Below are 72,089 nucleotides of genomic sequence, written 5' to 3' on the forward strand. Positions count from 1 at the left end.
TCTGTAGATCTCGCTGCTCAATTTAGGTTGACAACAATATCCCTGGTCGTCGTCAGCTAAATGGTCCCTAGGAAATTTCATCTAAGAATAAAGGATCAAAATGAGAGGGTTTAAGTGGACCACAATACCGGCGATCAACCATACAAAGACATGAAGATAAAGGTACCGACAAGTGGATTAAGGTTGTCTAACAACTTTGATCTCTGTGTCACAAACTTATATTCAGTGATTTTTGAGATAAATTTTAGTTTGCATTTATTTTATCTCAAATTTATTTTTATTTTTATTTTATTTTTATTTTTATAATAATTGTCAAAATTTAAAATTTTAAATTCTTAATTTTTAGAAATTATTATTTTTATTTTTAGTTTATTTTAATTTTAATTTTATTTTAAAAATCCTCAAAAAGTTTTATTTTTTTGAAAATTATTTGGGATTTGGACTGTGCCTTATACAGTGTGGAAGACAGGTAAACTTGAACAGGGTATAAAAGGAAGACTTTACAGCCGGAAACCTTTTACTCCTCATTTTCCTTATTTCCGGCCGTAAACCCTCTCATACTCTCTCTCCTCTCGAAAAAATTTCTAGTGTTTTTGAGTAATTGCTCGGTTCATCTCAAAGGTATGCCAAAACCGACCATGGGAATGTATTTTGTTCATCGAATCGACTGCTTTTGGGGATTTAATCGAAGAATATCAGTTCGCCGGCGTTTACGGCCGAAGCTTACGGCCAAGGAGTTTACGGCCGTAAACTCCATTTACGGCCAGGAGCTTACGGCCATGGGTTTACGGCCGTAAACCCAAATTTGACCGTAAAACTCCAAATTTTGGTCAAAATAAATTTTTTTTTGGGCCAAAATTAAATTGATTAATTAAGAAAACTTAAAACTTCAATTGCTTAAATACTTTTGTTTTCTTACTTGGCTTGTTTTAGTGCAGATCAAATGGCAAGTTTGAAGTTTGTTGATATGCATAACTTGGCCATTGTACTGGCTGATCCTCCTGCAGTTCATGGAGAATTCAGGTCAATGATCCACAGACTAAGAGAATGCTGCCTAGCCTTTGCTATTACTGTGAACCCCGTGGTCTATCAGAGAATTATCAGGGAGTTCTGGCAGACTGCAAAGATGACAAGAGACAACGATGGTGCAGTTACTATTAATGCTATTGTGAAGGGTTGCAGGATTGTGATTACTGAGCAAGTTATCAGAGAAGCGATAATGATTGATGATCAACCTGATTTTCCTACTGAGATCGGGATTGAAGATGTGCAAAAGATTCTCAAGAAGATGGGGTACGAAGGCATCTTTCCTCCCACTGTGAAGAAGCTTCTGCCTCCATACTGGAGATTCTTAGCTCATGTCTTTGTGAGCTGCATCTCGGGCAGAAGGTCAGGTGCTGATGAAATCTCTCTAAGGAACACTGGAGCCTTTGTTTCACTAGCTGCAGGGATTGACTTCAACTTCTCGAAGTTCATATTGGATGAGTTCGTAGTAAACATCAACGCAATAAACCGGGATACTTTCTTGATGTATCCTAGGTTCATCCAATTGTTCATCGACATTCAATTTCCGGAGATGGTCAAAGAGGGAGAAACCCTAGACATGAAGTCATTATGTCCTCACACTATTGGGCTTATAAAGCAAAATCGTAAGGGCAAGGTCGTTTTTCAAGGATTGCATCCTCTTGTGAAGTTCGGAAGATTTGCGGAGCTAAATGAATCTTCCGAATCTCATGGAACGTTAGATAAAATATCCTCTGAGCCCACTTCTTCAGAGAGAGTAATTTTGGAAGATGATGTTATTACAGTGTCGGATCATGAAGAAAGAGAAGAAACAGCAGATCCAAATGCTTCTGTGGCAGAGGAACATGATCTGACATCAGTACCGGTCCAAGGTGATTACTATGAAGGATCTTCAAAGAGTGGGACTGAGACTGATTTGTATGAAGACCTCGATCTTACTGGTTTCAATAAGGATGAAATTCCTTTAAACTTTGGAAGTAATGAAGATTTTATGTCAGGAGAAAACCTCAACACACTACTTGACAATATCAATGATGTTGCTGATCCAGTAACGGAGATACGGGAAACTGAAGACGTTCTTGAAGCCACGCCTCCTACTACCCAACAAGTGGCGTAAATAGCAATTCCTATGGTGACAGTGTCAGGGATTCCTCCCCTTGATATTGTTTCTCCTACATCTGCGCCACTTGAGAGTGATCGCATAACAACACAAACCTCTTAACCTCCTATGAAAAGAAGAAGACTTTATCCTAGACAGGGAGTTCTTGATGTTGGTATACTTCAAGGCCTTTCAACTCCACCAATAACCACTACTGCTATTGTCTCATCAGAACCTTTCAGTGAAGGTCCTAGCACCGCTTATGAAGCTGGTGGTTCTTCTTTCCCCACAGGATTTTCTCCTCCCAAGCCCGATCATGATGCTGCTTCAGTGAGGCTAGCCATGCATTTGGCTGAAGAACAATTCTCAACGCCTCTCTCCCGTGGTAAAGGAATATCTATTGGGGATGGCAGCTCTGGAGAAGAGAATCCTACAATCCTTGGACTTCAGAAGGAGATCAATGTGCTGAATCAGAAGAATATAGAGCTTGATATTCGGGTTACAGACCTTCAAACTGAAAACACCAAGCTCAATATTCAAGTTGCTGATCTTCTTGAAGACAAAGCTCTGAATACTAAGCAGATCACTGATCTTCAGACGCATTTTGGTTTGTTGACCGCCAGCTACTATGACCTAAAGAAGAAGCTGGAAGAAGAACTTGGTGATAAATTCAAGTCATCTGTCGATGCGCCAAGGATCTATATTCCTAATTAAGACGCTCCCATAGTTCCACCACCTACAAGAACAACCAGGATTGTTGATCGTTTTGATAAAGAACCGGCACAGGCTCCGAATGTTGTGGCTTTGAAACGTGCCAAACTGGCTAAGTCTGTTGAGAAGGGTCAGTTTTTGTTTAAAAGGAGCTCGGATCAAAATGCTCCTGGGGATCAATCTAACATCATCGTTACGGATCTTGGAGAGAATCGCTTCAGGGACGTATATGGTGATAGGTCAGGGATCATCTCATGGGGATTCCACGATAATCTAAATATGTGGATCGTGAGACGGAAGAGTGGTAACGCCGAATTATATAAAGATGCTCATGACTTCCACTCTTGGACCAGGATTGATCTTACAGAACTGTCGAAAGCTCCTTTTGCAAATCCCTCAAATGATCCCAAGGCAGCACATTTCAAGTTGTTTTTAGAAGATCAAGTACTTAAGGGTTTTCCTTCAATGAAGACTGCAGAGTCAATTATTAAAATATACCTAAGTGTAACTGATCCTAAAACCAATCAACCTCTTCGATCTGTGATGTGGCCTGCTACCGCTCAAGTAAAGCAGATTCCTATTCTTCAGAATCATCCAGATGGATCCTTAAAGTCTATGCAATACTGGGTGTTTGATGAAACTACATCTTCTGCTGTCATCAAACTTGAAGATGGATGTATATGTTTATATGATAAAAGAGATTTGCTTCAGTTCGGGAAATGGGATATACATCAGTTTTCTCTTCATCAGATCAAGGTCGTTGAAGACATCTTTGAGCCTGCTGCTAAAGAATACACATCCATGGTTGCTGACATTATCAAAAAAGGAATGTGGTATGGAGCTATGGGGAAGTCGGACGTGCTGGTGGTTGATAAAGACTGAGTCCAAGCTAGAACCAAACCAAGGGGGAGATTGAAGGGTCCAGTTAATGGTTTGGTCTAGGCTTTCATTGTAATAGTTCCTTTTGACTCTTTAGTGTGATTTTGTGGGTTGTTAGTGAGTTTACGGCCCTAGAGTGAGTTTACGGCCGTAAGCCTGTTTACGGCCGTAAACCCTGTTTCCGGCCCAAGTCCACTATATATAGAGGAGTTGTAGGTCATTGTTATGTTGTTGATGCCACAGAGTTCACGGTCTATTGTATCGAGTTGTACCAGACATTTTACAGCAATAAACGTGTGCAAGCTTGATTTTTCTTCTTCTACTACTCATATTCTGATTACTCTTGATTGTTTGATTGCTTGATCATTGGTAAAGATCCGTATCAGGACCTTACAATAATTCTGCAAATTTTTAGAAATAACTTTGATAATTCGTAGTTAATTAGATGTATAAAATTTGAGTGTTACAGAGAGGATAGAGGACAAACATCAAAGGTGTTGTTTTAAGAGTCCATAAGTTGATTCCAAGACCAGAAGGCTGAGGGGGAACAGGAATCTGAAGGATCTATGTAACACCCGTTTTCCAAATAAGATTAGATGAAGACTTAATAGGGTCAAAGATATGGTTTTGAGGAAAACCATATGCCACGACGCGGTAAATGGATGACCACGATGTGGCATGACACATATTGGGTGTGTGTCCTAATGGACACCACGATGTGGCAAGGAGGATTCCACAACATGGTGGTTGTTGCATCATAAGCCCAAAATTTTTAGGGTTTCCCCTACATAAACACCTTAATTCTTGGATTTTGTGATCTCTGTCAACCTCCATCTCTTCATTCAAAACCCTAGCCTCCTGTCCATTATTATAAGCTTAGTGGCTTGATTTTGAAGTTATTTTCTTGAATTGGTGAAGCTTATGAAGGAATGAACTTCTTTTTGGTGTAAGGAAGCAAAGAGAAAGTCTAGATCCATCATCTTCTTCAAGTTTTTAAGTATTTAGAGGTATAAAGATTGCACCTTGACCTTGTTCTTTGAGATTCATGTTTATGATCCTTGTTGGTTGATTTTGGTCCCATTCTTGGATGCTCTTGGAGTTTGAGGAACTCTATAGCTTGATATGACATTCTTATGGTCAAGGACTTCTGATTAAGTTAGAAAAAGGTCTTGGTTTGAATGTTCTTGTGTCCATGAGCAATTTTTGGACATAATAAGAACATAATGGACTTAAGGTTTTAGATCTTTTGTTGAGGTGAGGTCCTAATGAAAAAGTTGTAAACTTTATCCATTAACTCATTGATAAGGACTAGATTTGAAGTTTGGGGCTTTGATCTGTAATGATTAAGCTCTTAATGAAGAAATGGGAAATCTACCTATAACCATGACGTGGCCAAGGAATGAGAACAACGTGGTGGAGTCTAGTTTCACGATTTTCTTGTCTTGACATGCCCACGACATGGCCAAGGAATGACCATGTTGTGTTCATATCCTGCATATCGACTGTTTTTTCTAGACATGCCCACGACGTGGCCAAGAGGTCACCATGTCATGGTGATGGCTGGCTTGGTTGACTGTTGACTTTTGTTGACCGTTGACTGTTGAATTTTAACCAGTTTGACTTTGGGCCAAACTTGGAGGAGTTGGGTTGTTGATTGAGGATTCACCTCTTTTGGTGTTAGTCGGTTCGCAAGATTGATCAGTACAAGGGGTGAGAGTGTTGATGTGCTTCTCCGGTTCTTCGATTCAGGTGAGTTTCTCATTATGTCACGTATGCAACTGTATATCCTTTGCATGATAGGATAAAGGTACTGTCATAGTACAAGTATGCTAGTTGACTACGATAACTCCTTGTTATGCATGTGCAGTTAGGAAACTTGGTGTATTGGTATGCTAGACTGGTAGGGTCTTGCATGTTGATCGTATAAAACTTTTAGGAGTTATGTTTGGTTAGGGTAAATAGGGAAGGCCAGTTATCAAGATTATGTATGATTCACCAGTGAAGGACTTAATTGAGAAGTAGTCAATGGCAGGTAACTCGGGAAGGCTAGTTGCCAAGGATATGTAATATTCTAGTGTATATTATTTGTTTTTGTTACATGGTTATATGGTAATGATATCATTGGTTCTATGTAGTTTAATTTTGATAGTCTGAGAACTTTTGGTCTAATGCCTTATTGTGATGTTCTTATCTAATTATTCGCTTTCAGGCAGACCATCGGTTATAATGTTTATCTGATCTCTGGCCACATACGACTTTATGGATTGTATGTAAGACCAGGATTTGGCCACTGGGAATTACATGAAAGACCATGAGAGGACCATGGTCTCTGTATGAAAGACCATGGGAGAACCATGATACTTGTATGAAAGACAATGGGAGGACCATGACACTTGTATGAAAGACCATGGGAGAACCATGGAAACTGTACGTAAGACTATGGGAGGACCATATCAATTAAGTATATAGGAGGACTGCAGCAATAAGTGTAAGATTGTGGGAGCACCATAGCATTCACATGTTCGGTATTGATATGTATGTTGATAGATCGACGCTATAGCCGAGGACTTTGTGTGGATGCATTGTATGTATGGTGGAATGTGTGGTATATTTGGGAACTCACTAAGCTTTATGCTTAAAGTTGTGTATTAAATGTTTTACAAGTTTTTAGTGAGAAGAGCTCGGCAAGACTATTCATACGCATCAAAGATATCTATTTCCACAATTTGGTAAATTGAACTCTGATAATGTATGGTTTCAATAAATCAAATGTCACTCGGTGGTTTTAAAGATAAAGGTTTTAATCATTTAATCTATTTTATAAATGAAAAATCTCTCTGTAATTTTTGGGACGTTACAATCTGGAGTTCACTCGTGAGGGATGTTATTTGGTTTTTCTTTATTGACCATATTTAACGATTTTTTTATGTTTTATTTTTGTTTTCTACTTCGGATTTTGGGCTAGAAACATTTTTCTTTGTGCTTAGATGTAGACGAACCTAGGGTTGTAAACGAGAGATCTGAGCTCGAGTGCGGGTAGGCTCGATTTTCGGTCGTTCAAAATTCATGGGGCTCGAGCTCGAATGCGGCTCATTTCGAGCTTATTGTTAAATGTGACTTGAGAGTTTTGAGCATTCTCATGGAGCATTTGAGTTTAATGGAGCACTTGGATCTCAATGGAGCGCTTGGGATTCATGGAGCGTGTAACAAATGAACAGATCATCTGAGAAGGGAATGAATCATCTACAAAGGAACATATCAAGTTCCAAAGGAACGGATCATCTAAAAGAGGGTATGGAGCACCTACAAGAGGTTTAGAGCACTTGGGAGTGGAATGGAGCAACTTGATGCGTACTTGCGGCATTTGATTAGGTTTTTGGCCAACTGGAAAGCATGTTGCGCCACTTTGGACCATGCTGCACCACTCTGATAGATGTTGTGATGACGTTGATGAAGTTGCGCCAACCTCGAAGATCTTGTGCCACCTTGGAAGGATGTTGCACCACTTAGAAGGAAGTTGCGCCAAGCTTGAAGGATGTTGCGTCATCCTATCACACCCCCGGCCGAGGCGGCAGAACACGCTGGGTTGTGCGACTATGTTCATGGATCACAGGTAAACTGAATATATAGCACAAGTACAACAATAAACAAAATAGCATTCCTATTCCATATTGATATTTGAATACAAGGTTTTTACAAATAATAATAGTATATGAATTGCCTTAACAAGTAGGCATATAATACAACAACAATTAAACTAGGTCACCTGTAATCCAATCCGTCTTGAATGTTTGTTTAGTTATTTCCTGAGAATACATGTAGTTTTGAGGGTCAACACAAGGTTGGTGAGAGTTACAAGTTTTCTACTAACATCAGTAATACTTTTAAAAGTCTAAAAAGTATTTTCTTTGTAAGTATAATGATAGTTAAAACAGTGTTTGCAATGAGTCTTTAAAAGCCAAAATGTATTTTTTTTGTATAAGTAAATTCATACTTTAAACTATGTTTGTAACGAATCTTTGAATATACTTGAAAACGAAACTTTATTGTTACATAAGTAATTCCATACTTAAAATAGTTTTGAAAGCAACCAAGCCCATGGTTTGTAGTGAGAGAGAGAAATTTCAATTAATGTTTATAGTGAGTCCTACAACCGAGATATGTAACTGAATGTACCCCACAACGCTTCATTGGACGTTATAGTAACAATTGTAGACACTTATCACCCCCTTCGATTGATTGGTTGAGGTTAGAGATGCACAAACCTCGGATCCGATCCGATCCGGTTCCGTGACGTCAAACCCAATCCAAACTAAGCCATAATCCGATCCGGTTTGAAACCGGATTTGACCGGTTTTTCATCCCCCCAATCCGAATCAGTTTAATCCGATCCGGTTAGGATCCGCTCCGAAATCTGATCCGATTTTGCCATTTTTTTAAACATTTTTTGGACCTCATATATAACACAAAATGCAACATAGGTTCATTAAAATAGTTAAAACATACATCAAACGCCGAATTAGAAAGAGTTTTCAAACTAGTTAACTAATAATAATAATAATAAAGTGGCGTTATAACATTTAGCAAAATAGAAATAGTTTTTGTGGTCTTCCACTTCGTGTCGCCATCACTAAAATATTCTTCAACCGCCACGCAAATAACTAGGGGTCTCATCAATACCATATTCTTCATCTTCGTCTTCGTCTTCATCGTCATCGTCTTCGTCTTCCGGAGGTGTTGATAAGCCTTGTGCATATTCTTCATTCATGATCTCCGGTTCAACATTTTGTGCTAGTGGCCTTCTAGTGATGCCAAGTGTTGTATATGTTCCACCGAATCCAAGTAATCCTTCAAGCAAACGCAAACCTCTACCGCAACCGGGGTAAGATTCATCCTCAACTTTGATAAAACTCTACCACTAAAAGAAAAAGCGGATTCCGAAGCTACCGTGGAAGCTTGGACGGTTAGTAAATCGTAGGCCATGACGGAGAGAATAGGAAATTGTGCTTCCTTTTCTCTCCACCAAGCCAAAAGATCCAAAATTTTAAATTGTGGTGCACTCATGAATATTAAAAAGTTTGACACCATATAAATTCTAAGTTCGCTACTAGGGGTTAATGTGCGTGCTCTTTTGTTTTGTTCCTCCAAAAGGTAGTTATAGAGGTCGATATGAAAATCCGTTCGACCCCCACCACTACCCGATGCACCAGTAGTAGAGTCGGTTACACTTGCAAAAGTGTTTGACATATTGCCATATTTTGTAGCGTAAATGTCAAACAAATTAGTAAAAGTATTATTAAAAGTGTTTATTTGGTTACGGATGTAGTTTGAGTCATCTTTGTGCAAATTTAAAGACATAGAAATTTTGGTAATAAAAGCTTCTACACCCGTAACATTGATACATGGGTTTAATGCCACGGCGCAAGTAAAAAGTGTTGGAACTTTATATATATATATATATATATATATATATATATATATATATATATATATATATATATATATATATAAAGGATTTGCAAGTTGGCAATTTCCTTTGTATCCCACATTGGTGGGGGGAAGAAACTTTTGTGGGTTTATAAGCTTATTCCCTTGATAGGCCTTCAAAGGCTTTAGTGGATCAAAGGAATGGGCCAAGCCCACGCGCGCGCCTAGCCTAGCCTAGCACTAGCCGACGCCGCGAGTGCGCAAAATGGCGCGATTTAGGCGCACTTGGCACTTCGCACGACGCATCGGTCGCTGGGATCTGAGGAGCTTTTATTTTTGACGAGTTCGAGTCAAGCCGGTTTGACCGATCCGGTCAAATGGTTGACCGGCGTTGACTTCGTGGAGGATAAGTCATCGGGGCATTCTAGAAGGATCAGGAAACGGCTTGCTTGGAGAGCAATTCGTCGCCCTAGGGTTTCTGGGGCCGGCCTATGGGGGCCCGTTTCATGCCTTCTAGGGTTTCGATACCTATAAATACTGCTCCCTAGGAGCCATTTGACACACCCGAAAATCAGAGCTCTCTGCGGTTTTTTCTTCCAGTTTCCGAGTATTCACTTTGTGTTTATCGATTTCCAATGCTGTTGGAAAGTCGATAGATCTGCATTAAATCCTGGGGTTTTACTCTGTTGCTTACAGCCAGTAGAAGCGAAGTATAAACCTTTAAGGACAGGAGTCCGATCCGTGCAGTTATTTGAAGTTCAAGATCAGCCATCAACAGGTTGGTTTTACTTTTCTGTCTTGCATTTACTTTCGTCCAACAACAGGACAATCTTCTTCTTCCTTTCTTATAATCAAATCTAATCATGAAGGATTGATCTGGTTTTGGACGAAACTTGGTAAATATAATAATAATAATTGGATCTATTATTCGCAACTAATCGACACATAATTCTCAATATTATTTGTCGGTTTCCTTGCGTGTCTATTAGTTTGATATCTACATTCTTAAAGGTTTATATTTTGTGATAAATCAACAGACTAATGGACACTACTGCTAGCCTCCACTTCATGAACCAAGAGTTTGCCAAACTTGACCAATTCGATGGTCAGAACTACACCCGTTGGGCCGAAAAGGTCAAGTTCATGCTTCATGTTTTGAAGCTCTCCTTTGTGTTGGACCCAGAACTAGCACCAATTCCTGCTAATCCAATTCCCGAGGCTGGGAAAACTGTGGGCCCATCAGTCATCATAGAACTGGAAAAGCAAAGGACTCTGCGTAGAGAGTCTGAGGAACTGTGTGTGGGTCACATCAAGAACTCCCTATCTGATCGGCTCTATGATCTTTATGTGTCGGTCAAAGATCCAAGAGAGCTATGGAATGCGTTGCAACTTAAGTACAAGGCACATGAGGAAGGCACTAACAAGTACCTTGTGTCTAAGTACCTAGAGTTTCAAATGGCTGATGACAAATCAATCATGGAGCAAGTGCATGAGCTCCAAGTCATGGTCAAAAAGTTGAACGCACTTTCCATCCCTATTACAGAACTCTTTCAGGTTGGTGCGATCATCGCAAAACTACCACCCTCGTGGAAAGATTTCTCTAAGAGAATGATGCATAAATCTGAGGACTACTCCTTGGATGATCTGATGAAACACCTTCGCATTGAGGAGGAAACTCGCATCAGGGACAAGCGTGGTAAAGTCGGATCGAGTGTGCATCACGTGTCAGCTGGGGGTTCTAGTCACAAAGGCAAGTCTGGGGGACAGAACAAGAAGAACTTCGGACCCAAGAAACTAAGCTTCAAGAAATCGGGACATCAGAATCCTAACTCAAAGTCGAAGAGGTTCGGACCTTGCCACGTCTGTGGAGAGATTGGGCACTATGCGAGAGAATGCAAGGATCGCAAATCAGGACTGGTAGCACATGCAGTCGAGCAGGTGACTGACATGGTGGCAAGTGTGAAACTTGGAGAGATTTTTATGATCTCTTCCCTTACCCGAGCAATCAGTGCTTGAGGATGGTGCGTGGACACTGGAGCCACTGTGCATGTTTGTGGGAAACGAGAGAGCTTCCGCACTTACCGCCCAATGCCACATGGGACGGTCGTCGTCTGTGCTGATGGACACAGAGCTGAAGTTCAAGGAAGAGGTGATGTTCGGTTGAAGTTCACACGTGGTGAATGGGTAACCCTTCGAGATGTTCTTCATGTTCCTACTATCTCGAAAGGGTTGGTTTATGCGGACAAGTTTGACAAGGGAGGGTTCAAGATGGTGCTTGAGAGAGGAAAAATTGTGATCACTAAAGGCAGAAGATATGTTGGGAGGGCGAACAATTGTTCAGGGATGTATCGTTTATTCCTTAGTGATGAAGGTAGTGTGAGTGGTCCTAGTGTTGTGAGTGGTAGTTCTAGCGTTGCTAGTGTGTCAAGTGTTGATCATGATGTAATTGGTAGATTGGTTGCTAATGTGAATGAAGTGAACTTTTCTGGTTATTTTGTTTGTTCAATTTCTTTATGGCATAAACGTTTAGCTCACACTAATGTCAAAAATATTGAAAAAATGCAAACTAATGGAATGTTAAAATATGACACAAAAGATTTTGATAAATGTGAAACATGTGTGAAATCAAAGTTCACTAAGAAACCATTTCCATCAGTTAAGAGAAATACACCATTGCTTGAGTTGATTCATTCTGATATATGTGAATTAAATGGAATCCTTACTCGAGGAGGAAAAAGGTATTTCATCACATTCTGTGATGACTTCAGTCGATATCTACATGTTTATTTGCTGAGATCAAAAGATGAAGCTTTTGATGCATTTAAACGATATAAGGCTGAGGTCAAAAATCAACTTGAAAGACACATCAAAATTCTTCGCTCGGATAGAGGCGGGGAATATTTCAACCAAGAGTTTGACTCATTCTGTGAAGAGAATGGAATCAAACATGAGAGAACTTCATCATATACTCTCCAACAGAATGGTTTGGCTGAAAGAAAGAACCGAACCCTTTGTGAGATGGTCAACTGTATGTTGAACCAATCGGGTCAACCAAACAATCTGTGGGGGAAGCATTATTGATTGCTTGCTATGTTTATAATAGGATCACTAGTCGTGTGATTCCTACAAGCCCTTATGAGTTATGGAAAGGTAGAAAGCCTAACCTAGACTATTTGAAAGTGTGGGGTGTGTTGCTTATTATCGGACTCCCGATCCTAAGCGAACCAAATTGGGAGCACGAGCTAACAAGAGTATATTTATTGGATATGCTCACAATAGCAAGGCTTACCGATTATTAGATATTGAATCAGGTGTTGTTGTGGAATCCAGAGATGTGGAATTCTTTGAGGACAAGTTTTCTAGGGATGAAGAAAACTCCAGTCATACGACACCTACAAGTACTTCTCGAGAATTACTCCCACCTCCTCCTATTGTAGAGGAACCAAGGAGAAGTACTAGGGCTTGAATAAAGAAAATTTTTGGAGATGATTTCTATTCTTATTTGGTCGAAGGAACACAAAAGAAAGTGACGAGAGAGGTCATCTTTGCCATTAATTTGGATGATGATCCTAAGACCTTTACTGAAGCCATGACGTCTCGAGATGCGCCTTTGTGGAAGGAAGCCATCAATGACGAAATGGATTCAATCATAGGTAATGGAACTTGGGAGTTAGTTGATCTACCCAAGGGAAGAAAACCCATAGGATCCAAGTGGATATTCAAGAGAAAGTATCATCCAGATGGATCCATATCTGCCTATAAAGCAAGATTAGTTGCTAAGGGATATAGGCAGCGAGAAGGTATCGATTATTTTGATACCTATGCCCCAGTTGCTAGGATTAGTTCTATTAGAACTCTCATAGCAATATCAACTTTGAAAGGATTGTACATTCATCAAATGGATGTGAAGACAGCCTTTCTAAATGGTTATCTCAAGGAGGAGATTTACTTAGAGCAACCTGAAGGTTTCGTGATACCTGGACAAGAAAACAAAGTGTGTAGACTTGTTAAATCCTTGTGCGGGTTGAAGCAAGCTCCTAAATAGTGGCATGAGAGATTTTACACCACTGTGATTGCCTTTGGTTTTCAGCACAATAGTGCTGACAGATGTATTTATTCTAAACATACATCTGATTACATAGTTGTTATATGTCTTTATGTTGATGATATGTTGATCATTGGCACTCACCTAGAAGGTATTCTTGAGACGAAGAAATACCTATCCTCGAACTTTAAGATGAAAGATCTTGGAGAAGTTGATACAATTCTTGGTATCAAGGTGAAAAGGACAGGTGGTCAGATTTCTCTGAGTCAATCTCATTACATAGAGAAAATTTTGACAAAGTTTCAACATTTGAACATTAAAGAATTCAACACTCCTTTTGATTCAAGTGTGAAACTAAAGATGAATTTTGGTCGAGCAGTGGCTCAAATAGAATATGCTAGTGCAGTTGGAAGCATGATGTATGCTACTCACTGCACTCGACCTGACATCGCATTCGCTGTAAGCAAACTGAGTCAGTATACTGTTAATCCAGGGACGGAGCACTGGAAGGCAGTGGGTAGAGTACTAGGATACCTGAAAAGGACAAGTGCTTTTGAGTTGATGTATTCATCATCTAATGGAATACTTGAAGGTTATTCCGATGCCAGCTGGATTGATCACACTAGTGATTCAAAATCCACAAGTGGTTGAATTTATACTCTAGCTGGTTGTGCTATTTCTTGGGCGAGCAAGAAACAGACGTGCATAGCTCATTCAACGATGGAAGCGGAGCTAATTGCCTTAGCAGCAGCAGGAAAAGAGGCAGAGTGGATTCGAGATTTACTTATGGATATTCGTTTGTGGGATATTCCAATGCCTTCAATACCCATGTACTGTGACAGTGAGGCCACACTGTCTAAAGTATATAATGCGGTATATAATGGGAAGTCGAGACATGTAGGTCTGCGACACAATTTTGTGAGACAACTAATTGAAAGTGGTACCATCAAGGTTGTCTATGTCAAGACAAGTAAGAACTTGGCAGATCCGTTTACCAAACCTCTGACGAGAGATTTGGTTACATCTACCACGAGAGTCATGGGTCTAAAACCACAATAGAATCGCTTAGTGATGGAAACCCAACTTGACATTAGTGCTCCTAATTCTCAAGTTTAAAGGGTAACAACGAAGTCACTAACAATAGAAGGTACTATCGTTAATGATAGATCCATGTGAGGTAGGATAGTACGGCATTGCCACGAAAGAGGTTGAGTTACAACTCTTAACAAAGTTTTGGAGACATCTAAGCAACGAAGATGTTGTAAAACTTTGCCTATATGATCTAGAGGTGGTGTCGCCTCAAGTGAAGATTAGTGGTTTATCTTCTAAAGGGTCATGAAAAGGGTTTATAGCGCATGGCCATATTAGCGCTCAGGGAGAACACAAAGATGACTTGTGATGTGTGGGGGTAAACCGGAGAGGTCATTAAGGTTCATGGTTTAAACCTATAAGGATACCATTGAATCGGTCTCTTCTTGTTTGTTCCCATTAAACTAGGGTTTAATTTTCGTGACACCCAAGTGACATCATCTGTCTGAGTGAAAGGAAACTTTCCAACTTGGTAGGGGATTGTTGGAACTTTATATATATAAACGATTTTCAAGTTGGCAATTTCCTTTGTATCCCACATTGGTGGGGGGAAGAAACTTTTGTGAGTTTATAAGCTTATTCCCTTGATAGGCCTTCAAAGGCTTTAGTGGATCAAAGGAATGGGCCAAGTCCACGCGCTCGCCTAGCCTAGCCTAGCACTAGCCGACGCCGCGAGTGCGCAAAATGGCGCGATTTAGGCGCACTTGGCACTTCGCACGACGCATCGGTCGCTGGGATCTGAGGAGCTTTTATTTTTGACGAGTTCGAGTCAAGCCGGTTTGACCGATCCGGTCAAATGGTTGACCGGCGTTGACTTCGTGGAGGATAAGTCATCGGGGCATTCTAGAAGGATCAGGAAACGGCTTGCTTGGAGAGCAAGTCGTCGCCCTAAGGTTTCTGGGGCCGGTCTATGGGGGCCCGTTTCATGCCTTCTAGGGTTTCGATACCTATAAATACTGCTACCTAGGAGCCATTTTACACACCCGAAAATCAGAGCTCTCTGCGGTTTTTTCTTCCAGTTTCCGAGTATTCACTTTGTGTTTATCGATTTCCAGTGCTGTTGGAAAGTCGATAGATCTACATTAAATTTTGGGGTTTTACTCTGTTGCTTACAGCCAGTAGAAGCGAAGTATAAACCTTTAAGGACAGGAGTCCGATCCGTGCAGTTATTTGAAGTTCAAGATCAACCATCAACAGGTTGGTTTTACTTTTCTGTCTTGCATTTACTTTCGTCCAACAACAGGACAATCTTCTTCTTCCTTTCTTATAATCAGATCTAATCGTGAAGGATTGATCTGGTTTTGGATGAAACTTGGTAAATATCTACTCTAATAAATAAAGGTTTTTTTGCCACTTGTCTTCTTCTCATTCATTTTAACACATGTCATTTTGTGGGAGTTTTAGAATTATTATTTTCCACTTGTCATTTTTTGGGAATTTGTATTTTTTTAAAATAAAATTCCATAAAATTCTAAAGAGTTTTATAAGGAAAGAGAATCATTCTATTAATTTGATAATAAAGTTTCATAAATGCTTCAAAGAATTTTTGATTTCTTTTATAAATGTTCCAAAAGATTACAATATCTTATATAAAAGTATTGCTTTATAAAATATTTAATGTTTAAATATTGATATTAAATTTTTATTTTTAATAAACTCGTGTAATACACGGGTCTTACACCTACTAATAATAATAATTGGATCTATTATTCGCAACTAATCGACACATAATTCTCAATATTATTTGTCGGTTTCCTTGCGTGTCTATTAGTTTGATATCTACAAAAGTGGTGGCATTTCTTTGAAATATTTGACTATTTTTTGTCTCATTGGTCTCGTAACCAAAACGAATATTTCACTTCTTTGTTCAGAACGCTCCAATTGTGCGGACATCAACCATAATTCATTTAGTAACAAGGGACTTGTAGGGTAATACACGCCCGATAAAAAAGTGGTTGATTGTTTAAAAACTTTTAACATTTCCACAAACTCTTCCATCAAATCCCAATTATAATCCGAAACAGGGTTTTTTCCTTTTGAAATTGTGTCGTAAAATAATTGCAAAGCGATTCTTTGACGTGTCAAACTTTCAAACATCATGCATGTTGAACTCCATCTAGTGTCAACATCCCAATGAGGACTATATGGAGTTACGTTAATGGAAATGGAAAACGTTCGATATTTTTCCATTGTAGCTTTATTTTTTCCAAAAACTCTAGTTAACACAGTTTTAAATTTTTCAATCGTCGAATCTATCATTTTTAAACCATCTTGTACCGCAAGATTAATAATGTGACAAACACATCTAGTATGAAAAAACGAGTCATCCAAAATAGGTTTATATTTTGCAATTAATCTTTTTGCCGCGGCGGTATTGTTACTTGCATTGTCAAACGAAATAGAGAAGATTTTGTCGCGTAAATTATAAGTCTCTATAACGCTTACTAAAATTGCAAATAATCGTGCCCCCGTGTGAGGATGCGCAAAAAGTTCAAAAGCAATAACTCCTTTGTTCATTACCCTAGTAGAGGGATCTATCCAATGTGTCGTGACGGCAATATAGCTTTTGGGACAACTTCCGGTGGAGGACCAAACATCACAAGTTAAAGAAACACCGGTTTTTATATTTCAAAATCCCAATTGCATATCTTTTTTGGCTATATCCCATTACTTTAAAGCATCACGTCTAAGAGAAGTGCGACTTACTTGCCAGTATTGTGGTTGCATTTTTTCCCGCAAAATCCTTGTTAATCGTGGGTTGTCGAAGTGGTTGAAAGGCAAGCCCTCTTGAATGACGAACTTGCAAAAGCTTTCACGAATGTCATCATTGTTGTAAATAAAGATCGAACCGTCGCGAGTAATATTTGGGTGATCCGGATCGCCTTGACCTTTTACAACCGGACACGTTTTTGTTGTATGACTCATCAACGTACTATTGACATCTTTTCCCAAAAACATCCCGCATTGCTTGCACTTGCTTTTTCCTTCCCGTTCGACAACAAACACAAATCATAATGTTCCCACACATCTTTACTCCGAGTGGTTGGTAAGATTTTAACCACCGTTGCATCCGAATCTTGACCCGCGGTAGAATTTCTCGAGCTCATTTTTTGGAAGATTATGAAAATAGAAGTATAAAGTAGTAGAAATTTGTTTAAAATGGAAATGGAGAAAATGGCTTGTATTTATATGTGTTTAGAAGGGCCAAAAAGTCAAGAAAAGTCAAACTAGCCGTTTTTTTTAGGTTTCCAACGGCTATAAAAAAAATGAAAAATTCCCGTTTTTTAACGGTAAAAAAACCGGTTTGGATCCGGTTTGAACCGAATCTGGTTTGTGATCCGGGGGCTTATCTGAAATGTTGTCCGAAGCTTGAAACCGGTTTGGATCCGGTCACCAGATTAATCCGATCCGGTTTGGTCAAATCCAGTTTTGACAAAATAAATATAGTCTATAGTAGGGATGAGATTTAGAACCGGAAAACCGGACCGGAACCGGAACCGTTAGAACCTGAATATGTAAAACCGATCCGGGTCCCGGGTTTAAAGAATGGCTCTATCCGGGTTCCGGGTAATCCGGGTTTCGCGTCCTTCAGGTCCGGGTAAACCGGGTTTAAGAACCGGAACCGTGTTAGGAACCGGAATCGGTTTTAGGGGCCGGAACCGGTTTCTATGGAAAGTTTAAAACATGCATATCTCATTCGTTTGAAGTCGGATTTGCATGAGTTTTTTTCCATATTATATTTTATAGTTTTTACATGATTTTAGACTATAATTTTGTCATTTTTGGGTTTATATTCATTGACTTATAGTCTCTCAAAGTCGGAATATCAAAGCTGGATATTTTATGTTTTTCACCTTTTTTTTGTATTATGTGATAGTTTTAAAACATGCATATCTCATTCGTTTAAAGTCGGATTGGCATGAGGTTTTTTCCATAGTATAGTTTATAGTTTGTACATGATTTTAGACTATAATTTTGTCATTTTTGGGTTTATATTCATTGACTTATAGTCTCTCAAAATCGGGATATCAAAGCTGGAAATTTTATGTTTTTCAGTTTTTTTTATATTCTGTGATAGTTTTAAAACATGCATATCTCATTCGTTTGAAGTCGGATTGGTATGAGGTTTTTTCCAGAGTGTAGTTTATAGTTTGTACATGATTTTAGACTATAATTTTGTTATTTTTGGGTGTTTATTCATTGACTTATAGTCTCTCAAAGTCGGGATATCAAAGCTGAAAATTTTATATTTTTCAGCTTTCTTTGTATTTCGTGATAGATTTAAAACATGCATATTTAATTCGTTAGAAGTCGGAATAGCATGCGGTTTTTTCCAAAGTGTATTATAGAGTTTGTACATGATTTTAGACTATAATTTTGTCATTTTTGGTTTCATATTCATTGATTTATAGTCTCCCAAAATTAGGATATCAAAGCTGCGAATTTTTTTTTCTCAGCTTTATTTTTGTATTTTGTGAAATTTTAAAACATGCATACAACCTACTTTACCCGGTTCCCTGGGTTTTCGGTTTTAGACCCACTTTACCCGGTTCCATTCGACCCACTTTGATATTTCTGGGTTTTTCGGTTCTAGACCCACTTTACCCGGTACCTTACCCGGAACCGAACCGGAACCGGTTCCTATATACCGGTCCGGTTTTTGGTCCTAAAAAATCTCGTTAACCGGTTCCCGGGTTTTCCGGGTCCGGGTCTACCGGTTCGGGTTTGGACCCACTCTCATCCCTAGTCTATACATATGTATCTCGCTCCGAAGATTAACGGTTAAAGTAGTGTGGGTATGCTAAGTGTTTAGACTCAGCTAATAAATATAGTCTCACTAAAAAGACCTTAACTAAAGTATGTGAATAGCTCTCAGCCCTAACTTAATTGTGATTAAGTCACTAGGCATAATGAATTTCATTGTATAAACTTAATAAAAGCCGAGTATGCTTGGTATGTATATGAAAGTGTAATGTACTCACTTTTATAAAGATGTATGTTTCTAAGTAATGAACATGTGTACATGTATAAACGTTGTGTAATTAAACATATAAATATATATGCATAGTAATAGTTTGAATCCTTGAAATACCACAAAGTTTTATGACGTGTTTTTTATGATATACAATGTCACATAAAAAAATCATATATTTTTGTATCATGTAGCATTTTGTGTGTGGACTAGTTATTTCACGATAAAATAAGCATAATATGTATACGCATAGTTTATACTAGTTTATTTGTAACAATATGTTAAATAACATTTTTATAAACTACATTTATTGTATTTTTGCATAAAGGATAATATATTTGTATAAACAAAGTATATAGTCACATGTATTCCCCCACGAAATAATTAAAAAATTAAAAAGTTGTCATAAGCACTCACCCTTGAAGCGTGAGTTCGAGTTGTTCGGAGTTCGTTTATTTTTGGGAAGCTTGACGTGAGAAACCGCAAAGTCACGTTTCTTGAACTTTGAAATAATTTTGGGACCGTTTCGTAACGAAATCACTGCTCTCGACAACACGGTCAACCACGCGAACCACCCCCTTTTGAAGGACCCATGCCAAATCAGCCTCCAAGACCTTCCTCCTCAAAACCTCAGCCTCCAACTGATCGTCCCACAGCGCCAAGCGCTCCGCCAATGTATATTTCTTCGAGCTCAAACTTTGGACCTTCTAGGACAGTCGATTGACCTCCCCATCCAAAGTTGCCACCTGATCCTCGGCGGCAGACTTCTACACGAACAATACAAGGAGGCGTTCATCGAACTTGCGTCGCTCCTCCTCGAGAAGCCAAATCTTCTCCGCAAGCTCCTCACATTTTGATTTGACGGTAGCTATCTCTGATGAATCGCCCCCCACGTAACAAAGACGCTCGACAGTCGCCACTATGTAAGGGGAAACCTGGGCAGCAGCATACTGAACATCGTTCACCATATGAGAATAACAAAGAAGATTAAGGGACTTCAAGGTAGCCGGAGGAAATGCGTGATGACACCACTCACGGGGGGACCCTATTCTGATAGAAGGGAATCGTGCATAAGATTCCAATCAGGAAGACATACACCAGGAGCGCTCAAGGGCGAAGGACCGGCCTCCATGTGGACATCACCTGAAGCAGAAGGTGGGTCGGAATAAGCGCCCACAGGACTTGACCCCCTGAGGGGCACAGATCCACCACCTCCGTTTGTTGTGGGATGTCACCGTCAGAAATTTCAATCACAACAGGTGACTTAGAAAGTAAAAAGTCGATGGTGCGCCTTCGACGTAAGCGCATGCCGATAGTGTTGCCGCCAACGTCTACTGCAAGGGCAGCATCCACAGCAACTAACTGACGTTTGGAAGACACTTGGTTGCTGCATGCGCCTGGTTCTCCGTCTGAGGGGCACATTGAGAAACCCATCAGACCAGGCTGAACCGGAGAAACAGACCTCGACCCAGGGTCAACGGCTGGGGCACCGATCACGAAAACCCGGCCGACACCTACGAGAGTCGGGAGCGTCTCCACCAGAGGGACCTCACGATACTGAAGATCCCTTTTAAAATTCCTCACAGCATTTATTCATGAGATAGAAGCTTCTCATTACCTGCAACAGTAACAAAACAACCCCCCCCCCATGCTTCAGCAAAGAAATTTTACATAAAAACGGGAGAAGAATGGGGGGTAAGAAGGTAACGCTTCCCGTCACTTTCTACGAAAAACTGAGGCATCATCCCACGCGAACGCCAAGCAGAACTCATTCCGGCTGCCGCCAACCCGCAATCTGGCCAATCCCTGCCGTTGAAACAAATCCCTCTTAAAGCGTGAGCCACCGGCATACTTTCCCCAAGCAATTGGGGCGCCCGATCTGAAGACATTGGCACATGAGGATAGCCAGGTCCGACCAAATCGGCGTTAACCCACAACCGTCGATCCTGCCGGTTCTTCCGAGGCGCTTTTTGATTAACTATAAAGGCATGTGTACTGCGGCGCTGAGAATAGGTGTGAACACCCGAATGGGTAGACGAATTGAAGAAAGATTGGAATGCTCGAAGTTGGGGAAGGACGCCCAACGCCCGACACCCCAACTCAAACCCCACTATCTTGTTCACAATGTTGGAGGTCAAGTCGTGAATAGAGAAACCATATTCTCGCATAACCTCGTCGAAGAAGTCCAAAACATGAAGACGAAACCCGGCCTCAAAAATTGCCACCGGAATACCAACCTTCCCCATCGGCGGTTGATAAATCGTAGACCCCTCTAGCGGGAATTGAACTCCATGCTCAGGCGTAAACTCATACCGGAACTGAAGAGACTCGAACTCCTCAGGCGTAGGGGTGGCTTCAGATCTAATGGAGGTCATCGGGAATCAAAGAAGAAAGGCATAGGAGAAAGAAAAAGCGAAAAAGGAAAACGAGATGGCTAGTATACGGAGAAATGAAGCACATAACTATTCCTAAAAATAGGGACCCTTAAATAAGTCGTGAAGCGATGGAACCGAACCGTTCCGATCGTAGAAACTGTCTGGCCAGAACGGCTATATTACTTCGGAAATGCGTCACGAACCGTTCTCACCAAACATGTGCCCAAATCCACGCTAGAACAATTCAGCTATCCCGAGCACATGTTAGCATTTACTAGCCTAGGGGACTTGTTGACATATCTCACCAAGAATACATCGAAGGATAACAGGAGCGTCAACTAGAAAGCAACCTGATCAAGGAGCGCCACCTAGGCGAGCGCCAGACCCGGGCCATTGCCCAAGAGCCCTCGCACACTCATCCCCGAAACTCCACAAATCAGAGACAACCACCCCCCCCCCCCAGAATTGGGGCCCATGTCTCCCACAGGACAGAAGAGTACTTCCGGCTCCCGAGAGAGAAGGGTAGTGCTCTGAACCCCACCTCCTGACAACGTCGCACCAATAGTAAACAACCATGTGCGGGACACGTCCCGCCAATGAAAAACCTCCACGACCTGCAGAGTCTGAAAAGGTAAAAGATATTGTCAGGGATCTGTTTCCCTAAAGAGGGGTATAAAAAGGTCCCTTCTCCTCCAAGAGAATGGACGAATAATCTTCCATTACCCTCCTCTTGAATAGATTATAACTCTTAAGGAAAGGAACTAACTTGACCGTTGGAGCTGCATTCCGGGATCACTCCCGGACGAAGTCTAAGGGATTTCTTCTCTTGTACTGTGATTCTAAGGCTTTTCTTCTCCAGCCATCAAAGAAAATGGTGTCAAGTCGGAGACGTATGCACATCTTGGTTACATGCAAATTTTAACATCCCCAATCCAACAACAATCTCTATTCACCAACCTTCCATACCCCCGAAACTACTACTTACAACAAAGACCACAACAATTCAATCAACCTCAATTCCAAGCTTTTCAACAACCTTCTCAACCTCAACAATTTCAAACACAACCATCTAAATTATCATTTTCGCAATCCCAACATATAAACCTCGACAATGACGATGACGAAACGGTCCAAGAAACACAACCACCGTCTAGAAAATTGCAACAAAAACAAAAAAGGCAAAAAAAGAGCTACGGGTTAGAGCGAAGAAGAGTAGGAAGCTTTAACGAAAGATTGGATTTTCATATCGCAAGACGTGCAAACCAGAAATGCGCAAACGGGACAAAGTTTTTGGAATCGTTTTTTGGACCACTTTCACTCGTTATTAAAAAGGCAAATTTAACGGACCTACGATGCAGTCAATGGAAAATGGTGTGGCCAGCTTGCACCAAATTTAATGGCATATTTGAAAATCTTTAAAATATGCACAAATTCAATATTTTATCAACTGCATGCTACCGATACAAGCTTACCAACAGCAGTGAAACATTTGGTCACCAAAAAACGTGGGATGTTTGTTTTAAGGGCCCAAAATGGATCCTTAATCCGGAGACGGCACATTCGAAATCGAGCACCGGCTCCAACTAAAGGTCACGAACTTCTGAGTCGGATGTGGGTTTTGGCTTCAACCTCAATGATGACTTCGGCGGCACCGAGGGGGGGTCCACCGGAAGTCCAACTTCGTCTACCACTGAGAAAGAACAAAGGGAAACGGGAGGCGTCTTCAACCGGAAAAGCAAGTAGCGAAGACATAGTTTCGAAAAGAATATAAAAAAAACTCTACTTTTTCTTAAAAAAAATATGAAAAAATGGAGGAAGCTAATCGCCAAAAAAATAGTACTTAACGATCTTCAAATTATAAACACAAAGACCCAACCGAATCTCGACTCGGAAAATCTAACAACATTTTTAAAAATTCAACGACAAGTCCGTGAAAAATATTGTAACAGCCCAAAAATTCAGATAAAATTTTCAATTTTAAATTCAAGTTAATCATATGATAATCACATCAAAATAGTCAAAAGTACATCATAGTAAAATGTTATCATAGTACAAGTCTTAAAGTCACTAGTGCGGAAAAACATAGAGTGATGCGGTGCGATCAGGTTGGGCCCTTCCCTTTCGAACTGGAAGTACCTGAAACAGAAACTGAAAACTGTAAGCACAAAGTTTAGTGAATTTCCCCAAAATACCACATACTAAACAAACATACTGCCAGGCATATATGGGTGTCGGCCTACCGCTTCGGTCTACTTCAACCAGATACTGCCAAGCATATCTGGGTGCCTAACTACCCCTTCGGTCTATCTCAACCGGATACTATCAAGCATATCTGGGTGCTTGCAATCCCCTTCGATCTATTTCAACCGGATATCGGGTCCGTTTCACCCCCTACTACTACCATATAATACCATAATAGAAATCACAGATTCATCAAGCAAATACAGACATAACTTACAATTATCACAAAGACAATAATCATGTTATACATAAACTAGTGTGCCGACCTTGGTGCCTTCGACCCACGGCTACTGCGAAGGAAGATTCACCTCAGACTGTAGGTGTCAAATCGTACTCAACGGATGACTCGCGAATTCATATCCCTATCGCACAAGCATAAAATCCTAATTAGCAATTAGGTCACATTCTAACCCGAAGGTCCAAAACCCTAATCCTTGATTTAAGGCAAAAAGGTTCCTTTACCGTTGCCTTATTGGGCCTCCTTCCTTCAAGGCCCAAATCCATAATAATCCAAAAGTATCCAAGCCCAACAAAAGGCTTCTAAGGCCCAATATGGCCCAAAGACATCTAACATGGTCCTAGGCCAAAATGCCTTCTTACAACAGTTGGGCCTAAGGCCCAACCTAGACAAGTTCAAGGCCCAACAAAACCGAAAGCCCAAAATCCTTTTGACCCACTGACTGCGTACACGCGACGTACTCGGCATGTACACCCAACGTACGCTGGTGTTGACCTGGAGTCGGGGTGTTGACCCAGTACCCAGTACGCACAGCGTATATGGGAGTATGCCCAGCGTACAGATCTTCCAACCCAAAACCACCTTCATGACTTAATCCATTAAGACCTAACGTCCAAAACTTAGATCCAAGCCCCTAGAAACGTCCTAAGCCATAAAGTTGCAAACTTTATGCTTTTGCATTCATGGATGGGACTCAAACCATGAATTAAGTCTATAAACACACTTGGATGGTTCCTAACTCTTGCATGGTTGTGGCTTAACCATCAAGATAAGATTTTTATGACTCAAAACACCTCCAGAGTCCAAAAGGATAGCTGAAATGGTCTGAAGTTTCTCATACACTAACAAGTCAAACCATGGGACCAAAAGATGTCATATTTTACCCTAAACCTAGATATATGCTTATAATTGACAAGGTTCAAACTTTATACATTCAAAGAGCTAGAAATGGTGCCAAACTTCTGGATCTACAAGTTCCTTCCTTGTTCTTCAAAACCAACAAAGATCACCAAAATCACCAAGGTAAGCTCAAAAATGCATGCAAAAGGGTTAGGGTTCGAATTTGACACTAAAAGGACAATAGATGCTGAGAGGATGAAGATTATGAGGGACTTAAGGGATTTAAATAGGGTACAAACCCTAAAAATTAGAGTTTGCCTCTAGCATGAGTACGCCCAGCGTACATGGGCGATGCCCGCGATTAAGCTCCAGCTAGTACGATAAGCATACTCATAGAGTACGCCTCGCGTACTAGCCAAGGGACCAATAATGCAAAGATTTTTTATGAGGGTTAAAGAGGAAACTTACAAGGTCCGAATGTCACAAATATGGCAATTAGGTTCTAAGGTTTTTAATACTTATGTTTTATTTTCTATGTTTTATGTTTTTTTAGTAATTTAGGTTTTAAATTTCTCTGTTTTTATGTTTTTTTTGTAATTTATGTTATAAATTTCTATGTTTTTTAAGTAATGTAAAATACTTATTTATGTTTAATAATTATGTTTTTTATTTAATCTAATGTCAAAAAAATCACTACTACAAAAATACTCTTTAATGACACGCATTGCATGTCGTAAAAGCCACAGATGACACGCATTGCATGTTGTAAAAGCCACAGATGACACGCAAATGCGTGGCAAGAAAGGTCATGTCATAAAGGAAGACGACACGCTTTTGCATGTCATAAACTTACGACACGCATTGCGTGTTAAGGAAGGCCCTGTCATAAAGAAAGACGATACACATTTGTGTGTCGTAACTTTACGATGCACATTTATGACGTGCATTGTGTATCATTAAAGTCCATGTCATAAATGAAGATGACACGTATTTGCATGTCATAAACTTCAACAGCCATTTACGATATGCATTTACGACGTGCCTTTACAATACTCATTTACGCATAATACAAAAATATGTAAACAAATATATACCAAAAAAAAAAAACAATTTCATACAATAACGTCATGTCAAAGAAGTTATCAAAAAATTGTAATACATTGATATTAAGAGGTTTTCCTGTATAACCTGATACTACATTGCTATTAAGGGACACCTTGTTTCACATATGTTTCATGGTGTCAAAGATGGCCATACCAGCAATCCTCTAGGAGAGTTCACATACATCACAATATCCTGTCAATCATGTTCAATGCATCACTTAAATTCTCTACAACATTTAAATTAGGAAAGACATGGAGCTAGGTCTCATCAAACCTTGTTAGAATCAATAACATCAACAGCTCCATCACAACAGATAATTCTCTATAAACACCATATACAGGTATATAAATTAAGTCAGAAGTCATAAATGTAATTAAGGCTCTATAAACACCATATACAGGTATATAAATTAAGTCAGAAGTCATAAATGTAATTAAGGCTAAAGATGCAACAACTCACATGTTGAAAAAGTCAACTGATAACACTCTGGAACCATTCTTGCATCATTGGTAGAGGAGCAAAGGAAAAATGGGAATTAAGGACAAAATGATGTAATTTCCTGTTTTAGGGAAAATACCACTAGGTACAGTAAGATGAGGAAGCAAATGGAGGGACACCATAAAGGACATGACATTCTCGTTCTTTTATATAGAAAATCATATTTTAAATTAAATAAAAGATTTAGATTTTTTGTTATAGAAAATCTCAATAAAAATTCTCCATGAAGCTTATTTGCCTTTTATATTCACTGTCAACAAAGTAAAGATCGAAGACTACAGATATATACTATTAAATGGAAACCAGATGTGTTTTAGATGTGCACATAATTAGATCCACTTTCTAATTAAGTAAAGTTGGTATCATATCCGGTATGACTTCAAACAGGTAATTAGAGGATCATTTTTTTGATTTTTTTTTCTTTTATCATTCTCAAGTGGATATATAGTCATCACTAATTGCTTTTATGTTCAAAGTGACCATTTTGCCCCTCATCAGTTAGTATAAATAGATGTTGTCATGTTAGTTGTGTTAGGTTCATCTTCATCATACCACTTAAAAACGTTGTTTACATTAAAAAATATATCTTATGATTTGGATATACACAATAGCATATGATCTAACAATAAATACATAAGGAAAAAATAACTATAGGAATGTAGGTCCCACTTACCACAGATAACTTACCTTCAAATAAGTACATAACGTTGACAACCAAATTGACAATTACAAAAAAATTGAATATTTACTAATGACCTTATCCTATTTTCAACTATAAGTAAATGTGTAACTTGTTTGTCAGACAATAAAATCGTGTGTTACTGAACTGTTTACTTTCAAGAAACTTATTAATCTATATTCAAGAACAAATATAACTAAAGGTGATGATAAAATATGAACATTACCTTAAAACTTGATGCTTTAACTAATTTACAACAACAATAAACTTCAATTCGTTTAGCCTCTGGCATCAATGAACTCCTTCAAATTCTGCAAAATTCCTTTGTCATATGGATTTATAAACTTTGTTGTTGTTATCGTCTCCCCTGAATGATCAAATATTATTCAGTAAATGGTCACATACTCTTTTTACCAATATGGAAAATATACTTCACTTTTTACGAGAATTTCAATGCAGTTACATATCTTTACCCATAACAGCAGCATACATATTACATATACTTTTCATATATAATACATTTGGCTCAAAAGTCAAAGTGCCATTTTTTTTGTTTAAAATAATGGATGCACATAATTAAATGTACCTGGTTGAAGCTGTACAATATGCTGGAACTCTGGATATCTTTTCCAGTATATCTGCAAGTATGACATCATTTTCTCAAATATTTTTTAAATAATATTAATCCAGCCAATGGTAACATAGATATATATATATATATATATATATATATATATATATATATGGTCATAAAGATTATAGAACTTACAAACTCATCTGTTCTGATATTGAAACACACACAATATATATGCCATGTCAAAAATACCCCCTAATAATTTCATAAAATAAAAGGTCAATATGTATGGTATATAAGTATTATCTCCAAGAATAGAATGTAATGGAAACCAAGTATGCACCTGCCATAGCACTTGCAGAATGGAAAATATCATTGTGCTAGAAACTAATGTTTCATTCCAACCAACCTTATGGATACAATATCAAAATAATTACAAGTTTGCCATATAACAAGATTCAAAATGGTTGTTGGGAAAACAGTGGCATACCATCTCTTTACTCTCAGACAAAACTGGAATTTAAGATGAAGATGTGAGAAAGATGACCTTTCAAGATAAGCAAAATTAGAAATCTTGTTTTGCAGATGTAAGCTTACTCTGAGATGCACCCATAATGTAACAAGCCTCGGCTGTTATAAATCCTGCTAGGAGAATCATGAAAAGTAGATGATTGTTTTGGCCTGTATTAAAACAATAGCATCCCAATTATCTAAAGATGGTTCTTAACATAACATTCAACTGCAATAATGTGTTAAAGTTGTTACCTATACAATTCCCAAAAGCAGGACAATGGTGGTCAAATCCCTTAACATATGCATCACAATGCTTACAATATCTTACCCTTTGAAGTAATAATGAACTCTGTTATAACAAAAATAATAAGTACTTCAACATCTTCAGTTTATATATAACACCTCAAAAGTAAAGGAAGTATAATAGCAACCTCATTAGAGGGGCATCCCTGATCCATGTCAGATATTAGGAGCTCTGATCCCTAAATGAGTAAACAGGATCATCATCAACATTTAGCAATTTAAATAGGAATAACTTGTAGTGAATTAGTGATAGTTAGTTGGTTACCTCCTGATATGTTTCATTGTTGGAGAGAGAATCTGGGTTTTCATTAGGAGGTTTACAATTAACAAAACCAGGATCACCTGATAGGATTCTGCCATCAAGAAGACACCCATGTATTATGTGTGAAATGACATTTTGACTATAAGAACAGGTATTAAGCACGATGTAACATATACAGACCTATATAGACCGATTTGGAGCATAATAAACTCTACATTGAAGACAATGTCCAATAAAGAAGAGACGGCTGTAAAATAGAGTAGTTGGTTGGATAAACATGAAAGAAGATGTTATGATTCCTACTCCTCTGTTTGATTTGCTTGTTAGCTTGGTTATCAATTTTAAAGTTAAATAAACACAGTCAAAAAGACAAATGCGATCGGGAGTAAAGCATAACAGACGGCTGAAATCAAGAGGTTACCTTGTCGAATTACAATCACATAAGCACACCAAATGAACAATAGATTCACAATCACAAAGGCAGGAGCTGAACCACGCAGTCCAAATAACCTCTTGCATCTTCTCCCTAATGTTGCCATCCCTATCAATGCCATCACTGAGCACAGAAAACCTCAAAATTAATTCGAAATCGTAATAATAAAAATCACCACTATCACATACATAGATACTCATAGATACAGATAGCGAACCTGAGAATATAAAAGGTAGAATAATACTGAAAGAGGCGAAGAAGGAAGATATCAAGTAAAGGGCTAACTGCGCCAAGCAAACACAGATGAAGGACACCGTGCTCCGGCCAATTAACCTCCATGGATCCCTACGCTTTCTCCGACGCCCGAAAACTTCCATTTACAGGCGCCAAATATAACTGCATATATGAATCAATTTGTATGTTTCAGTTGCGAACAACTTCGAATCGGGTTGTCATACAATCCTTTTTGCAATTACAAGGCCAATTTAATTTTATGAGCCCAAATGCCCATTGCATTTTGTAAATAGATTTTATGAAACCGATTTCATGAATCAATCCTGGGAATCGAGTAAAGAAGAAGAGGAGTGGTGGTGATGGAAGAAAAAGCGATCAATTGAAGATAGTTGAAGAGATCTAAGGATAACAATATCAAGAAATATTACCTAAAACTTTGAATCAACAATGCCATGAAGTCAAACCGGAAGGTGAAGAAGGTGCGAATTCATCCAAGTTCCCATCATCATCATCTGAACCAATTAGAGATTTAAATCTGGGTTTTTCTATTGGGCGTTTTAGGGATGATGTGCTAGGGTTTTTCAAGGATGATGATGTAGGTAGGGTTCGAAATCGAATTGAATAATCGAGGATTTATATGAATGGCTGAAATGTGAAACAACGATTTTCATGTTGAAAATTTTGTGAATGACTAAGAAGATGATTATGGTGAAAGAGAAGGGAGGGAGAGAAAGATAGGAGAAAGGTAGCAAGTGTGGATCGATTTCATGAGGGTTGACCCACTCATCGTTGTTATCTTCCATCCCTAAAGTCACCGGTGTGGCGTCTTTTTTCTTTAGAGCCACCGTCGTTGCCCTATTCTTTCCCTCAAGCCACCGTCTCGAATCTTTTCAACTTGTTTGATGTTTTGAGAGAGAGATCGAAATGGAGAAATGGAGATAGTACTTGAACCAAAGAATTCATGGACGCGCGTTTTGTTAAAAAAATATAAAACTACATGATGTACACGACACGCGTTTTTATCATGGGTGCCCTCCGTGTTTTTTTTATTATATTAATTTTAGGGCATACAGAAATGTGTGTCCTAAATCCTTCACATTTTGAGAGATGACATTATTTTTTGGACACATACTTTTACGTATCAGAAATGTGTCCTAAAATACTTTTACGTATCAGAAATGTGTCCTAAATCCGCATCACCCTTACGCACGCACCTTGGGGCGGTGTTTATGCGTGGACATCGCCTCCACGTCAACTCTTCACGCGCGGAAACACCCTCATACCGGAAAGCCTTAGGGTGCGTTTAGTTACGGAAAAATGGACCGTTTTCCGGAAAATTTTCCAAGAAAAATGAAAATTTTGAAAACGCATTTAGTTCGTCTTTTTTTCTAAATTTTTCACGGAAAATGAAAATTTTCTGTTTTCTAAAATTACAAAGAAGTTAGAAATTTTTGGAAAACTGATAATCATTGTTTTCCACATTTTTCTAATTCCAAAATTTTTCTAAAATATAAACACACACTCACTCCTACACCACCCACCTCTACCTACCCCCACATTAACACCCCCAACTCACCACACCCCTACCGACCCACACCCACCCACTCCCAGGCCCACCCCCACAACCCCCCCCCCCCACACACACACACACATACACACACACCTACACCCATCCCCACCCCCACCCCCACCCATACAAACACACACACCACCACTTCCCCCCGCCGTCGCCCCCACCCACACCCTACCTCCGCTACTGTTTTCTAAAAATGAAAACAGATAGAAAAGTACACATCTAAACACGTTTTCTAATTTTCTAAAACTGAAAATGAAAAATGAATAAGTTTTAACTAAACGCGTTTTCTAAATTTTCCAATGAAAACTGAAAACGGAAAACAAAAACTGAAAAGGGAAAACAAAAAACAGAAAATGAAAATTGTTTTTCCGTAACTAAACGCAACTTTAGTGTTGTAATTCATTCTTTGGGTCCTTTAGGTTATATTGCCACTGTGATAGAATTTATCATCTTAAATATTTTCCGCTTGTTCGAAATCTCAATTAATAATTTCCTAGTATATTGTCTTAAATCTCATTTTCTCATAAATAGTAATTTTTTCCAAAATCTATTATAACATAACTTATCACCAAGTTTTATTCATATAAATCCATAATTCTTGGTGATTATAACGTTTTCTACACCTACAAATTAATATTTAGAATTATGACATTGTAGGGGTACTCATGATACGGCTAAGGCTATGAAAGAAAGAAATAGGTAGTTGCATACCTGGCAAGTAGAAACAATTTCCCCATGATTAAAATATCCACAACTTTATCTCATATCTTCATCCCTTTATCTTCTTGGTAAAGACTAAAGAGAGTACATTTGTTGAGGTAATCATGTTCCAAATACTTTTTAGTATTTTAAAAGGTGTTTGGGATGAATAAACTGGTATGTCATTGTAATGTTTGTGCAAGTATGTGAGGGTTTACATATAATGATATCCTATCTTTCTTACTACCTGATGGATGTATGCAGTAATTGCTGTAAAACTTCAATTTTTGAATTGGGGATGAAACACAAAAGCTCTTAAAGATGCATAAACCGGAAGATATGCGAGAGATGCTTGAACAACATTGCTCTTGTTCGGATTTTGTGAAAGAAAGTAATGGTGGTGATCAGCAGTTATGTAAAGCTACATTCAACCTGGATTGGTCAAAAGGGGAGCCTGTAATAGTCGGTAATGTTCTTGAAACTACACTTGGGTTGAGCTGGGAACGCATGGTTATGCGAAAATCGATTTCAGAAACTAAATTTCAAAAAATCGATTTCAGAAAATTTAGGAGTGGTCGAATTTCAGAAAAGATTTCACAGCAACATTTTGGTAATATAACAAATCAGCAAGATTTCAGACGATTGGAAAAGAACGAATCACAAATCAGCAATATTTCAGAAATAAAAGAAATCAGCAAGATTTCAGCATAGCGTGTCTTTTTTTTCAAAGACCGGAGAAAACGAAAGCCAAACCTGATGCCTTGCTGTCGGACCAAAGGTCTGGAAGGGTGGCAACGGAGGTCTGGGAGGGTGGCGCCGGAGGTCTAGTAGCGTGGCTGGACAATCCCCTGTAGAGAAGAACGAATGTCGGAGGGCGAGAGAGAAAGAGTTTAAGCCTTTAGGGCATAGCGTGTCTTTTTGTTTTTTCATAAAGCCTTTCATATCTACCCCTTCACATGACCATTTCCATTTTTTCCATAAAACATAGTGAAAAATAGGATAAATATATTTCTATCTCCAATCTTATTTTATTTTTGCCATTAAAAAATATATTTCTAATATATTTCAATCTTCTAATTTATATAAATTACTAGGTAAAAACTCGTGGAACCCACGAATATTAATGTTAAATAGAATTTAAAATTTAATTATGTAATAAATAATATATTATTAAGTTAAAAAACTTATATTGTATTTTTTTAATAACTTTTTGATTTGTAAGTATTTAATTACACAATAAATGGTAAGTATTTAATTACAAATTGATATTTTTAAAACCCTTACTTTTTACTCCTTCTTAATCGTTCATGGTGTTAATTTCGTTAGATTAATAGAAAATTATTGTTGTTTTCGTCTGTTTTTTTCAAAACTTTACCTTGATTTACTACGTCATGTGTTTCATTTTTAGGCTTACTGGCATTAACCTTGAAATCCGTTCAATGGTGGTGTTTTTCTTATGATATGTTCTCTATTTTTAGTAAATTTTTAAACATTAAGTATTTAATTACAAATGTAAATTCACATATTTTATAAAAGTCGTTACTTTATATGATGCAACATACGTTTAAGTAACGACAAAAAAACCCAAAAAAAACATCAAAATTGATTCGATACAAAACAAAGAAAAGATGTTTGTAATAAAATTAACATAAAAAAATACAATAAATAAATATAAATAAATATGATAGATGAAGGCCCCGTTTGATAGTTGTTAACTGAGAAAGTGCTGACTGAGAAATGTCTGTCTGAGTAAGAAATTCTGACTGAGTAAGAAATCATGTTGTTTGATTGTTCATCTGACTAAACGTGCTGACTGATGCAAAATGACCATTTTACCCTGATAATAATAATAATAATAATAATAATAATAATAATAAAGATAATAATAATAATAATAATAATAACAACAACAACAACACACAATAATAATAATAATAATAATAAATCCACACCAAATAATATAACCAAACATCACAAGTTTACATTTCACAAAGCAATACCGTCATCTTGAGTCTACAAAAGATAAATAATGTTTTTACAACAAATTTTAGCTTTATTTACCCATTTATTTGAAGACATAACATGTCTTGAGTTCAAAAAACTATTGAGTCAAGTGCACCCACTCTTAAAGTTACAATCTCATTATAAAGAGTTGAGAACAAAAGGTGTAATAAAAAGTAAAAAACAAAGTATATAATAAGGTAAGGATTCTTAGAACACTATCAAGTATCTCCTGCCTCTATCATATTATCATAACCTCAAGCTGGTAATTGAAGTTTCACATTGTTCTTCCAGTTGTGTTCATACAAAAAAAACATTTCAAAATTTACATTTTCATCCAAGTTTTATAAAAAAAAATACTAGTTTAAAATTATATTACCTTTCAAAATAGTAGTAGAAGAAATCAGCATACATCAATGTCTGAACTAGTCCTACTATCCAAGCTGCAAGATATGTAACAAATTTTTTTACCACAATTTATATGTTTTTAATATAACACAAAAGGATAAAAAAACTTTTCTTTTTAATATTTTTTTCATCACATTATATTATGAATATGAATAAAAGTGTAAAGGAGAAATGCATTACCTTAGAAGAAATACATATTGACCAGTCAAATTATCGATATTTCTTGTTCTTTGAAGCAAAACCAATTGAGGAAGTATTGCAAGTTTGCAACAGCTTCCAAGTATAAAGAAAATGTCCACATTTTGTTTTTTACTTTTTATTACACCTTTTGTTCTCAATCTTTATAATGAGATTATAAAAAAATTATCACCAAGGGCAAAATGGTAAAGACACTAACCAAAAAGAATTAGACCAGCAACCTGAACACTAGTAAATGAATTTTATGCAGGTAAGTTAATATTTCAGCACATCAACAGCAACGTATTAGGCCCAGAATGCCTCTTAACAGCAAAATGGGTAAAATGGTCAATGGTAGGTAAAATACATTAGACTACATGAATTAACATTGTAAATACAATTGGTGATCCACAATTGCTTTAACTCTACACAACAGCTTTAGGGAACACACAACAGGAATGAATAATCCTCAAGGGCAAAATGGTCCAGACCTGAACCAAAAATAAAAAACCTCCAAAGTATGCTTTATAGGAAGGAGCTTTCTATAAGGCTTTAAAATGTTGCATCAACAACAATGAATTTGACCCGAACTGAACAAGACACGTAAGAAGAACCGAAGACCATCTATGTATTTAAGTAGGAATCAGAAACCAATCTAAATCAGAATTATGTACTTGTAGATTGATTTATCAATTGAATGATATTTAAATGCATAAATTCCAATATTCATTAATTCAGATAGAACAAACCAACAAAATCAGCATAAAAAAACATAAAGTAGAAGCAACAATGGTGGATGTTAATGGTCGATTTTAATTCATGGCATATAATCCAAAATTAAAGAACAATTGCAGATCGATTGATAGAGAAAGGGACATACCTATTTTCTCGATAGAAGAAGAAGCGATGACATCGATGGAAGTAGGAAGCGATGGCAACGACGATGATGGAGGATTTTCGATGGTGGTGGCAACGATGGAAGAAGGAAGCGATGGCGATGGCAACAAGGATGATGATTTTCGTCACTGAGAAGGGGAGCGATTTGGCTAAAGATCGGAGGAGATGGACGAGGGGTAAGCTTGGGAAGTTTCTCAGTCAGCAACTTTTTGTGAAGGTCTCGGTCAGATGGAAAAGTACACGGTCAGATGGAAAGATGTGCAAATCAAACGGGCTGGATCGGACTGGGTCAGACAAAATGCCTGACCTGACCCAGTCAGACCTAAATCAAACAGAACCGAAGTGTGATTTGCTAAAAATGAGTAAAATATGCTACAACAAAGTTGGTTATAAATTGAGAAAAACTTCCTTATAAATAACATTGGAAGTTTTATTTGTGAGTCTACCATCTTTATCTAAAATTAATAATTTCAATCCCTCTCTGGTTTGAACTTTAGATAACGCAACATACAATTGTCCATGTGAAAAAACCGGATCTTTGAGAAACAAACAAACCTTCGATAACGATTGTCCTTGACTCTTATTAATAGTCATTGCAAAACATATGGCCAAAGGAAACTGTCTTCTTGTGAATTTGAAGGGAATTTTTTTTCTGATGGACTTAAAGACATTCTTGGAATAATAGTCTGGTTTCCAATATTAGTTCTAGATATTATACGTGCCTCAGTAACACGTTTGCCCAATGATATCACTTGTAGTCTTGTGCCATTACATAAGCCGTTTTTCTGATCAATATTTCTCAGTAACATTACTGGAACACCAATTTTTAAAACTAACTTATGATTTGGTAGACCAGATACTTTAAGACCATTTAATACATTAGGCGAGTATAAATTTGCATCAAACTGATCATGGACAAATTCGGATCGATATAGGCTATCTGAACTTAAATATTCAACCTCATCTCCTGGAAACTTGTTAAGCAAACGGTCGTTTATTTCCTGAAAAACTTCATTCTTTGGAGCAAGTATAGATCTTTCTTGGAAATAATTTGTACTGTTATACTTCTCCAAAATTGAAGGATATACAAACTCAATTAATGAACCTATAGGATCATTTGGATCATCAATGAGAATATCATCCGGAATATCGATAATCGTTTCGCCATCGTTCGGACCACCGAGTTTTCCTTCTCCTATATCCAATAACCAATTTGCAAAATCTCTTATTTTTTCTATATCATATTGATCACTTCCAACAGTTAGCCTCATGTTTTTTGTTAATCTATACACTTTGCAATGTTGCCATAAATATGAAGAACTCAAAGAAGCGTTAACAATGTTTTGTCTACGTTAACAATGTTTTGTTAATCTATACACTTTAAGTATTTTTGTTATGGATTAGCAAAAACAATACAATAAAATTATGTAATTTGTTTAAATGTTTTATTAGAATGCACATAAAAAATAAGAATGAATTTATTAATGTATTATTTTTTTATAAAAAATAAGTCAATTGAAAAAATTTTACATTTATAAATAATGTAAAATCAATATTTGATATTTGTTTATATTGTGTAATTGTGAATATAATTAAAAATATTAAACTTAATAATTTATAATTAATTACTTTTAATGAATAATACACCATATGAAATGCGAAACATATTTTGGCCTTACAACCTGGAGGGAAATCGAAGTTACAGGATACGAAGAGGAGAATGAACACTAACCCTAAACATGATTTCAACACAAAAACAGAAATCGAAGAGGAATTAATCACATTTCAGAGGTAAACACTACCTGGTGGTAAGTGATGGCTTTTGCGATTCACTGATTAATCACATTTCAAGCAACCACCGTCAAACATCCATTTGTATACATATCGATCAACCAGAGAAAAATATGCGATAGTGTTATGTATTTTTCTTCAGTCCAAGTGTGTTACCATCTATTTTTCTCGCTTCCCAATATCTACCTGACTCTCCTCGTAACCCTAGCTCGGACTCCCTCTCTCGCTTACTGTTTCCATTTTTTGTTGTCCTAGAATCTACCTTCGTGTTTATTGAATGAGATTATACAATTTGTTTATTGGATACATAATAATTGTTTGGTCAAACGGTTATAGCATTACTACTTTTTCTCAATTTCAATCGATTCTAACGTAAACCCTAAAATATCCATACTCATACGCCTATGTTCTTCTTTCTCACATCATGTATAATTTTTTTTTAATTTTTGTACTGATATTATTCTGCAAGTGTGTATTATGTTTGACAGATGTCCTGTTTTAAAAAGTCAATGCTCAATTATTTATTCCTTCATTCTCTTGTGTTGGAATAAAGGGGTTTATTTTATTCCAAAGGTATTGCTTGCTTAAGTTGACTTGTTTTTGCTCAACTTTTATTCTACATAAGCTGATAAACGTTTTCTCTAGACTATTTGAAATCACAGAGTATTTAACAACATCAACTACTCATGTTCATTCAGGGATAATCAGCTGCAATTGTAACATAAATTGGCTGTTGTGGTTGTTTTGGGTTTTCATTTGTAAAAAAACACAAGAATCAGAGGCCAAGGGTACAAGAGGGAAATCATGTTCTACATGTGTTATTAAATGAAGAGGTGGAAGAAGAAGATAAGGAAGAAGAAGAAGAAGAAGAAGATCATCATTCATATACTGACAACATGACAGATACTGAAAAATGGGATCATGAAGATCTTAGAAACCCTGCTAAAACCTGTCAAGAGATTCTTATTTACAGGACAGAAAACGGATTAATTTGCAGGGATGTAACACCGTAAATTTTCATACAAATTTTTCATTTTTAAAATCACATAAATATCATCAACACATATCACAAAATCTCAATATATCAATTATCAAAAACACGTGTTCATAATTATTTAAATAAAATTCAGGATCCTCGAACACAACTCCATCTCGTGTGTACAGTCAAGCCGGTGCCTTCCCATGATCCTGAGAAGTACCTGAAACACATAACACATAACACGGTAAGCATGAAGCTTAGTGAGTTTCCAAAATACCACATACACATATTAGCCACTCGATGCTATAACTCTGTAGGACCCTCCAGTCCGATGTGTCTCAGTGGGACCCTCCAGTCCCATGGCTCGTTGGACCCTCTGGTCCGGTCTAGGTGAGAACCCTCCGGTCTCACTACTCGTTGGACCCTCCGGTCCGGTCTAAGTGAGGACCCTCCGGTCCCATAGTTCATTGGAACCTCGAATCCGGTCATAATATAGCACAGTTCGTTGGACCCTCTGGTCCGGTCTAAATATCACATAATATAGCACACAACACATATCACACATAAAATGCATAACTCAGGCAAGCACATAAGACCCTCTGGTCACACATAATTACCACTCTAGGTAAAGTATAGTGAGAAGACTCACCTGAAGCAGCAATCATAACATATGGACCACCAAAATGGCTAATATGGATTTCCAGCCCTCCAAACTCCTAAAACCACGCAATTAGTCTTTGCTTAGCTCAAAATTTAGATATCACTTAATAACACGTCTTAATACACTTATATTCGCCTTATTTTTATAAAATACGATCGCAAGCCAAATCCATAAGCTAGGTGACTAAATAAATTTATTTAGTCAAAATATATCTATTTCTCTAAAAAGAATTCCAACAGCTAAAAAAATGGCCCAACACAAAACCTCCATGGACTACTTTCATTTAACTTAAAACAAAGCACACTAGGATTGATTACTTAACCCAACATGCAGCCCACTTAAAATAGATGGTCAAGAAGGTCAAAGAGGTACCGTACTTCATCCCCAACGTACAATAGTTGTGCTTCAAGGGATTTTCTGGCGAACCACAGGTCTCCGGCGACGCCCCCAACTCCGGCGGTGCTTCCTTCCCTTGGCAACAGCGACTATCTTCTTCTTGTCTCTCCACCGGAGCTCCTGATATTAACCCATCTTCTGCACTTGACTGGATAAAGAGAACCAAAGTCTCGATTTCAATGGAGACATCTCACAGAAATCCCGATTATCCCTCTCTTAAACTGATACATCTCTCGGCTTCTCTCGTCATCTCCTTCCAATTCCTTCGCAACTCACACACTCATTGCCTAAAAGAAGGAACAACCACTCATTCCTTACTCACCTTCCTATGACGTCCTCAGTAGGCAGACCCGGTGCCCAACAGTTGTTCCGATGATGGCAGCCGCCTCCTCTTTCTCTCTCTTTTTCTCGATCTCCCACTCTTCCCCTCACTCTCCAGCCGCACAAACACACACTCACTCAATGATTTAGGGTTTGTGCGATTAAATACGAGATACGCTGCAGATACAAACAAAATGCGATGAAGGTCTCCCCCCTCCACCCGCTGTCGCGATGTAGGGAACAAGGAAACGATAGTTTTCCAAAATCGGCAGAAATAGCCCCTTAAGTTTAGATATTTGACAGATTTAACCCATCCTTGGGTTTCTTTAACAAACCAAGTTTTGAAAATAGCATAATACCCCCTTGGACCTTTATACCAATTAATATTATATTATTATACCTTCAATTAATTAAATGGTCCCTTGAAGAAAACAAGCTTATAAGTACCATTTTCAAACTAATTAAAACCCAAATGGTTCCTTGCTCCTAATTATATAATTATTCAAATATTTGCACTTGTATTTAAATAATTTATTGGAAATCAGGGTGTTACAAGGGAGTTTCCTGTTAAGGAAACCCACAAAGTTATTCGATCAGAGGTAATCTTGATTTTCAATTTGAGTTTCTTTTCATTTTTTACCAAAAGTTTCTTATATTTTTTGTTACTTTTACGATGAAAATGGGAGGAAAATGGTGAATGAGTATGTTCAAGAGTGTAACATTGGAGCTGGTAGCTATGGTAAAGTGGTAATTTACTAATTACTTGATTTCTGGTTAATTATTCTAACACTTTACATATAAAGAAATTTTATTTGGCAATTATTTATATATTAATTCTTATTCATTAAACTTACATGTTCTATAGAAATTATTCAAGTTCCAAATTTTTCTCAAGCCAAGAAAGATCCAACACCATTGCACCGTGCAACAAGAGTATTGATTAATTATAAGATGGAAATTGGAGATTTTCCACAACAGGTAATAATCTTTTGACAATAAACTTATTATCTGTTTTTTTAGATGGTGAAAGCACATTGTTTTTTAGTATTTTGTTCTATATCAAAGTCGTAAAATGTGTTATATTTTTTTTAAATAGCCAAATAAATATAAGGGTTTGATAAGTACACAAAATAGTTAACCGCTTATCATGTTTTAAAGGGAAAGAGTTCGACATGTTTCATAACATATCTTTTCAACACATTAAAAAAGTCCAATTTCATAAATTTCAAGTATGAAGAAGTTTTATGATTGATGGTTTTGTTTAGTTTGGTTGGAATTGGAGTTCAGTTCCATTCAGGCATTTAGTTGCAAATGAGCATGGAATAAATTCTTTGACTAACAGATTTCAACATCCAAACAGAAACCCAAGTAATCTAATTCCAAGCATTTCCTCATTGTTTAAAAAAATACCCAAATATCCTTTTATTTTTAAAATGGTCACTTAAATATTAATAATTGATTTGTCTGTCAAAAAGTACCCAGATACCCTTTAAAATCAGTTCAATATGCTTTATAAAATATAATTAAAAAAGTTAAATTTGACAAATGTAAAGGGAGAGGGGGCTTTCTGTTTGCTGGATTTGATCTTATTTGGCCAGAATTGGAATTTAATTCCATTCCGGTGTTTGTTGCAAAGGATCCACAAAATCATTTGACTAATGGATTTCAACATTCCATTTTAAAACCTATGAAATTCAATTCCAAACTTTTGACTAACATAATTGAATTCCTCTAACAATTACATATACATTCATTGAAAGCACATGATTGAATATAAATGTACTTTAATAGCAAAGTACATCTATATTCTATCATGTACATCTATTATTCGTATTTTATTTGGTGGTATATAGATACACTAACAGTTACATATACATTCACATACAAACAGATAGATGTACATATACACACGGTAAAAGATACATATACAATGTTTAAAACCATTCACATAAAGAGTGACTATAAAATCATTTTTTTAAATAAATCGTCCCATTCTATTTAACGGAGGTTTAAAACTGCAAAAATAAAAAAATAAAAAAAATGGTATGAAATACGAATAATAGCAAAGTACTTTCATTGGGTTACAATAATAACAGAAACTGTTTAAATCAGTAACAGCAATATATTCCATCGCATACAAACAGAATTACAATAACATAATATACATACACAAACCGTCACAAATACAATCACATCTAAACAGAAAGATGTACATATACACACGGTAACAGATACATATACAAACAAATCGATTAAAAGAGCAATGGAAGGAAGATGAAGATGAATACATTGAATAATCATAACAAAAACTTTTAATAGCATACCTAAAAGAATAACAGAAGGCGACTCCACTATTTGATATTACGTTCTCTTTTGTTCTGAAATTTGGTGTTCCTGTGAAAGAAACTAACCGTGATAATGTATTTAAAATAATTTGATTAGGTAAGTTACGCTATTTAAGGAATTCATAAGCATGATATATTTGAAAGATACCATTCTCGTTTTAAATTAAATAATGATTATTTACTTTCCATTTTTTTAAATGTTGCAGGAAATTGTCAAATTGACATGCATAAATTAAGGAATGGACGTGTACAATGAAGGGCAATAGTGGAAATTCACACTATGAAAGAGAGTGGGAAATTTTGATTGGGGAGGGGCTATTTGACTGCCACGTGTACAATTTGTACTTATTTATTAGATTAGGGGATCATAAACACCTTTTCTATTAATTTGGCTTTAATAAATATATAATCTATATTTTTTTCATTACAAAAATATTAAATAAATAAAGTTATATTTATAATACTTAATTATAAGCTTTTGTAAGATACGTCATCGTGTTTTAAAATTTCAATATGTATTTAAATTTTTATATGAACTAGTAAAGAATCGCGGCTACGACGCTTTTGGGGTAATATGGGAAAAATCGGCAACTTTTAAAAGATATGTGTTGAAATTGTAAATCACCACAAATAGGAGCATAAGTTGACAGCCCCAAAAATTAGATGTCAAAAGTGTACAACCAAAAAAATGGACACTCGTGGAGAAAATCCAAAAATGTGATGACAATAATGTTAAAGTTGGTGGCAAAATTCTGAAGGATGTTTTTTGTGTTTTTTATGTCAAAATGTAAAAGTTTTGACTACAAGGACGAAAAGTGTCAAATTCATTAAAGATTTGTGGCAAAAACACCAAAATGTAAAAAATTTCACTGCAAGGACTAAAAATGTCAAAGTCGTTAAAGATTTGTGGCAAAAACCTAAAGACACAAAAACCTAATCAAAACGTGTAACGCTCGTATTTCTAGGCTAGGCATTAATATTGACGTAATAGTCTAGGTTAACCTTTGTAACTCATTTTGAAGTAATAAAGAGGAATTATATGAATATTATGTGAATTATGTGCTTATCTGCTTAATTATTATGATTAATGAATTAAAAATAAAAATAAGCGTCGAAAATAAATATTAGATAAAGCCGATATCTATTAAGAAAGTTGTAGTGGCCGAAACAATGATTCCGGAGATATAAAGAATACCGAAATCCGAGTTATAACGAAGAAGTTATGACCTGTCAAAGTTTTGCGAGATCGCCCAGGTAATTTTGGAAAATTGCCACTTTTCACCCCTTAAATAATATTTTTATCATTTCGACTTCCCCAGAAGCCCCAGGATCATACCAAACACCCGAAACACGTTCCGGAGTGCCCGAAGAGCTCGAGAAATTTATCTTTTCGGTTTTGAAGCTCAACCTTCGCAAGGCCCGGTTTTTCATTAAAAAGCTCCCGATTTTATTAGAAACAATTGTTTTAAGAGACGAGGTGCTGTCCAATCATCGTCTTATCATGTGGGTGTGTAGTCACTTTCATCTTAGACATAGATATGAAGTATTTTCTATAAAATACGTGTTATGTGTAATTATATTGTTTGTTTATTTGAGATGAATGTTGAATGAATGTTTTATACATGTTTTAAAATGTATATGTATTTTTATCTACAAAAATGTTGGGTAAAACATGGGTAGATAGTTGATGTGTGATGAAATAAAATGATGAGAGGACTCGATGTTATTGTGATCCAGTCATCTAGCGGAGTATGGATGACGACCACAGACTTTTCTAGATAGTCCTGTGGAACGCTGGCAGGCTCACAACCTGTAGGTGTTAATGTGCTTGGGTGTTCATTTGCTGTACTCCATCCCCCACATGTTGACATAAATTGCTGGGAAACCCCCAAAGCAGTGTTGTCGCCCCGATGAAAATCCTTAGACTAGGTCCCTTGTTATAGTTGTTTTAGGGGCGTAAAGTGAGGATAACGGGAATGGGTAATCGGGTTATTGTTGTTTGATGAAATTAATAAATTTATTTATTGTGGGTTGAAAACCCTATATGCTCACCAGGCTCCCAAGCCTGACCCACTCAGTTTTCTTTGTATTACAGGTAGTGGCGTAAGAGCATAAGTTGAACGACTTATCAAGATATTTTGATTATAGGCTTGTAGTGTATATAACTGTTGTAAGGCTTATAATGTGCCGTTTATGATTTTGGTTTGTATCGGAACATGACATCCCGAGTTTTGTTATATAATGAAAATACATTTCTTTAAGAAATGATTTGGTAAATCTTATTTTATCATATTTCGTTTTGGGAACAAATTCCGCAACTCTTTTAATCAAAGGATTACTCTGAAATTATTTTAAAAGCATAAATTAAACCGGTCTTTTCTGGCCGTGAATTTGGGGATGTCACAGTTGGTATCAGAGCATTAGTTTAAGCGAACTAGGAATTTGTAGGATTTCTAGACTTAAACTTAGAATGCTAAGTGATGATCGTGAGATGAGTGTCTACCATATTTTAGACACGAGCACTAGTATATTTTAGGAAAGATGCCTAAAATACTTTTATGTGCTAAATGTTATATGTTTGCCATATATGATGTTATTTGTTCGGATCTATGGTCTGTTGCCGACCGGATCTGGAAACCTTATGTGTTTAAGATTCTAAGCGTACGATTACGATATTAGAACTATCATGTAAATGTTTTGGAGTGATAAGGAGAATTTAAAATATCAATCGTAGATAAAGATCTAAATTCGTCTTATTTGGTATATAGATTATAATGGCAAGAACTCGCAGTGGAGTTGGAAATGCAAACGGAAACAGGAATCAACAACCTCAACCCCAAGTACTTGAGCAATTACCTGTTGTAGCAGCTGCACTTGAGCCAATGACAATGGTTGGAGTACAAGCAATGATGCAGATGATGTTGGATCGCCAAATGGAAGAGACAAGGTGATTACTACAACAGAATAGGGAAGAAACTACGATGCCTGTTGAACAACCTGAAATGAATGAAGGGCAGTCAGAAGGAGGGAACTATAGTGGGACTGTTGGTCAAGACAACCCACCGATAGTTAGACGAAACCATCAGAATGAAGGAAACGACGGACGTGGATGTAAATACAAGGATTTTATGGCATCCAAACCACCGTGCCTATCTGGAAGCCCGACACCGGTGGAAGTCATGAATTGGATCTCCGAAATGGAGACAATGTTTGAAATTTGCGAATGCAGCAACAGACAGAAAACCGCTCTCGCGATTCCTCTGTTAAAATCTGGAGTACTGAGTTGGTGGAAGCTACTAGCTGATTCGATGCCTAAGGGAGAAGCTAGTAAGATGTATTGGGAGGATTTTCTGGTACAGCTGAAAATGCAATACTGCTTAGAGAAGGATCTTCTGGAAATCAACAATGAGTTCCAGAATTTGAAGAAGGGAAAGATGAGCGTCACTGAATACGCAGCTAGTTTTACGGAAAAGATGAAGCTTGTTCCTTATCTAGTTCCGATTGAACTCTCCAAGGTCAACAAGTTTGCCCACGGATTACCAGCGGACTTTGGTCCGATGGTCAAGCAAGCAACCACTTTGAAAGTCGTCATCTGGGCTGCTAAGAATGTTGAGACCTAGATCAGAGAGAAGGGTCTGAAGAGGGCATAAGTTGGCGAAAAGAGAAAGTTTGAAGGAACTTCAGGTTCCAACAAGAAAAGCAAAATTTTAAAGTCTAATTCGAATAAGTTTGGAGGAAGAGGAGAAGGCGAAGCGAAATGGTGTGAAAAGTGCAAGAAAAAGCACTCTAGGAAATGTAGTGAGGAGGTGACTTGCTACAAATGTGGAAAGATTGGGCATTATGTCAATGAGTGTCTGTCCAACAAGAGGGCATGCTTTGGATGTAACGAGGAAGGGCACATTTTGAAAGACTGTCCGAAAAAGAAGGAGGTAGCAAAACCCAACATTCCACCAAAGTCGAAGGCGAGAGCCTTTCAGATGACACTTGAAGCTGCGAAAGAAGAAGCTGATGTCGCTTCAGGTACCTTTCTCGTAAACGAACTGCCTGACCAAATTTTGTTTGATTCTGGAGCCAACTACTCATTTATTTCGCATGAATTTGGTAGAAAACTAACTTTACCTGTTGATAGACTAGTTAATGCTTTAATAGTTGAGGTTGCTAGTGGTAAGTTTATACCTGTTAGCCATCGCATGAAAAACATCTTCATCGACTTGAATGGGAATAAGTTCCACGAGGAATTATTGCATATTGAGTTAAATGGTTTCGACATCGTGTTGGGAATGGATTGGCTTAGCGCCAATGATGCCAAAATATTATGCAAGAAGAAGATAGTAAGAGTAAACCCATCAGGGAAAGAGTCATTTATGGTGTATGGGGACAAACGCAAAGTAAATTCTGGAATCATTTCTACAATGAAAGCCAGAAAGTGTTTGGCCAAGGGATGTACATCATATTTGGCATTCATGATTGATGCAAAGAAGGAGAAAAAGGAGATGCAGAGCATTCATGTGGTGTGTGATTATCCGGAAGTATTTCCCGAAGATCTTCTCGGATTACCGCCTGATAGACAAGTGGAGTTTAGAATAGACTTGTTACCAGGAACGAAGCCAATAACAAAAGCGCCATACCGATTAGCACCAACAGAGATGAAGGAGCTTATGACACAACCTCAGGAATTATTGGACAAAGGTTTCATTAGACCTAGTTCATCACCCTGGGGAGCTCCAGTGTTATTCGTAAAGAAGAAGGACGGCAGTATGAGGATGTGTATTGATTACAGAGAGCTGAATAAGGCAACAATAAAGAATAAGTATCCATTGCCAAGAATTGATGACATGTTCGATCAGCTGCAACGTTCAAGCTATTTTTCAAAGATCGATCTAAGGTCAGGATATCATCAGCTAAAGGTGAGAGAGCAGGATGTTGAGAAAACTGCATTCAGAACAAGATATGGACACTACGAGTTTTTGGTTATGTCATTTGGACTAACCAATGCTCCAACAACATTCATGGATTTGATGAACAGGGTTTGTAAACCATTCCTTGATAAATCTGTGATAGTGTTCATAGATGACATTCTGATTTACTCGAAAAGCCAGGAGGAACATGGAAAACACTTGCAAGAAGTGTTAGAAGTTTTAAAGAAGGAGAAGTTGTATGCTAAGTTCTCCAAATGTGATTTTTGGATTCAAGAAGTCCAATTATTGGGTCATGTGGTCAACCGAGAAGGGATAATGGTTGATCCAGCAAAGATTGAAGTTGTGATGAAGTGGGAACAACCGAAAGGTCCCACGGAGATCCGAAGCTTTCTAGGATTAGCTGGATATTACCGAAGGTTTATCCAAGGATTTTCTTCGATCGCTACTCCATTAACAGCTTTGACCCACAAAGGAGCTATTTATACTTGGAGTGATAAACACAAAGAAGCATTCGAGTTGCTAAAGAAGAAATTATGTGAAGCACCGATTCTTTCTCTACCCGACGGAGTTGAAGACTTCGTTGTCTATAGCGATGCGTCTGGTGTTGGGTTGGGTTGTGTTTTGACCCAAAGAGAAAAGGTGATAGCATATGCATCTCGACAATTGAAAGAGCATGAAAAGAACTACCCCACTCATGATCTGGAGTTGGCAGCGGTAGTATTTGCTCTAAAGATATGGAGGCATTACCTTTATGGCATGAAGTGCAAACTTTTCACTGATCATAAGAGTCTCCGATATCTCTTTAATCAGAAAGAATTGAATATGAGGCAAATACATTAGCTAGAGTTTCTCAAGGACTACGACTGTGAGATACTTTACCACCCCGGTAAAGCCAATGTTGTTGCTGATGCTCTCAGTCGGAAAGTCAATCTTGAAAGAAAAAGGCCAATGGCGTTGAGAATAGAATTTGTCTCAACAATTTCGGAAAGTATAAAGAAAGCTCAAGAAGAAGCTTCAGAGAAGAATGACCGAAAGGAAGAACGTTTGGGCAAAACGTTAGTGTTCGGTATAAACTGTCACTGACTGAAGGTATTCCAAGATCGGATTTGGGTACCTAAGATAGGAGGATTAAGAGATCTTCTGATGGAAGAAGCTCACAAAACCATGTACTCAATTCATCCCGGCGGCACTAAAATGTATAGGGACCTAAAACCCTATTACTGGTGGCCGACGATGAAGCTTGATGTTGCAAAGTATGTGGCCGAGTGTGTGACATGTGCGAGAGTGAAGGCACAACATCAGAAACCATATGGGAGTTTAGAACCTTTACCTCTACCCATGGGTAAATGGGAAGACATCACTATGGATTTTATCACTAAACAGCCCAGAACAAAGAACGGTCACGACATGATTTGGGTGGTCGTGGATCGCTTCACTAAGAGTGCGCACTTCATAGCTGCCAATGAGAAATGGTCTATGGATAAGCTTGCGAATTCTTACGTGAAGGAAATTGTGAGGCTTCACGGTGTTCCCTTAACGATTGTATCGGATCGTGACAGCCGTTTCACCTCAAGGTTTTGGAGAAGTCTACAAGAGGAATTGGGTACCAAGTTGTGTTTGAGTACAGCTTACCATCCACAGACTGATGGTCAGAGCGAACGAACGATACAAACACTTGAAGATATGCTGAGAGCATCTACCCTGGAATTCCAAGGTAACTGGGATGAGCATTTACCTTTGGTAGAATTTTCCTACAATAATAGTTTCCACTCGAGCATTAAGATGGCACCTTATCAAGCTTTGTACGGACAGAAGTGTCGTACGCCGTCTTGTTGGCTTGAGGCTGGGGAAAAGCAGTTTATGGGACCTGAGATAATCCATCAGACTGCTGAAAAGTTGAAAGTGATTAGGGAGAGAATGTTAGCAGCTCAGGATCGTCAAAAGAGCTATGATGACAAGAAAAGACGACCGATAACTTTTGAAGTTGGAGATTCGGTTTTGCTTAAAGTCTCGCCGTGGAAGGGACTTATAAGATTTGGAAAAAGGGGAAAGTTAAGTCCAAGGTCTATTGGATCGTTTAAAGTTCTTCTGAGGATTGGGAACCAAGCTTACAAGCTCGAATTACCCGAAGAACTGAATGGTATTCATAACACTTTTCATGTGTGTTATCTGAGGAAGTTCACGGGAGAAGTTCCCGACATGATTCCATTTTCGGAATTAAGAATTGATGAAAATAAGAGGTTAATTGAAGAACCAGAAGCAATCGTTGACCGTAAGACTAATAAGTTGCAACGCAAGATGGTCGAATTAGTGCTTGTCTGTTGGAAACATACGAATTGGCCAAATCTCACCTGAGAGACGGAGAGTGACATGATGAGTCGCTATCCGCATTTGTTTGTTGATGTGTGATTCCGGGGACGGAATCATCCTAAGGGGGAGAGAATTGTAACGCCCGTGTTTCTAGGCTAGGCATTAATATTGACGTAATAGTCTAGGTTAACCTTTGTAACTCATTTTGAAGTAATAAAGAGGAATTATGTGAATATTATGTGAATTATGTGCTTATCTGTTTAATTATTATGATTAATGAATTAAGAATAAAAATAAGCGTCAAAAATAAATATTAGATAAAGCCGATATCTATTAATAAAGTTGTAGTGGCCGAAACAAGGATTCGAGAGATATAAAGAATACCGAAATCCGAGTTATAACGAAGAAGTTATGATCTGTCAAAGTTTCGCGACAGAACCGGTACGCCACTGCGTGACGTAAATAATGAATTTACGATAGAACGATTTTTAGCCTTAGAGATCTAAATAAAAGTCGTAGTATTCGTTAAACCGAGAATTTTCATCAAAAGAACGTCCAAATCTGACTTCGTATGAGGAAGTTATGATTTTTCTAAGTTTCAGCTTAGCAGTAGACAGCTAAAAACTCGAATTTTAGATCGAGTGATTTTTAGCCGACATAACCTAAATGAGAATCGAAGGTCTCGTCAATAGTAGTACAACGGTAAAAAGACAGACAAAAGCGGACGTCGGATGAAGAAGTTATGAATTTTTAACGGATTTTCCTGTCCCGGTCTGTTAAAAATAATAATATTAAAAATAAGTTCAAATCTAGCCGACGGAGTCTAAACGAAAGTTGTAGAGCATAATCTCGCCTACGCGTGCATATAAAGAACGTCGAAAACGGAGCTCGTATGCAAAAGTTATGAATTTTGCAAGTTTTGGGCACAAAAACCAAAAAATATTGAAAACCGGGAAAAATCGCATGGTTGGGTTCGGCCACGTCACCCTCGCTCGCTGCTTGCCTCATGTCTGACCCGATGACTCATCCGATGCGCGGTCCAGCCGAAATCCGACGCGTGTCGCATCCGTGGAGGCATCCGAAGCGAGCCACGTCGCCTTTCCCTTGCGAGCCGCCCCGTGTCCGAAGCAGGTGAGTCATCCTAAGCGCTGGACCAATCTGAAGACGACGCGTGTCCGCCAGCTGCCTCGCCTCGCATGCGCGCCATCTGTCCTCGCCTCGCATCCGATGCCTGGCACCCTCGCATGCGAGCCACGTGCCCCCTTCGGTCCGAAGCCTCCCCTATAAATAGAAGGGTTGCGAGATCTCCCGGGTAATTTTGGAAAATTGCCACTTTTCACCCCTTAAATAATATTTTTATCATTTCGAATTCCCCCGAAGCCCTGGGATCATACCAAACACCCGAAACACATTCTGGAGTGCCCGAAGAGCCCGAGAAATTTATCTTTTCGGTTTTGAAGCTCAACCTTCGCAAGGCCCGGTTTTTCATTAAAAAGCTCCCGGTTTTATCGGAAACGACTGTTTTAAGAGACGAGGTGCTGTCCAATCATCGTCTTATCATGTGAGTGTGTAGTAACTTTCATCTTACACATAGATATGAAGTATTTTCTATAAAATGCGTGTTATGTGTAATTATATTGTTTGTTTATTTGAGATGAATGTTGAATGAATGTTTTATACAGGTTTTAAAATGTATATGTATTTTTATCTACAAAAATATTGGGTAAAAAATGGGTAGATAGTTGATGTGTGATGAAATAAAATGATGAGAGGCCTCGATGTTATTGTGATCCAGTCATCTAGCGGAGTATGGATGACGACCACGGACTTTTCTAGATAGCCCTGTGGAACGCTGGCATGCTCGCAACCTGTAGGTGTTAATGAGCTTGGGTGTTCATTTGCTGTGCTCCATCCCCCACATGGTTGCCTTATTTGACATAAATTGCTGGGAAACCCCCAAAGCAGTGTTGTTGCCCCGATGAAAATCCTTAGACTAGGTCCCTTGTTATAGTTGTTTTAGGGGCGTAAAGTGAGGATAACGGGAATGAGCAATCGGGTTATTGTTGTTTGATGAAATTAATAAATTTATTTATTGTGGGTTGAAAACCCTATATGCTCACCAGGCTCCCAAGCCTGACCCACTCAGTTTTCTTTGTATTAGAGGTAGTGGCGTGAGAGCATAAGTTGAACGACTTATCAAGATATTTTGATTATAAGCATGTAGTGTATATAACTGTTGTAAGGCTTATAATGTGCCGTTTATGATTTTGGTTTGTATCGGAACATGACATCCCGAGTTTTGTTATATAATGAAAATACATTTCTTTAAGAAATGCTTTGGTAAATCTTATTTTATCATATTTCGTTTTGGAAAAAAATTCCGCAACTCTTTTAATGAAAGGATTACTCTGAAATTATTTTAAAAGCATAAATTAAACCGGTCTTTTCTGGCCGTGAATTTGGGGATGTCACAAAACGCAAAAATATAAAACTTTTAACTTTAGGGACGAAAGTTGTCAAATTCACCAAACATTTGTGGCAAAAACCTAAGACCAAAAAAAGTACAAACGCAAAAATATAAAACTTTTAACTTTAGGGACGAAAGTTGTCAATTTCACCAAACATTTGTGACAAAAACCTAAGACCAAAAAAAGTATTGTTCATAAGCTTCTTTAGATTTAATATATATATATATATATATATATATATATATATATATATATATATATATGTATAATATAATTTGATAAACAAAGAACAAACTTTATATTTATAAATAATTAATATAATTTAATATATAGCACAATATTTTAAGTATTAAATATTACATTTAATTATCATTAGTAGATATAAAATAAACTAGAAATGCATAAAGATATAAAAGGAGAGACTAAAACCAATAACACAAAGTTTATCCCTATTTTTGAGGAAATGAATAGTATAACATCATTTGGTGTTATACTATTTTTTTTTCCCCCGAAACAGAGGAATAGATGGGATAAGGTTGGAGATGAATGAGAGAAAAAAATAGAGAAAATAATGAAAAATGGGAGTGTGTTGGAGATGATTTCAGAGGTGTTGTTATTGGCACCATATAGTAGGGTAATTATTTGTTTGACCTGTATTTTTATTATTTGACTTTTTTACTGTGATTATTCTCTTTTTCTTTTTAATTAATAATTTGAACAAAACTTTGTCAATCGGATTACTACTTTTATTATTTACATAATTTACAGTGTTCAAATTTTTGTTTTTATTTTTCTTTATTAATTCATTAATAATTAACTTTTTATTTTTATATTCAATATCTATTTTCTTTAATTGACATCCAACATTTTTATTGAAAGGTACAATTGAAGTGTGTGGGTGTATATATATATATATATATATATATATATATATATATATATATATATATATATATATATATATATATATATATATATCATGGTTCTAAATAACGTAAGGCGTGACTTTGGCGGCATACCCAAGCCTCAAGGCAAGTCATGACTTTTTTCAATGCGTGATAAGGCGGAAAATTTTTATTATATATTAGATATTTAGATCAAGTGAGTGCAGAAAACCATGAACTAAATGCAATCTGAGATACAATTTTGATCAGATTAATTAAAAATAAGAAACTCGAATTCTTAAAATCCTACAATCGTTTGATCAGTGACCAAACAACCATACATACAGGAAAAGTAAAAGTAACATTCATTCGTTAACTGAGAAAAGAAGAAATCACGCAAACAATCGTTTGATAGTTCTTAACATGTGTGGAAGTTTTGTGAAATAAAATTAGTGAAGAAATCGAAATTTAAAGGATTTATATAAAATCGAGGAAGGTTTTGAAACGATGATGAAGAGAAGATTGAGTGAATCAGTTACAAAATCCAAATATGGTTACCTGATTACCTCCGATGTCGATACACACAAGTGAAGAGGTGAAGAACTAAAGAAATAAAGCAGGTGAAGATTAATATTTGACTACATTGAATGAAGAACTGAAGGTGAAGATCAATAACTGATGACCGATGATGTAAGTGAAGATCGTTGTCATGAGTTCGAAACTTTGAATGAGTTCGATTGAGAGCCTTTACCAGATACGTGAAAAACGCAAGTTGTAATTTTAGGTTTTCACTTTCCCCCTTCAACTTACTAAATGGACTTATATTTAGTTATTATTATTTATTTATTTACCTTAGCCCAAATTCATCTGGACCATAACGTGTTATACCAAAAATCTCGAAATGGCGCGCCTTACCACGCTTTTTTTGCCTCCAAGCTTTACCTAGATCTCTTGGTTGTATTCGTGACGACTCTATCACGCACCGGCGCCATGACACGCCTTGGCGCCGCCAAGGCGCGTTATTTAGAACCCTGATTTTATATATATATATATATATATATATATATATATATATATATATTCATATATGTGTGTGTGTATGTGTGTGTGTGTTTGTTTGTGTGTGAGAAAGGGGATAAAATAAGAAATTATAATTATAATTGATATTGACTCCTACTTTGGATGTATTTTCTATATTTTTTTTAAATTCAAAGAATTAGCAATTTATGGTCACTGATTAATCCTCGTCTGGCTGATTAATCCCTTAACCTCAGTCCACCGACTAGCTAACGTCGAGTTTTTTTTTACAACCTTGGTATGCAGTATAGTATTATACATGATATGCCATCTAGTAGAAAGATTTAATTTATAGATAATGCATATTAAAATGTTACATTTATAGTGTTTTTTTACTCATTCTGTCCCATATTAATAGTCCATGTTTCATTTATGGTTTGTTCCAAAATAATAGTGTAACACCCCAAAAATTTCAACAATTTTAAACTTTTCCAAACGACCCTTTTATTAAATGTTACATTTATAGTGTTTTTGTTACTCACTCTGTCCCATATTAATAGTTCATGTTTCCTTTTTGGTTTGTCCCAAAATAATAGTGTAACACCCCAAAAATTTCAACAATTTTAAACTTTTCATTTTAAACGTTTCCAAACGACCGTTTTACTGATAAAAATGTTTACAAAATTAGTGTTCTCAAAACATTATTTAAAAATCAGTGTCTCCTAAGATCAATGACATAAAATCAGGATGTGTACGGTCACGTCTTCGCGTTGCCACGATTCTCTGAAATACCTGAAACCATAAACCAAAAACTGTAAGCACAAAGCTTAGTGAGTTCCCCCAAAATACCAACACCCAACAAAACAACACATATATAATAACAACATAATATGGGTCCAATCAACCATCGGGTTGGAATACCCCAGGCCCCTCAACCATCGGGTTGGAATGCCAACATACTATGGGTCCAGTCAACCATCGGGTTGGAATACCCCAATCCCCTCAACCATCGAGTTGGAATGCCAACATACTATGGGTACAGTCAACCATCGGGTTGGAATACCCTAGGCCCCTCAACCATCAGATTGGAATGCCAACATACTGTGGGTCCAATCATCCTCGGGATGGAATACCCTCGGACCCATTCAACATCGGGTTGGAATGCCAACATACCATGGGTCCAATCATCCTCGGGATGGAATACCCTCGGGCCCATTCAACCGTCGGGTTGGAATTCCCCGACCTTTTGGCTTACGCACAAAGCAGTGAAGCCTCATCCACCGACCAAACATGTGCACATATAAAAGATAATCATATAACAGTCTACAGCCAGTCCAACAGATCTATAGATCACTAAGCATAGCAACATCCTACATACCAGGATACTGATCTAACATATCACAACAGCATAACAACATGCATAGTAGGATATCAATCCAATGAGCCGACATTGGTGCCTTCTACCAGCAAGTACAGTGAGGAAAACTCACCTCGTACTGCCGAATCACACAGACGATTCCTGGCTGCTGGCTGATAGATCCCTGAACTGTCAATATCAAGACAACACCCCATCAACAGCTGATCCCGCGAATAATCTCTGACTGCAGATCCGCAAATAATCTCTGACTGCAGATCCGCTAAAATCTGCGCGCTATCAAATACCACAAATGACAACTCATTAACATCTAGCCCCTGACTCACATTATGAGTCCAAATTAGGGTAAAAGACCTTTTTACCCTTCCTCAAGCTTGGCCCAAGGCCAAGGCCAAAACTAGATAACCAAAGGTCCAAAATCCAAAATAAGCATCTAAGGCCCAAATATGGCCCAATTTTCCAAATTGGGCCCGATTCCTTCCATGGGCCTTCATCCAAGAAATTCCAAAAGTCACAACTGCCCAACCATAAAAATCTAAATGGCCCAACATGGCCCAAAACAACCAAGCCCAAAACCGAAGCCCAAAACGAAGGAGCCCAAGTCTGCTGAGTACGCAAGGCGTACTCAGCCTGTACGCTCAACGTACAGCATGAAAGGCTAGTACGTGCAACATACATACTTGTACGCCCAACGTGTGACATCCCTAAATTCACGATCATTTTAAAAAAATTATTTACGCTTATTTTAAAATCAGAGTATCTTTTTTAAAGAACAATGTTGCGGAATTTTGTTCCCAGAAAACATGATAAAGGTTTTATCAAAGCATTTCCGAAGAAATGTATTTGTTTATATTAAAACATTGGGATGTCATCGTCAATACAAAACATAAGCATAAACAGACCTTACATTCTTTTACACTAGTGATTTACATCTCCTTTAATCTCTCGGTGTAATGTACCTTTGTATCGACACCTGTGATACAAATAAACTGAGTGGGTCAGGTTGGGAAACCTGGTGAGCACATAGGGTTTTCAACCCACAATAATATAGTTATTATGTTTAAACATCAAACAATCAACCCAATTACCCATCCCCATTATCTTCTTTACTCTTTAGGTTCTACCCTGAGAATCAGTCATTCTTCGTTCATTCATTCCTAAGGATTATCCTAAGGAATAGGCACGAAGTCCATCGTCGCCAGGGTTTATACAATAGGCACTAAGTCCATAGTCGCCAAGGTTTATACAATAGGCACTAAGTCCATAGTCGCCAGGGTTTATACAATAGGCACTAAGTCCATAGTTGCCAGGGTTTATACAATAGGCACTAAGTCTATAGTCGCCAGTGTTTATACAATAGGCACTAAGTCCATAGTCGCCAGGGTTTACACAATAGGCACTAAGTCCATAGTCGCCAGGGTTTATACAATAGGCACTAAGTCCATAATCGCCAAGGTTTATACAATAGGCACTAAGTCCATAGTCGCCAATATTTACTTATATCCTCTTTCATCCCTCCTCATTCATCTACCCATGTTTTACCCAACATATTCGTATATATAAAATACATATACAATTTAACTCATTTAAAACATGTATAAAATCGTTCATCCAGCATAGACAACAAGTATTCAAATAATATGCACACATAACACGTAATTTATATAAAAAATTTCATATCTATGTGTAAGATGAAAGTAACTATGCACTCACTTGTCAAAGTGATGATTCCAAACTCGGGCAGCGCTTTGCTTCTAACGATTCTATTTTCCTTCGACGAAACCTAGCAGTATTATCGCTAAGTTTTAGTCTAATCTTTATTGCGACTAATTATTAGTCTAGATTCATCATTAACTCAAAGTCTACTTTCATGATTTATCAAGTAAAGAACAACCAAGTAGGATTATATCGGAGGTAGGGTCCGTTTGGTATACGAAGTATACTGTTTGGAAATCCCACTTTAAACACCTCACTAAATCACAACCTAGACATCATTCCTGTAAGTAGATCAATCAATATAACGACTTTGAATCATTGATAAATCTTATTCATAGGCTCATAATAACGATATTATATTTAAACATAAGCTGTATTTAAAGTAGGGTAGGCGTATCTTACTTACAGCGGGTTTTGCTAAAAACCGGGCTCCGCTGGAGCAGAGCTTCTGAGCCGAAAAGCTCTTTTTCTCGGAGCCGTCGGGCGCTCCGGAGCTTTCTTCTAGCGCTGGGGGAGTTTCCTAGGGATTTAGGGGGGTTTTGGGGGAGTTAGAGAGTGTGTAGAGAGAGAAAGAAGAGGGTAAAGGTGTGAGGAATGAAGGCACCTTCGCACCTCCATTTATAGCTGAAATTTTTGGATAAGGTGTCTAAGTCCATAACTATATTTGGTATGTACTTGAATCGACCCGACATGGTCCATTTGGGTTGCACTTCACCGGAACAATTTGTATGGATAGTTTTTGAGAAGAGTATGTTTATGGTTTATTAATATATTATAAGTTATAATATATTAATATGAAATCATATTATTTAATTAGTATTGATCAATAATTAATTTGGAATTAATTTAATGATCAAAAGAGACTAGTTAAATATGAATTCTAATAGTATGGGCCAAGTGATTATTTAGGATGGGCTAAGCTTGCATGGAAGTCCATGGATAGTCCATGGAGCTTTTGATCCATGGATCCTAAGTATGTGAAAGGTCATGGGTATTAGGGTTTACATGGATGTAAACCTAATCCTCCATAATATATAAAGAAGTCCAAGGCTCTAGAAATCGGCAATAGTGTGTGAGATAAGAAAGCATAGCCGATTTCTAAGAGTGCATCATATTCTCTCAAGTCTTCCAAGTTGTTGTGGTGATTTGTGATTCCACTTGAGGCATTCACATTATTGGTGCTAGGCTCTTAAATCTCCAAGCAATCAACTACAAGAAGAGGTATGTCATTCTACTAGTTTTTATATTACATATACCCCATGATATGCTAGTTAGGATGAAACCTTGGAAAAATGAAAGTTTGCATTATAATAGAGAAAACATAGATCCAAGGTTTCTAGGGTTGCATGCACACCATAGGTGTGCTAGAATGCTCAAAACTCATCAGATTTATGGCTCAACTCGTCGAGTTGGTGCCACATGTCACCATTCTGGTGGCAAAACGTGGGTGGCTTATATTGTGCCACGTTACCCCTTTTGCAACAGCACCCTGCCGGATTCTAAACCCCGTAACTTTCGCATACGAGCTCCGTTTTTGACGTTCTTTATATCCACGCGTAGGTATTGACAAGATCTACAACTCTCCTTTTAACTCCATCGGCTAATTCTCGACCGATTTTAAATTTAACAGTATGAGAAGATTATACTGTTAAACGACCGTGTAAAATTCATAACTTTTACATACAGACTCCGTTTTCGTCTGTCTTTTTATTGTTGAGCTCCTATTAATGAGATCTTAAATTCTAATTTAGGTTGCATTGGTAAAAAGTTGATCGATCTAAAATTCGAATTCCGGGCTGTGCACTGCTATGCCAAATCTTAGAAAAATCATAACTTCCTCATACGAAATCAGATCTGGGCGTTATTTTTATGCACGCTCTCGGTTTAACGTATACTACGACCTTCATTTAGATCTCTAAGGCTAAAAAGTAATTTATCAAAAATTCACTTTTTACGTTATGCAGTGTCATGCCGGTTTAGCCGTAAAACTTCGACGAGCCATAACTTCTTCGTTATAACTCGGATTTTGGTGTTCTTTATATGTACGGAACTCTTGTAACATATACTATAACTTGGTTAAGAATATTAATTCTAAATAATCTTCCATCAAAAGTCATATTTTCACGTTTATTGTTTCTAAATTGACTAGCCCGAATCTGCGCACGTTACACAGCGTACTCACCAGCCATAGCCATCTTTCCAAATTAGCACTAAATCCATTAAGACTTTGATCCAAACTCATATCTGACTTCCCCAAGGTTGTTAATCACATAAAGTTTCCAACTTTATGTGCATGCATGGCTAAATGGGACTCTAGAGCTCAAAGGAGCTTAATAATTGACTTAATTCATGCATAGAACCAAAACCACCATAAAGTTTCCACCTTTATGACCAAGGAACCCATAAAATATCCAGATCTTCAAAGACAAGTTCCCAAAATGACCTTAACTCCCAATCACCAACCAAAAAGGACCAAAATGACCAAAAATGAACTAAGAAGAAGATCCATGAAATGAAAAGGCAAGGTTTGAACTTTATACCTCCCAAGCCACCAAAAGGAGATGATAATTCTGAATCTCAAAGCTTTCCTTCAAAGAACAAGTCTTCAAGCTTCTTATTCTTCTTCTTTTAGATCCATAAAGCCCTCCACAAAACCTCACAAGAGCTCAAGATCACCAAACATGGGATAGGGGGTCGAATTAGGGTTTTTAGGGTGTGGAGGATGGCTTAGAAATGATCAAAAAAGGCTAACATAAAGCTTATATAGGGTGCAACACAAAAATTAGGTTTTTTCTTACTCACCCTCATACGCCCAGCGTACGAGGCCTCGCACTCTCGCACCACCCTTCGCAGTATGCCAAGCGTACTGACCTCCATAGGAATATGCCCTGTGTACTCCCTTGGTACGCCCCGCGTACTAGGGTTCCCTCTTAAACCCTAAAACACTCTGAAGGCCATAACTTCCTCGATCTAAGTCCGTTTCTGACGAAATTTATATCCACAGAAAGGTGACGAGAATCCCTACACTTCTAACCACTCACCTTAGCCTTAAAACTCCCCGAACTAAACCCAAAGTTCATAAAGGACTAAGTTAACAAATTACAATTATTCCCTTGGGCTCCGAAACACCATCGAACACTCGGATCACTCAGACTTTAACACCCTCATCCAAAAAGGGCCAAATCCTTTCTTCCCTAAGGTCCCAAGCATTATGATAACTGATGATCGGGCCACAGCCCCGAATAATGAAGCGATTCAAAATCGGGTGTTACAACTCTCCCCCACTTAAATTCGATTTTGTCCTCGAAATCATTCCTTACCATCCCCGACATGCTCGACAGCCTGAGGGACACAACCACAACCTTGAACATACAACGACCTTCCTAAGGCAACCGAACCCAACAAAACTTTCCAACCTGAAGAAGACGAATCCATAATCCCATGTAGTAACCCAACCTACTTTACGTGAAATCTGAAGTCTCGAATTGGTCTGACTCCCCGACAGACCGCCCATACTGAACCAATGCTAAATCCATGACACTTATCCATCAAACTATCTACTTAACCCCTGATGATAACAATTCCATGAACGCAATGAGATACAAGATATTGATTTACCTTAACTATCGGACTGATACATTGCTGCTATAATTATGAAACCCCATAACTTGCTCGAACTTCCCACAGGTAGAACCATTCCAGAGCACAGTCACATAAGCTAAATCCTGAACCCTCCAGCTGATGCCTTTGACATACATATTTATTAATTCACATCTGTCAGGAATATATACGTTGCACGGATACACTTATGATTCCCAATGCGAGTTTCCACCAAAATCCCACTCGAAAATGGCAACTCATAATATCTTCTCGTAGACCTTTCCCTAAAACTGATGAGCATCCACTTATGAATCTACCCCCAGTCCTGACTGAAGACACTACCAGAACTTGCAGAATTGATCCTCCAACATATCGATTGCGAACTTTACCCAAATCCAAATCCATATGATGTACCACAACCTTAAATAACCCTTGATTTTTTGCCATGTCATTACCAACCACTGCTCCAACGAGCAGAGATGATCAATCCAAAAAATTTCGCATTGCATACAACCCCTATCCGCTCAGGTGTACCCCCACCTGGAAAACCACTCGATACACTCATGAGAAACTTTATGATTCACGGCTTCAAGACTGTTCCCAAACTTGATAATCGAACCCCTAAAACAGCTTGCAAACAAATGGAAATATAATGCATACATTCCACTGATACTTTCTGATACCTGACTGGTACTCCTTACAACCCTTACTGTTTCCTTTATCCAAACCAGCTGATTTGAGAGATTTTCCGAACTCCTTCAGCGTGCCAAAACCGAAGGTACCACAAGCAGGAGAAATGAGCAATCATGATTTTTGGGCCCACGGCCCATAAACACCCCCCCCCCTTGGCAACATATCATGAACTTACCATAATACACATCCTTAGAAAACCCATAACCTCAATCAAACAAGGAAGAAATGCCAGGGTTCCAACAGAACGACAATTCTCAACATAACCAGAAGACATCCCCATGAACTATCGGAATAAGACCTCATACTTTGATTGAGACTGACAGATTACACCAATACGCATCTAGCTCCCGAAGGCTTCCCAAATGCTACCAAAACCTTGAGCCTTCTATAACCCAAAATTCACACCCCCAAAGAGGGTAAACATACCCCGAAGCCAAAGGAACATAAACACACTGAACTTGATGGTAGTTGACACATTCCTTGAACTTTAATTGTCACCACTTGAATCCTTCGGAGAATCTTCGTTGAATGATGAACTCAACGACCAATGGTCTAGGACACATTGACACTTAACCCAGAGAACCACAAACCCACCTGGAACTAAACATACACGTTTGTGGAAATGGTTCACCGATCAATATCTGCCCAAACTAATCTAAAAACAACAATCCAAACAGCAAACTGACAATTCCCTCAATGACTGATACTTTACCCGAGAATCCCAGTTCTCCCCTACTTAGGACTCGAACTACCACCCACTAGTTTTGAAACCAAATCATAACCCAACCGGCTCAACCAGGTACGACCATACATGATCCTGGAAAGAACAATATACGCAAGATGACCTCTAAAAAATTTCCATTTATAACCACTTAACATTAAGGGTTTCACACAAAAGCATAAGCAACTACCGACTTATGATCCAAACATAAACTCCTTGCCTGCAACCCCAAACGACAATCTGGCACCTGGCTTTCCTATATCCCAAGAATATGGTCCCTTGCTCGCATCACAAAGTACCCATACAACATCAATCCACCTGCACGCACCGACGCTGACATACTGTCGCCGACCACTGCGACCAACAAACCCCAAGCTGAGTTTACAACCTAACTCTGGAAGTCACAAGCCTGCTCACTCCTCCAAACTCGAAAACTGAAAGGGCAAGATCCTTGCCACAGATAGCGACAATCCAATCCGTCAATTAACCACTCAACTCCCAGTTGAAATCCCTAAGCCAATCATAACCACTGATTCCTTCTTGAATCCCGCGACTCAAAGCAGGACCTCGAGCAAAACCCTCGAGACCTCCAAACCAACATACTCATCTTGGTCTGAACCATTCAACCCAAACCAACATCGCCACTGGGGCCCAAAACAATTAACAGACCCATCCTCATGTCTAGGCAACCATGACCAAAAGATCAACAGGTACAGAACCACTGCCACGAATTTGTTGGATTATATGTCTAAGCCCATAACTATATTTGGTATGTACTTGACCCGATAGTAGCATGGTCCTTTTGGGTTGCCTTCACCAAAGCAACTTGACTGGATGAATAATGGAGAAAGTGGTTTATTATGGTTTATTAATATATTATGAGAATAATATATTAAAAGAGAAATCATATTATTTAATTAACATTGGTCAAGAATTAATTTAGAATTAGTTATGTGATCAAAAGAGGTTAACTGAATTAAGGGGACTGGAGTTGTAATTATAAGATAATTGCAAAATGGGCTGAGGAACCCTTTTGAAAAGGGTGGACGAAATCTTATGGAAGCCCATAAGGATTTCGTCTAAGGCTAGGGTTCTGGAAGATTCTTATGGGCTGCTTAGAGCCTAAGCAACCGGACTAGGTCTTTGATTGAAACCCTAATTCCCCACCTATATAAAGACCCCATTGGCTTCATATTTTCGGCTACCACAACCCTAGAAGGATTCCTAGAACCAAAAATAGCCTTTCCCCTCTCTCTCTAATATTCTCCAATTGCTTTGGTGTTTGTGATCTATTAGAGGCATCACATTTGAGGTGCTAGGTTCTCAAAAGCTCAAGGTTATCAAGCTACAATTGAAATGTAACCTTCTTACTTGTTTATTTATGTTGATTTCGATTTTTTGTACGCTAGAGTTAGGGTTTATGAGATTTGGATGATTATTGCATGTACAATTAGAAAAACTATATCCAAAGCTTTAGGGTTTACACGTGCACCATAGGATTGTTGTTTTGCTCATAACCCAACAGTGGTATAAGAGCCTAGGTCGTTTTTCTATTGTATTTGATGCATAACTAAATTGTTCAAAGTTGAAAAAGTCGAAAAATTTGCTTCTGCTTGATGACCTCGTCGAGTCCCCTAATGAACTCGACGAGTCAGGGCTACTCGACGAGTCCAGTCTGTGACTCGGCGAGTCGGCTCGTCTGTTAGTAGATTTTTCGGGATTTTGACTAGAATTGGGTTGAGATAATTACCATAAACGTTTTTAACTGATAAAATCCGCTTTTTTCAATATGGTATTGATTATCCTCATCCAATTAGAAGATAATTGTTAAATAATGAGATAATTACTTGTTTAGATGAATTATCTTTGTATTATTTAATATGAATTATCTTGCCTTAAATTGGATTAGGTCAAATCTAGATAATGATAAATTAATTGATTAATTAAATTATTTTTATTTGATCTAATAAGGTTTTGAAAAGGTTCAAAACTTTCCCTCAAGTTTTGGAATTTAAATTTTTGATCAATAGTTTTAATTTTGAAATATTTAAATTCTAAACCCTAGAATTTTACAAGTTTAAAATTCAACCCTTATACTATTATAATATTATAAGATTAATTATTAAATATATGTACAAGATAAGTCAGTCTTACCGTTAGTAGGCCTCATTTACGAAGCCGATCTATAAGGGGGTATAAGGTTACTACCTATAAAATGGTGGTTTAATGGGTGTCCACTCTCACCCACCGCTTCCTTGATTGGTGGAGGGTCGTTACCCGAACGGGTAGGATAGAACAACTAATTCCTCATTAATAAGTATAATGATTGTATAAAGTAACTAAATGTTTTTATAAATTTCCAATCTTAGTTACTTTAGGAAAAATGTGAAAATGTATGTTATTCCATGAAATTGCACTTTGCACCTTGCCAAGTCGTTAATGGAGCGTGTGTAGTTAACCGGCACACTAATTTGGGACTAGCAAAGGTTGCAAAGGGTAGCTCGATGCTTATCACAGATCAATGGAGCGTGTGTGGCTAACCGGCACATTGATTAGGTGGTAAATGACATCGAGAGTACCAAGTACATTTGCATGGTTATTCACACCTTGTTTGTGATCCTCGGTATCCCAGTCACAAACTTGAAGGGCATAATCGAGATTTAAACATGCTATTGAAAAGTTCAATGAATCTCAAAAGAATCTAGGAATTTCGATTCATTTAAAACTTAATTGTATTTTTCGTTTTTCATGGTGGAAATTCGTAAATCGTCATTTACCTACCTTCATATTATTTGCAATTAGATTACGGCATCCCTCTTCTGAATTGTAAATAATTATGTTGGGTCCTAGCCCTGATTTCTCATTTGGATGTTTAATTGGGGATTATTATCTAATCTAAATTTTATTCCTTTTCTATTTCAGATGTCTACTCAAAACAACAACGCTTCTGGCTCGACCCCTTCTGGCTCATTCTCGCTCATGAACTTGTGTGGGAGGGTGATCTTTCATGGAACCAATTTTAATGATTGGATCCACAACATTCGCATGGTCACCCGTTACGAGGACAAAGAGTATGTTCTTGACAAGGAGCTGAAGGAGGTTAACGCAAACACTGCTACTCCCGAGGAAATTGCTGCGTACGAAACTCATGAAAGAGACGCAACAAAAGTCCATTGCATCATGCTCGCTACAATGAATGCTGAACTCCAAAAGTCCTACGAGGACTACTATCCATACGAGATGCATAAATATTTGATGGAAAGGTACCATCAAAGTGCTAGGCAGGAGAGGTACGAGATCATTGCCTCGATGATCACTACCAAAATGAAGGATGGAGAGTCCATCACGGCCCACTTGCAGAAAAAGCAAAGGTTTGTGGACCGCTTGCTAAAGTTGAATGTGAACTTCGACGAGGAGCTGGCCATAGATATCATTCTACACTCGTTGCCTCCTTGTTATGACCAGTTTCGTATGACCTATCATATGAACAATGAGGAGGTCACTCTAAGCAAGCTTCAAGTCCTACTAAGGACTGTTGAGAGTAGTCTGAAAGGCAAATCTGTTACATCTGCTCCTACTATGGTTTCCCCTGTCTTGGCTATTGGGCAAGGGAAAGGAAAGAAGAGGAAGGCTCCTTCTAAGAGCCACAAGGGTAAACCCCATGATAGATCCTCTTCTAGCGGGACCAAAGCTGGTACTACTACTCCTTCTTCCAATCCAAAAGAAGCAGAGTGCTTCTATTGTCACGACAAAGGGCATTGGAAACGAGGCTGCCCAAAGTATCTGCAAGACATCAAGGATGGGCAGATAAAGCCCTCCTTCGTAGGTTTTTATACTATTCAATCTAACAACTCATCACATGCTAGTTCTTGGGTCCTTGATACAGGATGTGGTTTTCACATTTGTTCTGGTTTGCAGGGTCTAAGAAGAAGTAGGGATGTGGAGCATGAGAAGATGAACCTGATCATGGGGAATAGGAAAGCGTCGCCTGTCACCAAGATTGGAGTTTACTCTTTAATGCTTAGTAGTGGGTTAGGTTTAGATTTGAATGATTGTTGCTACTCGTCAGAAATGGCGAGAAACATTATTTCTTTTCATGGTTTGTACATACAATGTTTTAGATTTTCGTTTAATAATGAAATTGGTTCTATTAATGCTTTCTTGAATGATACTTTCTATTTTGAAGCATTGCCTTGTAATGGAGTATATGAAACTGTGAATGTTGCAGATAACTTAGGAAATAATGCATTGCACATTGATTCGTCCAATGGTTTGGACAAAGCATGCTTGTGGCATTGTCGTCTTGGACATGTCAACAAGAAGTGCATAGCCCAACTCCAAAAGGATGGAGTGTTAGAGTCATTCGACCTCAAGTCGGGTGACACGTGCGAATCTTGTTTACTTGGAAAGATGACCAATTCACCCTTGACTGGTACTTGTGAAAGGGGTAAGGGTTTATTGGATCTCAAACATACGAATGTATGTGGACCCTTTAGATCCACCACAAGGGATGCAAACCACTTTTATGTGACTTTTACCGATGATTATAGCAGATATGGGTATATCTACTTAATCAAGCACAAGTCAGAAACCTTTGAAAAGTTCAAAGAGTTTAAGCAAGAAGTGGAGAATCAGCTGGGAAGGAAAATTAAGATGCTCCAGTCCGATCGAGAAGGTGAGTACCTTAGTATTGAATTCCACGACTACCTCAAGGAATGCAGAATTGTTTCGCAATTGACGCCACCTACGACACCGCAGTTGAATGGTGTGGCTGAGAGGCGCAATCGAACCTTGTTGGACATGGTTCGCTCCATGATGAGTCAAGCTTTGTTACCTATCTCGTTCTGGGGGTATGCCTTGGAGACTGCCGCCCATATCCTTAATCTAGTCCCAACTAAGAAGGTTGCCAAAACACCTCACGAGATGTGGACATGGAAGGTTCCCTCATTGGCACATATCAAGGTTTGGGGTTGCGAGGCTTTCATAAGACGAGATACTCACGACAAGCTCGAACCTCGAAGTGAGCGGTGTATTTTCATCGGCTATCCGTAGAAGTCCTTTGGATATCTCTTCTATATACCGAGTGACAATGTTGTCTTCGTTGCAAGGAGAGGGGTTTTCCGAGAGAGAGAGAGAGAACTCATATTCCAAGAGGATAGTGGGAGGCAAATTGATCTTGAAGAGCTTCAAGAATCAAACGATGAAGGAACCTCTAACACTGACGCTCAACCCGATGAGAAAACTTCTGTTGAACCAATTGACGAGTCCTTACCTCTTAGACGTTCCAGTAGGGTTAGTGTTCCACCCGTATTATATGGCTTTCATATAACTGCTGAGGGTGATACGTTTATTAGTGATATTACACTAATAAATTTGGATCAACCTAACAACTACAAGGAAGCCATGGCAGGCCCGGAGTCTGCGAAATGGAAAGAGGCTATGGACAGAGAGCTTCAATCCATGTATGACAATCAAGTTTGGAACTTGGTTGACAATGTGCCAGGTCGTAAGACGGTCGGGTGCAAATAGATCTTCAAGAAAAATACCGACATGGATGGGAAAGTACACACGTATAAGGCGCGATTGGTTGCGAAGGGCTTTACTCAAACTCCTGGAGTTGACTATGATGAGACCTTCTCACCAGTAGCGAAGATTAAATCTATAAGGGTTATGCTAGCCATAGTTGCGTTTCATGATTATGAAATATGGTAGATGGATGTCAAAACCGTCTTACTAAATGGGAAGTTGGTTGAAGATGTTTACATGAGTCAGCCAGAGGGTTTTGTCGATGTGAAGCATCCTAATAGACTGGGTAAGCTTTAGAAATCCATCTATGGATTGAAACAAACATCTTGCAGATGGAATCTTTGTTTTGATGAGAAAGTCAAAGAGTTTGGTTTTTCGAGAAGCGAGGATGAGTCCTGTGTATATGTCAAAGCCAGTGGGAGTATAGTTAGCTTTCTCGTTTTGAATGTGGATGACATACTACTCATAGGAAACGACATCCCAACCTTGTAGGAAGTTAAGTCCTGGCTTGGGAAGTGCTTCGCTATGAAGGACCTCAGAGAAGCTGCCTATATTCTGGGGATAAGGATATTGAGAAATAGGAGTAAAAGACTAATAGGACTTAGTCAGAGTACTTACCTGGATAAAGTGTTAAAACGTTTTAGCATGGAAAATTCCAAGAAAGGGGAGTTACCAATCCAAAGCAATACCAAGTTGAGTAAGACTCAAAGTCTGAGTACTAATGTCGAGACAGCAGACATGAGCAGAGTACCTTATGCTTCTGCAGTTGGATCAATCATGTATGTATGACATGTACTCGCCCTGATACGGCCTTCGCTTTGAGCATAGTCAGCAAATATCAAGGGAACCCTGGTAGAGCTCATTGGACTGCGGTAAAGAACATTCTTAAGTACCTGCGGAGGACTAAAGATTGGGATCTTGTCCTCGGTGGGAGCGATGACTTGAGAGTGCGAGGGTATAATGACGCCAGTTTTCAGACCGAACAAGATAATTTCCTTTCTCAGTCGGGCTGGGTCTTTACCCTGAATGGAGGAGCAGTGACATGGAAATGTTCCAAGCAGGAGACCGTAGTTGATTCAACGTGCGAATCAGAGTACATAGCAGCAAGCGAAGCGTTGAAGGAGACAATATGGCTAAAGAACTTCATCGGAGACCTTGGAGTTATACCTGCCATAAAGGAGTCTATGGAGATTTTCTGCGATAACAAAGGTGCGGTTGCCTTAACCAAGGAACCGAGGGATCATGGCAGATCCAGGCACATCGACAGAAAATATCATTTCATTAGACATCGGGTAGAAGAGGGACTCCTCGTAGTGAAGAGGGTTCGTCAGAGGATAACCCAGCAGATCCTCTTACGAAGGAACTGAGTAGGGTTAAGCACTTGCAGCACGCTAGGAGCATTGGGCTGAAGGACGATATTAGTTTTAGTGATTAGATAGCTTTTAGAAACTTGTAATAGATAAATTGTAATTGAAATTTGATGATTAAATAAAGGAGTATTATTTATATGTAATGTTATTGTCTTGTGTTAATTATTTACTATTGTTTCACGTTGCATGTTTTGACTTCCTAAATAATAAGATTATTTAAACTATCCACAGTCGATCATACGTTGGAAGTAAGTATGAATTAAGACTGTAGTGAATCGGCTTGTAGATTGTCTAAGCGTTTAGACATAACAAAGATTTTCTGCAACGTTCATGAGTACTTCTAAAATAAGATTTGAGTATTGGATTAAACCCGCGCTCACATGAATCACTTCATGGAATTTAATCACGAGTGATTGTGAGACGATAATATCATATAGTTTTTAAACCTAGATATAAGAGTTATTGTTTACAAGTCGGTTGTGCATTGATAATGCGTAAATGCATCAGTAACTTGATGTTATAAAACGCATTGTTGTGTACGATTTGATGAGTAAACAGTAGAAGCATATAAGTCGAAGTTTATCTGTTCCTTTTATCCTACGAGGATAAAAACGATATCTTGGGCCCCTCGATGATTTTGTTTTGATTTATGTGTCGGGCCCGGTCAGGACTAAATTGATGTGTTCAATTAAGTTCTATGTCAGAAAAGTCAGAAATCGGGAAACAAACTGCTGGACAATAAGTATGACTATGTTCCATGTATTTGTCCACACGATATCTTGGGAACGGAGGATTATACGATCCCTTATCTAAAGGACGTGTCAGAGTTCGACAATGACTTTTGAGAGCTACGATTGCTAATCGGATTTTGAAGTCGTACTTGCATTTATAGCTATTAGACTTATCCAAGTGGGAGACTGTTGGATTAGGTGTCTAAGCCCATAACTATATTTGGTATGTACTTGACCCGATAGTAGCATGGTCCTTTTGGGTTGCCTTCACCAAAGCAACTTGACTGGATGAATAATGGAGAAAGTGGTTTATTATGGTTTATTAATATATTATGAGAATAATATATTAAAAGAGAAATCATATTATTTAATTAACATTGGTCAAAATATTAATTTAGAATTAGTTTTGTGGTCAAAAGAGGTTAATTGAATTAAGGGGATTGGAGTTGTAATTATAAGATAATTGCAAAATGGGCTAAGGAACCCTTTTGAAAAGGGTGGACGAAATCTTATGGGAGCCCATAAGGATTTCGTCCAAGGCTAGAGTTCTGGAAGATTCTTATGGGCTGCTTAGAGCCTAAGCAACCGGATTAGGTCTTTGACTGAAATCCTAATTCCCCACCTATATAAAGACCCCCTTGGCTTCATATTTTCGGCTACCACAACCCTAGAAGGATTCCTAGAGCCGAAAATAGCCTTTCCCCTCTCTCTCTAATATTCTCCAATTGCTTTGGTGTTTGTGATCTATTAGAGGCATCGCATTTGAGGTGCTAGGTTCTCAAAAGCTCAAGGTTATCAAGCTACAATTGAAAGGTAACATTCTTACTTGTTTATTTATGTTGATTTCGATTTTTGTATGCTAGAGTTAGGTTTCATGAGCTTTGGATGATTATTGCATGTACAATTAGAAAAACTAGATCCAAAGCTTTAGGGTTTGCATGTACACCATAGGATTGTTGTTTTGATCATAACCCAACAGAATCATGGTATCAAACCATGTTATCACCCCGACCAGTCCTTAGAATCCCCGAGACTCTCCTTGATTCGAGTATGGATCCTGTGCTTCCAGTAGTACAGGCCCAAAACTACCTTCCACACCTAGCCATACTTTCCTCAAGGATCATCTCGAGTCCTACAGGACCTACCCAAAAGATACTCCCGGCACCTGATCCAAAATGAAACAACCGCACTAACATACTCCTTAAGCTCTTCTAGGATTCCACTCATACCTCCTCTGCCATCAGCTGCTGAAGAACCCCTACCGATGCCAACTAACCACTTCATGAATACAATTACATGCAACAAAGCTTAAATAATCCATTGACTAAAGGACTCAACCCTACAGCGGTTGGACTCAGACAAGAGCTGCGCAATAGGTCCAAGTCCATCATTATAATATTATTTAACCTTCATAGCATGTAATTTAATGTATTCATTTGATGGTTAACTCTCATCAACATGGGTTATACCAAGCACAAATCAAGCAGCATTCGAGTAGAGGGGCCGACTGGTACTAAAACACACAAAATCAGATAAATCCTCATACGAAACTCTCGATCTCAAACTCCCAGCATCTCGAGCGAACCTTCGCCTTGCCCTCACCCTCTCAAGAGTGGCTAATCATTCCTAACGCTGACCCGCCATGAACCGTACCCATTCTAAGGAAACCACTGCCTCCTCATCCCAAAACGCAACTGGCCGGCTGACCCCACACGACTCAACAAACCACTAACTGCCACACGAATCTCCATTGGTGCCAGATGACTATCGCATGAATACAATCACATGCACCACAATTTAAACAATCTTAGGCTAAAAGATTCAATCCCACAACGGTTGGACTCAGGCAAGAGTTGTGCAGCAGGACCAAACCCATTATCCTAAGATCATTTAAACCATGTAGCATGTGACTTAGCGTATCAATAGCCAGTTCACACGCAAAAGAGTCATACAATAATCAATCAGTGATTCTATAAGAGATAAGGCATCATATAATCAGGCAATTCTATCATGCAATTCCTGAAGATCCCTATCCTATCACTTGCATGATGTTTTATCATATCACAAGATCAAATAATAGTGTGGTAATTTAGGGTCTACTTACTGGCTCCGGCTGATCGTACACATCGCATCCCTTTTGATTATTTTGGAAATAATTTTAAAAGCACTTTTAAAATCTTTTTCCTTAGTTTGAGATTGGATTCACACAAGTGTTCCTCCAATTCACTCAGACCAAGGTTCTGATACCAATCTGTAACACCCTAAAAATTTCAATAATTTTAAACTTTTCAAAACGACCCTTTTACTAATAAAAATGTTTACAAAATTAATGTTCTCAAAAAATTTTAAAAAATCAGTGTCTCCCAAGATCAATGACATAAAATCAGGATGTGTACGGCCACGCCTTCGCCTTGCTACGATTCTCTGAAATACCTGAAACCATAAACCAAAAACTGTAAGCACAAAGCTTAGTGGGTTCCCCCATAATACCAACACCCAACAAAACAACACATATATAATAACAACATACTATGGGTCCAATCAACCATCTGGTTGGAATACCCCATGCCCCTCAACCATTGGTTGGAATGCCAACATACTATGGGTCCAGTCAACCATCGGGTTGGAATACCCCAGGCCCCTCAACCATCATGTTGGAATGCCAACATACTATGGGTTCAGTCAACCATTGGGTTGGAATACCCAGGCCCCTCAACCATCGGGTGAGTTCTTCTCACTATATTGTATACTCCAATATGTATCTTCTATATGTTAGGATATAGCTACCATGTAGTATGCACTCAAGCAATTAGGCTAGGATAGTTAGTTGCCAGTTATGTGGACTGTTGTTATATGTGTATGTGATTATATATAGATTTGAGGGTGCACCAGCCTTGAGCTGAAGGCCAGTAGACTCGGGCAGACTAGCTTTATACTAAAGTTCAAAGTGCAGTCCAACTATATGCTAT

General features: G+C 38.0%; 3 protein-coding genes and 1 long non-coding RNA gene across 10 annotated transcripts; 1 reads left to right on the forward strand and 3 right to left on the reverse strand.

Annotated features, from left to right (window-relative positions):
• The first annotated feature begins 10,180 nt into the window (after positions 1 to 10,180).
• Positions 10,181 to 11,155, forward strand: LOC145105507 (uncharacterized). Its single transcript, XM_079042599.1, has one exon. It carries the CDS (start codon positions 10,181 to 10,183, stop codon positions 11,153 to 11,155), a length of 975 nt encoding a protein of 324 aa, XP_078898725.1.
• A 14,859-nt stretch (positions 11,156 to 26,014) lies between these two features.
• On the reverse strand, positions 26,015 to 32,743 carry LOC145107922 (uncharacterized). Of its 6 annotated transcripts, XM_079044880.1 has the most exons (17): positions 32,568 to 32,743; positions 29,968 to 30,051; positions 29,523 to 29,701; positions 29,294 to 29,428; positions 29,053 to 29,119; positions 28,876 to 28,963; positions 28,739 to 28,789; positions 28,560 to 28,656; positions 28,392 to 28,475; positions 28,285 to 28,307; positions 28,138 to 28,203; positions 27,990 to 28,049; positions 27,807 to 27,858; positions 27,447 to 27,587; positions 26,503 to 26,602; positions 26,317 to 26,364; positions 26,015 to 26,235 (listed from the first exon to the last, which is right to left on the reverse strand). In XM_079044880.1, exons 3-14 carry the CDS (start codon positions 29,680 to 29,682, stop codon positions 27,499 to 27,501), a joined length of 972 nt encoding a protein of 323 aa, XP_078901006.1. In that variant the 5' UTR covers positions 29,683 to 29,701; positions 29,968 to 30,051; positions 32,568 to 32,743; the 3' UTR covers positions 26,015 to 26,235; positions 26,317 to 26,364; positions 26,503 to 26,602; positions 27,447 to 27,498. The 6 variants fall into 6 exon arrangements, with proteins under 6 accessions (XP_078901006.1, XP_078901005.1, XP_078901010.1 ...); XM_079044879.1 differs by lacking the exon at positions 29,968 to 30,051; XM_079044884.1 differs by lacking the exon at positions 29,053 to 29,119.
• A 3,144-nt stretch (positions 32,744 to 35,887) lies between these two features.
• On the reverse strand, positions 35,888 to 36,568 carry LOC145105509 (uncharacterized). Its single transcript, XM_079042600.1, has one exon. It carries the CDS (start codon positions 36,566 to 36,568, stop codon positions 35,888 to 35,890), a length of 681 nt encoding a protein of 226 aa, XP_078898726.1.
• A 1,534-nt stretch (positions 36,569 to 38,102) lies between these two features.
• Positions 38,103 to 39,570, reverse strand: LOC145168690 (uncharacterized). 2 transcript variants are annotated; one of them, XR_013742012.1, is made up of 3 exons: positions 39,106 to 39,570; positions 38,717 to 38,783; positions 38,103 to 38,287 (listed from the first exon to the last, which is right to left on the reverse strand). It is a non-coding gene; the product is annotated as an uncharacterized LOC145168690 (long non-coding RNA). The 2 variants fall into 2 exon arrangements; XR_013742011.1 differs by having other exon boundaries at positions 38,717 to 39,570.
• Positions 39,571 to 72,089: the final 32,519 nt, after the last annotated feature.

Source organism: Lactuca virosa, chromosome 4 (assembly GCF_052849685.1).
Source record: "Lactuca virosa cultivar CGN04683 chromosome 4, Lactuca_virosa_CGN04683_v6, whole genome shotgun sequence".
Taxonomy (NCBI): domain Eukaryota; kingdom Viridiplantae; phylum Streptophyta; class Magnoliopsida; order Asterales; family Asteraceae; genus Lactuca; species Lactuca virosa.

What these genes read in the sequence shown, in the direction of transcription:
- LOC145105507 (XM_079042599.1), top strand. Translation starts at nt 10,181, where the DNA reads ATGGACACTACTGCTAGCCTCCACTTCATGAACCAAGAGTTTGCCAAA.
- LOC145105509 (XM_079042600.1), bottom strand. Translation starts at nt 36,568, where the DNA reads ATGAGGCTAACTGTTGGAAGTGATCAATATGATATAGAAAAAATAAGA.
- LOC145107922 (XM_079044882.1), bottom strand. Translation starts at nt 29,682, where the DNA reads ATGGAAGTTTTCGGGCGTCGGAGAAAGCGTAGGGATCCATGGAGGTTA. An exon ending in TGTGATTGTAATTCGACAAG is followed by an intron (nt 29,120 to 29,293) that starts GTAACCTCTTGA and finishes TCTATTTTACAG; the next exon opens with CCGTCTCTTCTTTATTGGAC. An exon ending in TTCTGCAAGTGCTATGGCAG is followed by an intron (nt 28,050 to 28,137) that starts GTGCATACTTGG and finishes TGAAATTATTAG; the next exon opens with GGGGTATTTTTGACATGGCA.